We start from the raw sequence: 70821 nt of genomic DNA on the forward strand, positions 1-70821 counted from the left end.
CAGACCTGTAGGCTGACAGCCTTTGTTACATTTACTTCTTTGAGAGCTATATGGACCCACTGATTAAATAGCATCAACAGAATAGAATGACTGCTTATCCTTCATGCTTCCTTCACCTGGGGACATATTTTTACAAGGCTTCCTTTTCAGTGGAACTACCCCAAATACACTGTGCATGACAAGTGCTCCTAGTACATGGGTAGCTTGTATCCTAAAGCACTTCAGCTGACATGCTTTACGCCACACTCCTTTCTTCCTGAGTAAATCAATTCTAACAAAGGACCTTGCTGACCTTGCTGGCAAACTTGCCCCAGCACAAGTTTATGATTTAAACCTTGCAGAGCTGCTTGTAAACTGAAAACTCCTGTATTTAATCTTCAAGAACTACACATTTTGGTTTTGTCACACAGAAACCAGAAACATTTACTGTACAACCCCTTTTTCATCTACTGATGGAAACAGAGATTTCACAGATTCATAGAATCCTTCAGGTTGGAAGGGTCCTTAAAGATTACCCAGTTCCAACCTCTCTGACATGGGCAGGGACACCTTCTACTAGAACGGCTTGCTTAAAGCCTCATCCAACCGGGCCTTGAACACCTCCAGGGAGGAGGCAACCACAACCTCCCTGGGCAACCTATTCCAGTCTCACCACCCTCCTCACTATAAAGAATTCCTTCCTAATTTCCATCCAAAATCTGCCCTCCTCAAGCTTCAAGCCACTCCCTCTTGTCCTATCACTACAAGCCCTTGTTAAAAGTCCTTTCCTGGCTTTCTTGTAGCTCCCTTCAGGTACTGGAAGATTGCTATAAAGTCTCACTGTAGCCTTTTCTCCAGGATGAATGGCCCCCCAACTTTCTGAGCCTGTCCCCATAGGGGAGGTTCTCCAGCACTCTGACCATCTTTGTGACCCTCCTCTGGACCCACTGAATCAGTCTGATGTCCCTCTTATGCTGGGGGCACCAGAAGCGAACACAGTATGCCAGGTGGGGTCTGTTGTTACTAGCATACTACAAAACCCTTTGTCCTCTACAATCTTTGTCAGGGGCAGCTTTAGTGGCAATTCAAGCAGCATGAAAATCAAGAGTACTAAATACTCAAGTGTTTGGCTTCTTTTGAAATCCGTATTTTCTAAAAAAAAATGCATGTAGTCTTTGAAATATATCATGGGCTGCTTGGATGAATAGCTGAGGTAATAATAGCAAAGGTAACTCGTGGTATTAGTGAAGGTAACAAACGGTTTACTGGATAACAATACGAAGAGCCCTGCCTCAGAATCATACGTGTGAATGTTTGTCAGACTCCTATTTCTTGTTTACTAAGTTGCAGAGGTGGACCACAGCCAGCTTAAAAATAAGCTCTTCCTTAGATTCAGTTGGCAGGGACTGCACTCATGAAGTAAACCTTTTTACCACTGTTACAAACACCTTGTTAATCCTCCTTAGCCATTCCTTTTCATTCAAGTAATTGCAGGTAAATATTGGTGCGCAAGGCAACGCTATTAACAACTAAAATAGAACAAGTAATGGAAGACTTTAGATCCTTGGACAAGACAACAGTATTCCCTTTTTTTATAGACAAGTTTTAAACAGAACCTGGAAGACAGAAAAATTACTTGTAGAATCTCCATGAAAATATATTAACAGAAGACTGTTTCTTGGAGAAATCAGAACAACACACAAACACTGTCTTTCCTACCCAGCCTCTAATTTCCCTCTATCATTGTGGCTCTAGAGGAAAATATGAATAGACCACTTCAGCAGGCTCAATCTGGTTACAGCACAGTGAAGGTTACCTTGATTCAACTCAAAATGACCACTCATTCCCAGGTGATGGCTTTGTCAAGGTTGAAGAATTGCTGTAGTTGAAGGAAACATGGTAATGGAACTGGATGATAAGTTAATTTTATTGTAGATTAAGAAACAAACACTTTTCCCTAAAGGCTTTCAAACCAGTCGACACAAAGGTGACAACCCTCAGCTTAGCATCTCCTAACCCAGGGCTGCTAGCAACAGAGGGGAGAACAGAGCCAGGCTCTGCTCAGTGATGTCCAGTGACAGGACAAGGAACAATGGGTGCAGGCTGGAGCAGAGAAGGTTCCATGTGAAGATAAGGAAAAAGTTTTTCACTGTGAGGGTGACAGAGCACCAGAGCAGGCTGCCCAGACAGGTTGTGGAGTCTCCCTCTCTGGAGACACTGAAAACCTGCTTGGATGTGTTGCTGTATAAAACCTACTCTGCTCTGGCAGAGGGGCTGGACTGTATGATCTTTCAAGGTCCCTTTCAACCCCTTAACATTCTGTTATTCTGTGAGATCTGACAGTGTGACTCAGCATACTGGTGTTTGCTAAACACATTGCCAGTACCTGGAAAGGGATATAAATAAGTCATAAGATAAACAGGAAGGAACTGTGACTGAAAATGGCTTTTTACTAATTTTTACTATGTATTCACATGTAAATTTATCAGTGAGATGGATGCAAACATTATCAGCCATACTGACTTACAGCCATACCAATTTTGGTTGACTTGAAGGAGACAGTAGGTATTTTTAAGACTAACTAGATGGAATGTCATTGTAACATCCTAATTAGCCAAGGTGATAACTAAGTGTCCACTTAGTACACTCATAGAACAGTTTAAGTTGAAGAGACCTCCTAAGGCCATCCAGCCCAACCCTCCCTGCAATAAGCAGGGACATCCTCCACTGGAACAGCTTGCTCAGAGCCTTGAATAGCTCCAAGGATGTGGCCTTAACTATCTCTTTGGGCAACCTGTTCCAGTGCTCCACCACCCTCATGGTGCAGAACTTGTTCCTAACATCCAGTCTAAATCTGCTCTTCTCTCATTTCAAACCACTGCCCCTCATCCTATCACTACAGGCCTCTGTAAACAGTCCCTCTCCAAAACTGACTCTTCAAAACTAATTCCATAACTGCCAAGCATGAGTACAATTTTAAAACATTCAGAGAAAGCCACAGTTCCACTGGCTTTTGTGAGGACTAAGTCAGATACAGCATAGTACCTACTACTAAAACAAGCCCTAGGGAAAAATACAGAGAAACACTGGATCACAGGTAAAACTGGAGCTGGAAGGTAAAGGTTCTGTTCACAGGACTCTGAACAACTAAACTTTTATATACAAGCTATATTCTGTCTCTGGTGCATCAAAGCTGACTGAATCTCATCACTAATTAAGGTCAGAAATCCTACTGCTAACAACGTCCTTTTAACATTTGCCTAGTCCAGTCCAAGAAATGCAAAACATTTGTGCAAATAAGTTAATCTATGTTGTTACAAAGTGCTGCAAACATACATATTGTACCTGCAATTGCTCTTGGACTCCTGTATTAGCTGTGAGAGCAGAAATGGCTGTAGCAGTTGTAAACATAGCTTCCTTTCTGGCAGCTCTGCTGATGGCAGTTACTCTCCTGCATCAGGACAAAATGCCTCTCTAATGACTCAAAGGCTGCTGAAATCCAGCTCCTGAGTAGTAAAGAAAAGGGAATCAAAAGAAGCGTGACAAGCAGGTCAAGAGAGGTGATTATGCCACTTTACTCTGCTCTAGTAAGACCTCACCTGGAGTGCTGTGTCCAGCTCTGGAGCCCTCAACACAGGAAGGACATGGACCTGATAGAGCAGGTCCAGGGGCAGGCCCCGAAAATGATCAGGAGGCTTGAACATCTCTGCTACAAAGACAGGCTGAGGGAGCTGGGGTTGTTCAGCCTGGAGAAAAGAAGGATCTAGGAGACCTAATAGCAGCCTTCCAGTACCTGAAGGGGGCCTACATGAAGGCTGCAGAGGGAATGTACCAAGGCCTGCAGCAATAGGACGAGGAGCAACAGTTTGAAATTAAGAGTAGATTTAGACTGGATGTTAGGAACAAGTGGCAGAACACTGGAACAAGTTGCTCAGGGAGGTAATCAAGGCCCCATTCCTGGAGCTATACATGGTCAGGCTCAACAAGGCTCTGAGCAACCTGATCTAGTAGTGGAGGATGTCCCTGCTGACTGCAGAAGGGTTGCACTAGACCTTTGGAGATCCCTTCCAACCCAAACCACTCCATGATTCCATGAAAGCTGAAAGTTTTATGCAGAATGAATGGCCAACCAGTCAAGAAGGCAAGATCCAGGTCTTCATAAAACACCTAGCCATGTGCCTTTCAATGGCATCACAGCTCTTCCAAAGTCTTACGCTGCAACACCATGCTGCTCATGAAAATCTTCTACGTGCTTTCGTTGGGAAAAGGGGCTTAAAATCATAGACTCCTTTAAGTTAGAAGGTACTTCTGCAGATCATCTAGTCCAGCCCTCCTGCTCAGCGCAGGGTCAGCTACAGCTGCTTGCTCAAGGCTGCATCCAGTTGGATTCTGAAAATCTCCAAAGGTGGAGACATCACAATCTTTCTGGAAAGCCACTTACTGTTTGAGAAATCTTCTCCAGCCTGACCAGTCCCAGCTGTCTTTAATTTCTCCTCATGCATCTGATGCTCCAGTCTCTTAAGTATTTTAATGGCCTAGCTTTTATGAAAGCAGCCTACTAGAGCTACATTCCAACCAAGGATCTTACCAATGTGTAAACAAAAACAATCAAGAGTTTGATCATTCTATACTTCTTTACATCAGATCAACCTTTCTGTTGATTATCAATCTACCATCATCTTTCTCTGGTCTTGTTTCTTTGGCTTCTTCCATCTTCACAAGAATATTTACTTAGCATCACATCAGTAGTTAAGCTCAGAAATTTTTTTCCAACGTATTTTAGGGCCCTCTCATGCAGTACAGGGACTTGATGATCTCGCAGGTCTTTTCCAACCTTATTGATTCAATGATTCTACAAAAGTTTAACTACAGCCTTCATGGAATGAAATGCCAGGAAATAAAGTACTGTGGTTCTTTTCCATTTTCAGTACCATGGTTAAAACTTGCACAGTGCAGGGTATGTGTTTACCATACCTTATACTGAAATAAACTACAAGGGTAGCCCAAATTACTTTCTAAGCCTGTGTGTTAGGATAGAAAAGGCTAGTGGATAAAATTAAAGCTGAATCCAAGGGTTTGTTCACAAAACCCACCATTCTTGGCCAGGTAAGTCACATTTGCATCATTTGGCAAGTGTGACAACAAATTCCCTTCCAGTCTACTTATCTGGTAAGAACAACACACGAAGAAGCCTCCTGAAACCCTGACCCCACAATCATGCAAGAATTCCACCCAAATTGGAGGTACTTTATCTCCATGAGGTTACTCATCATATGTCAGTCCTGATGCCTTCAAAACTTTAGGATGTGACTCTCGTGCATCAATAGCACGTTATTTTCTTAAAAACAAACAACAAACCAAGATTCAATTCTGAGACACTGACAACATGGATGAAAAACCACTGCTAGATAGGACTTCAGTTTCAATGCCACATTATTTCGTCCACATAAAGCGACTCCCCCCTGCCCTGCTACTGTTCTCGGGTGGCGCGGTGGGGCCCAGGGACGGCGGCTGCCCCTTACATAAGAACGGACAGCCACAGGGAGCGGCGTCCCGTCACGCGTGGAGGGACCGTCTTCCGTGTGGAAACCTGGGGCTCCGGCTGCGGCCGCCGTTTTAGCGTTGGTGTTCCTCGCAGTAATTCCCACTGGTGGCCGCGCCCCGCACCGGGGTGACCTGAGGCCATGCAAGCCCCGGCCCAAGGCCCGCGTCCGCCCCAGCGCGGAGGTTCCTAACTCTAAAAATCCACACCTGCCCCTGCCCCTGGCGCACAGAACCGGGTCAAACATGCCGGTGGGACTGTGGAGCCCGCCGGCCCGCACCCCCATACCAGCGCCGGACCGGGCCGCAGGCCTGGCGGCCGGCATCGCGGGATGGCGGCCGCGGAGGGCGGGGGAGGCTCGCCCGGGCGGCGCCAGCATGGAGGGGCCGGGAAGGGAGGGGGTCCCCGGGGCAGCCGCTCCGCTTCGGGGGCGCACGCCGAGCCCCAAGCGGCGCTTCGCGGCCGAGCTGCGGCGGAGGCGGCGGCAGGAGGAGCTGCAGGGAGCCGGGCGCCGCCGCGCCTCGCGCCCCCCCCCACCCCACCCCTCCCTTGCCGCCGCCGCCACCACCACCACTACCCGCGCCGGCTCGCCTCGCCCGGCCGCGGCCCCCCGATCCGCCTGGCGGCCCCGGCCCCGGCGGACGGCTGGTCCGCAACGGCGGGCAGGGGCGGCGGCGCGCTCCCTTCCGCCTTTTCCTGGGTCTCTCTCGGGCAGTGACGTGACGTGCTGACGGCGGGCCCGGCCCGGGGAGCTTGGCCGCTTCCACTCAGCTCCGAGCTCGGCCCCTCCCTCCCCTCCCGCCCGCCCGCCCCGCCGCAGCCGCCGCCGCCGCCGCGCTCGGCCCAGTCGCGCTGAGAGAGGCCGCGCCGAGGCGAGCGCCGCCGCCCGCCACCCGCACGGTAAGCAGACCCGGGGCTGGGCCCTGCCGCCTGGCCCGGCCCGGGCCTTCCCCTGCCCGCACCAGGCCGCAGCACAGGCCCCGAGGAGGCCGCAGCTAGGCCGCGCTAGGGCTCAGGCAAAAGAGCGGGCCGCAGGGCCCGGGCCGACAGATTCCGCATGCCCGACGCGGCCCTGGGCCGCGGGGACGGCGGCGTGAGGGGAGCGGAAGCAGAGAGGGGTGGTTGCGGGCCCGGGGGGAGGTAAGCGTGGTCGGTGCCAGGCCCCGGGCCCGGCCGAGGGGGGTTCGGAGAGTGTCTGGAGGAGGAGACAAAATGGCGGCCGCGGGGGGGGGGGGAACCGAGGGCGCCGGCCGCCATCTTGAATTAATCGCTCGCCATTGCCCGTGCCTCCGCGCAGGCCGGGCCGGGCCGGAGGGGGGAGCCCCTGGCCCCGCTCATCGCAGCGCTGGGCCGCAGGCTCAGGAGAGGGAGAGCCCGTAGCTTCCCCACCCCCGCTTCTTCCCCCTCTTCCCCTCCTCTCCCTGTTCCCCGCCTCGGCGCCTGCGAGCCAGCGAGTCGCAAGGGACCTCGGCGTTTTCCGGCCCGTGGCGGCTTCCTGTGCGGCCGCGCCAGAGCTGCCAGCCGTGTTCCCTCCTGCTGCGGCGCTCGGCGCCAGCCCCGCGATCTCCTCGCCTCCCGCCCGGCAGAGAATTCGGGCAGCGCTGGGAGGTTCGCTCTTAGCCTCCTTGGCATAGCCACTCTGCAAGGAGCTGGATGCGGAGGTGCGGAGCCCCCCTAGCTCCCCTGGGGTCCTTCCCTTGGTGTTGGCTTCTCCCTCTTGGCTGTGTTGTCTCCTGCAGAGGCTTCCAGCTAAGGGGACGGTACTTTCAAAGGGGCGCTAGGGACTGGCTATTCCTCTAATTTAGGTTTTGTTAAGAATTAGCTTAGGTGTTCTCTGACGTGCGACATCTTAATGAAATCCGGAGAAAACCCGTTTATTTAACCAGTTTCTGCAAATACCCATCCCACTAAACCGCAGCAAAGAGGAAAAGATGTGAGATTTTTTTTACAAAGTCGCAATGAAAGCAGCAGTTCTGATTCTTCTGCCAAAACTGAGGGAGATGAATCAAGAAATAAACAGCTAAATGATTACACTGTCGCAGCTGAAACATCGTTTTTATTCTTCTATTTATTCACCTAGTAATAATGGGGGTTATTTCCAAGACAGGAACTAGATACTTTAGGAGTATAATTTTTAACCTTTCATGTATTTGTGATGGAGAGTGTTTGTGTGTACATCCCATTCTCCATAAGTGGGTCACATAGGGAGAGTTATGACACTGCAGCAGTCGTGTAGACCGAACCCATAGTCCTCAGTAGCCACAGCGAAGCTTCGGGTAGCTCGGGGCTCTGACCCAATTGGGACATGCAAGGCATGCTGCAATTCTTAATGTGATGTAGCAAGGCATGATGGCAACTTGGTTATGGTAGTATACGAAGGCATTTCAGTGTAGGTCGGGGCTTGGACGTGGAGTTTGTGCTGTTTATTCTTTGAGTTTTTTCTGGGAAGCATCAGAGTTTTGCTGCATGAGTGTTTTGGTTTATGCTCTTACCACAAATAAACAGATGTGCTGTTCTTTCTTCAGGAGTAGGCAGAGGACTGTCTTTTTTATTTCTTTTACATAAGGATGGCTTTTCTGAAGTTTCCTTTTTCATATTTTTACTTTTTTCCACCCCCATTTTCCTTTTTTGGTGAGACCAGAGAAACAGCATGTGGCATAATAAAGCTCTCTTAAGGATCTCTGTTGCCCTCTCTTTAAAACATGGTGGCTCATCTATTTTTTAGTTGTTTCATCTTGATTACCTTGCTAGGCCTATTGAGTCAAGGATTGGTAATGTTGCTTCTCTTGTCTGATTGTACTCAAGATCAGAAAAAAATATTTGGGGATCTTTATTGGTAATAGCTTAATACATATATTTTTTTTTTATTATTACATAGTTCTTTATCTGTTTTTCCACTGAAAATACTGATTTTCATAAAACCAAACCCAAGCAGCTAAAACTTAGTCTACAAGAACTAACTTTACAAATAGCATTGGGTGTTCTTCAGAGTTGGATTAATTCTAGAGCCATCTGAAGTTGGCACAGACTCAAACCAAGGCCATGTAGATGTTTAGTTCTTTTTTGAGGTATAAACCCAGTTTTAGGTGCCTAGGTCTTTTCTTTCATAGCAGTGGTAGAAGTTAACAAAGATTTCAGTCAACACCGTGTAGATTTGAGCATTGGGGAGGACTGAGGGTAGGGACATGGATGGAGGTTCCCAAACCAAAACTGAAAATTGATTCTGTCTGCTTCAGTGCCAGAACCTGCTCCCGAGGTAAGTGTCAGCAGGACTATTTTGGAAGAACTGAGAGAAGGTTCTGCCTTTCTTGAAATCTTGCTGAGAAATGAACTCCTGAAATTGGTTCTTGGCCTTGTGGTGCCACAGAGCTTAGGGTGCTTGCCAAGGAATTGGAAGGTGCTCAGTGTGATGCTTGCAAGAAGCAGCTCTGGTATTTCTTGTGTTGCAGAGTGGTGCCCTTATCACAAAGCTGCCAGTTGGTACAGAACCACTTGGCATACGTTCCTTTGGCTGGGTCTTGGGTTCCTGTGTTGTCCTACTGCTCAGGAGAAGAGCAAGCAGGAGAAAACACAGTGTTTTCTCATCTACTGGTTAGAATAGTCAAACCCTGAAAAGACTTTCAGGAAATTTTTAAGGATTCCCCACCCATGGACCAAATGCCTTGATGCCTTTTTGGACTGCAGATTTTGATTTAGGTACCTTTACCATTTTAGACAGTTCAGTAAAATCCTGTTTTAAATGCCTGCATCCTGTTCTGATCCTCTTTCCACAGCAAATTTCTGTGGAGGTGGGGTCTGTGCCCTAGGGGAGCACTTTTCAAGTCCTTAGGGTCTTGCATAGGGATAAGCATTTATGTACATGAATTTGTTGGCTGAATCTGGATGCAAAAACGTGGGAAACGTCATTAAGGAAGAAACTCCTTCAGTGAGAGGTTTGGATGTTTTTTCTTCTTCGGAATAGTTAACAGAACATAAACCTGTGGTCTTTTAAAAACTCAGTCTTGAAAAATCATATGCCCAGAAAGATTCTTCAGTTCGTGCAGAACCTGAGCCTTTGTTCTGCAGCATATTATGCCTCTGTAGGTGGAAAGCCCTTGTCAATACAGAAGAGGCCACATGGAGAATGCAGGCTCAGTCCACTGGACTGTCAGCGCTGATGGCAGTGACTTTATGAAACTGCACTCTCATGAGCACCACAGAGACTCACTGGTTTTAGCATCTGTTGCCTGGAATTTGGGCAACAGGGAGAGCAGCAGTGAAGTGATGGTGTCAGCAGGCATATTCTGAAAGCTGGGAAGTAATAGTGGCAGCCACTGAGCCGCGTGGGTGAAGAGGACAGACAAAAGGATGATGAAGGAGAGCCTTACTCAGAGAGACAGGAATTTGAGGACAGTATAGGAAAGGATAGGATAGAGAAAGTATATGCATGAATCATTAGATGTAAGAATTTGTGGTGGAGTGCTGGTCAGGTGGATGATGAAAGCAGGAAGTGGAGAAAACGAATGCCAGTTCTTCCAGTAGTTAGTGGTGAACTGAAACTTCAAGCTGGTCAAGTCCTAACCAATGAGAGCCTGGTATATATGATAATACAGTCCTCAAAAGCATAGGCAGAGCAGTGTCTTGGCTCTTCCCAGAGAGCTGGACAGCAAGTTCTGTCTTCTCATGTGTCTTGCCCAAGGAGAGGGAAGACTGACCCTTAACCCCCCACCTCCTGACATGCTGATAGAATCTTTGCATAGCTGGTTTTGTGTGACTGATGGGAGTGTACTGTAGGTACAATACAGAGAGACAAAATGAGCAGGTGAAGAGGTAATGAACATAGCATAAGTAGAGGCAAACAAGAAACTGGAGAAGAACCAACAGGAAGAAACACTGAAGCCAGCACAGAAAAGATGACATGATGAATAGGAAAGACGTTTGTAATAGACTGGCTAGATGTATTACTGATGGAAATAAACCACTTCGGGTAGGAATTACTCTTGTTAAATGACTGCATGAAACCTTGTTACTCAATTCTTGTTTCTGTGGCATGGCTGAAGTTGATTGTCATCAGTCAAGCTATGTATTGTGTCTGAAGCTGAGATGCTTTTCTGCCCTTGAGTCTGAAAAAGGCATGTGTGAAGCGCAGTTCCTGTTAATGGGTGCTTCTGACAGAAATGCTTGACAGTCAGAATAATTGTGAGGTCGTTTATGCCCAGCTGGACACCACAATTATTTGTTCGTGGAGCTGTCTTTAAAAACTGAGCATCACATGAATATATGACCCCTTGGAAAATTATTGGACTGCTGCTACTTATCCTCTAGTTCAATTTCTGGCTAGAGTTCTCCATCAACTTGTGAAAATACTTTTTCTAATATATAAATTAGGTGGTTATCTGTGAAGAGTTGAGAAAACTTGAGCTAGAAAAATGGTCAAATCTAGGCTACAGGTTATGGTTGTAGGTTTGTGCTCTGGAGAACTTCTCATACAGACATTTCCTCCATGAAGACTTAATTGGCACAATTTGTAAAATTTATGATTCTTATGGAAATTTTGAGAAGAATCTTAATGTTTTCTCTAGTCTTTTGAGAAAGTACCACAGGAATGGGAAGACTTCTGCCTGTCAGTGTGAAAAATATTTGGAGGAAGGAGAGTCACATCTTCCACCCCTACAGAAACACGCAGCAGAAACGTGTAGCAACATTCTGTTGCATCTTGCTGGTTCTGCTTAGGAAACTGGGTGGACTAAGTGCAAGGGAGTTGTACAAGTCTGTATTGGATCACGTTTTGCACAATGAGGATTGCCTGATCCTAATTAGAAAGCATGTTTTCATGTGCAAGCAGTAAAATTTCAGATTTTAATAAGTGTTTTAATTTCTTGGTCTCATTTGGTTCTTTTGTTAAGAAGGTGTTGACATTTTGTTCAAAGAGATTTGAATATGGCAGTTGGTAATTTCTGAGAAATGGTGATATTTTTTAATACAAAAGCAAGTATGTACTTTTAAGATTATTTACACATCTGGGGTTTGAAAATGTATGAAGATATGTTTTGAAAGCACTTTACATTGATGATTACAATTCCTGAAGTGACATAAGAGTAACTTCCTTCTGACAGGCCTAGTATGAAAGCTGTCCATTTCAGATTGTTATCTGTCTGCCTTTAATTTACCTTATTGAGCTTCAGTGACATCCTTACCTAGGATCACTGCATTTCTTAATTTATCATCTCCTGAGTTCCTTGAGTAACCTTGTGCAGCCATGTTTTGAGTTTCTATGAGGTCCAGTTAATTCTCTTATTGCCTGGGAAAGCAATTAAATGGGATAATGGCAAAGGACAGATAAGACAAAATATTGTCAAATTAAGCTGCAGGGTAACAGGTGAAATAGGTGACCTGTATCCCCCACTATCCAAAAAAGACTTGAGTGTGAATGTGCCTAGGCTTTATCTTAGTATTTTTTTTCTTTGTAGGATTATGGGGAACTCATGTTTTCATATCCCTTTGTCAGGTGCTTCGTATTTGTGGAGCTGTGAGCTTTTTGAGAAATGTACCTGGAGTGTTGGAGCTCACGCTCCTCATATTCAGGCCCTGGGTGTTTTTGTATTCTGGAGTAATATTTCTGGAATTCCAAACAGAGGCACCCCTAGTGAACTCTGGTCCATCTAGAAGTTGAGGTGTTACCTTTTAACTTACTGCAAGTTCTGCTTTTCAGTGCACAGGCAGAGGCCACCTTCATAGCATAATGCAAGTTAACCTTTCTTCTTTACCTTCTACAGACGCTGTGACTGATGAGAGTTAAAGGCCATGGACGAAGATGGGCTTGAATTGCAGCCACATGAGCCAAATGCATTTTTTGATCCAACAGGTCTGTCAGGAGATAATCTGTAATGGAAGTGTTGACATTAGATGCAATTCAATGTTGTTAATTTTATCTTTGCTTAAAAGTGCTGTGCTGCATCAGTGCTTTTGTATAGAGTAGTGGCTTTTGACTTTTGGTTGTTTGTGTTACTCAGAGCAATGTGAATGAGCTACTGTTCTGTCAAGTAATAGTTGTTTGAGTATTGGGGGGGAGTCTGAAAATTCATGGACTTTTCCAGGGGAGAAAATGTTCATCTTAATTACTTTATCATCTACTGAGGATTTGCTTTATCAGCTCCCCATATATATATGCCTATCTTAACTGCTCATAGGCTACCATGCCTCTCTTACTAAATTGCAGCATAGTGTAAAAGTTGAAGTGTAAAATAAAAACAAAAGGTAATTTCAACTATTAGCCATCTAACCTGAGTTAGTTTTCCAATTTAACTGCTGTTATAATTATGTTTTTCAGGAGCTGATGCAGCACATATGGATGGAGATCAGATTGTTGTGGAAGTACAGGAAACAGTATTTGTTTCAGATGTAGTCGACTCAGATATAACTGTGCATAATTTTGTTCCTGATGATCCAGATTCTGTAGTAATCCAAGATGTCATTGAGGATGTTGTTATCGAGGATGTTCAGTGCCCAGATATCATGGAGGAGCCAGACGTATCTGAAACTGTCATTATTCCTGAACAAGTGCTGGACACAGACGTAGCTGAAGAGGTTTCTTTGGCTCATTGCACTGTCCCAGATGATGTTTTAGCTTCTGACATAACAGCAGAAGCAATGTCTATACCAGAACATGTACTGACGAGTGAGTCAATGCATGTACCTGAAGTTGGACATGTAGAACATGTAGTTCATGATAATGTTGAAGAAGCAGATATTGTCACTGATACTCTGGGAACAGATGTTGTTTCTGAGGAAGTCTTGGTGGCAGACTGTGCATCAGAAGCGGTGATCGATGCCAATGGAATCCCTGTGGAACATCAAGATGAGAAGGGGAACTGTGAAGACTACCTGATGATTTCACGTAAGTGTCTGGGTAAAGCCATCAAAACTCTCAATGGTATGGGCCTGGGTGGTGCTTGAAATGTGAGAGAGGGCTTACAACAGTACCAAACCCAGATTTCCTGCATTGTTTAATGAAATGCAGATCTCACAAATGTACCCAGATGTGGGAGTGGTTTTTAGGAACATGTACCAGCTTAAAATTCTGGTGAATCTTAGTGGAGATAAATACTGGCAAATGCATGGCTGGCTATAAGTTATTTCTGTAGCATTTTATAGCATCTGAACAAACCAGTAAGAATTCCAGTAAACCAAATGCCAAATACTTAGTCAAAATGGAAAGAAAATAAATGGAGCATTGTTTGAAAACACATGTATGTGCAGGTTACTAAGATTACTGCCAAGACAGTAAGAAAACAAACAAGAAAAAAGTATTTAATTGAAAAGTAAAAAACTCTGGTTTTTTGCCAGTCCAAATGACAATTGTTATCCATCTTGGGTTTTTGTTAAGCCCCCACCCCTTTCACCCTGTTTGTGGTTAGATAACAGGCGACAATGTGGTTTTCTTTGCTTTTAGGATATTTTTGTTTGATTAAACAAAGCATGGAGGTATGCTGCTAGTAAAAAGAGTAGCTATTGTTGGTTGTAGCTGAGGAGCAGCCATGAATATCTTAATCTTCCTTAGGAACAGTGGCACAATCCATTTGAATTGTATTTTAAAAGACTAAGTAGAGGGTGGAGAAAAAAAAGCATAGATCAACCCTTTTTCTACTCAGGATATCCATTTGCATGAGCTAGAGGTTACTCTTAAGTATGTTACTTACAATGATTACTCAGTGCAGCACCTAGAAACATCAGTGTCACAGCTGAGCAGGGTGTCACACATAGAAAGACAAAAGGTTTGTTAGGCTGCTGTGTTTAATTGCCATTTTAGGGCCTGCACTTCAGTTTCACCTAGCATCAAATGACTCAATTGATGAGGGATACTTCATGCTCTGCTTTAGTTACCTTTTTCCTTTTCTTGTCTTTTTTTTTTTCCTTCCTTTTTTTCTTTAACATTGGCTACTTCTTTTTTTGAATGTGTAGTAACGTGTTTTAATTCTATATTCTGTGCTTGTGGATTTTAATGTTACTTCTCCTTAACTAGGATCACTGCATTTCTCAATTTATCATCTCTTGGGTTCCTTGAGTAACCTTTTGCAGCCATGTTTTGAGTTTATATGAGGTACAGTTAATTCTCTATTATCTGGGAAAGCAATGCAATGGGATACTGGCAAAGTATGGATAACACAAAATGTTGTCAAATTAAGCTGCAGGATCAGGGATGCTGCTCTGTGAAATAGCATTTACCTGAACTAGGAAATGCACTCTCTGCAGTACATTACAGATACAACCTCCTGACTCTGGACCCAAGTTTGATCAGATGAAAGCAGCTCAAATGTTTCTCTGCCTCCAGCATAGTTATGGAGCAAAGTGGATGACCCATCCACAGACAATTGTGACCTACTGTAGGTGATCTTGCTCTGGCAGGAGCATTGGACTAGATGATCTTTCAGGCTCCTTCCCAGCCTCTAACATTCTGTGATTCTGTGAGGCATGACTGTGTAAAGACTTCAGTACTGGTCCTTACCTGTTTCTTCTTCCTGACTGTAGCTCTTTAAGATGCTGTTGCTCCTATTTACTGTTCCCCTGCAGATTGTCATCCTGCAGCATGAGCAGCAAAGTGAGATCTCTGGGGCTGCTGTCATAGGAGCACTTTGCAAACTGTCAGTGTAGGTCGATGGTTGGACTCGATGATCTTAAGGGTCTTTTCCCACCAAAGCAATTCTGTGATTCTGTAAATTCAAGTCCCATTCAACCATTACCAGCAGCTGAATGAGGACAGAATGTCTTGATAGATGCCATATTGCACAATCCCTAATATAATCACCCAGCTAGGAAGCCTTCTTGTATCAGTCATCTCCAGACGGTAACTGGAAGAAAACACAGGAATTTAATTGCTCAGATGTGCTAGGATAGTCTTCATTTATAGTCATGTATTTCTGCAGTTTCATACTTTAATATTAAACACCTCTTGATAGTCTTGCAATGTGCTTTGTTTAGTTTCATAACTTGAGATAAGCCAGCATTTAAAACAATCGCTCTGCTACGAAACACGCATCTCTTCTACTTGTGTTTAAAATGTTAAGTATGTTCTACAGTTCATTTTAAAGGGAAGTTCCCTATTACCACCTACTGTGTTTAAAGCCTGCATAACAAGTTCTTCTGGTTGTGAAAGCAGAGCCTAGTGCTTTTCCATCAAGTAAAAACTAACTTGCCAAGCAGTCTTTTCATTGGATGGAAACAATTTGAATTAATTTCCCTGTTTTGTTTGTGTGTTTCGTTAGCAGTGTATAGGTTTATTGGTCTGTTGACTGTCTCAGTTCCTCAGTTGAATTTAATAGCTTTTAAAAGATAATAACATCAGGCTAGTTTGGGGTTTTGGAGCTTTTTTGTCATCCTACTCTGAATTCATGCTTGATTTTGGCAACTCCCCTGAAATGCTGGGGCAGATGCATAGATTCACAAGTTTATAAAATGTTTCAGTTGGGAGGGTCCTTAAAGATCATCTAGTTTCAACTCCCCTGCCACAGGCAGGGACACCTTCCACTAGACCATGTTGCTCAAGGCCTCATCCAGCTTAGCCTTGAACACTTCCAGTGAGGGGGCATCCACAACCTCCCTGGGCAACCTGTTCCAGTGCCTCACCACCCTCACTGGAAAGAATTTCCTCATCTAACTGGCCGTGAGCACGTTCGGGGAGGGGGCATTCATGACTATTTAAAACAGTACAGTGCCCGTGGGTGTCGTTCTGTGACTTTACTTCAGTAAACTCAGTATTTTCATATTTATTTTCCCATTTGGATTTACTTTAGCTTCTCCAGTGATACAGCTTTGCTTTTTAAATTTCCAAGGTAATGTTTCCTGGCACAGCTTCTGTTATCACTTACATTTTGATGTACTCACCTTTTCTCTTGAATACTTTGGGTTTGCCCTCAAGCTTAATTTTGTTTGGTGCATGGTAGATTTGGGATACTTATGGCAGGGCAGAATCAGGTATTTATTCAACAAAGAGTGCAAACTGCTTCTAGTTAGTAGCTTGGTAATGATTCAGGGTGGTGAGGGACTTTTTAGGGTATCAGGGAGTGATAGGACTAGGGGGAATGGAACAAAAAAAGAAATGGGTAGATTCAGGCTGGATGTTAGAAAGAAATTCTTCCCCATGAGGGTGGTGAGACACTGGAACAGGTTGCCCAGGGACGTGCTAGAAGCCTCATCCCTGGAGGTTTTTAAGGCCAGGTTGGATGTGACTGAGCAACCTGATCTAATGTGAGGTGTCCCTGGCCATGGCAGGGGGGTTGGAAGTAGGTGATCCTTGAGGTCCCTTCCAACCCTAACAATTCTACGATAAATGAGTTTTCCTTTCACGTATGCCATAACAAGCCTAGCCTGTTCAGGAGTCTAGTCAGGAAAGAATTATTTGTATTCTGGCTCACACCGGTACTGATTATTTGGTAGCAAATGTAAAGGCCTAGAAAACCTTTTCTCTGTGAGTGAAACAGTTGTGGTGAGATGAGCATTAAAACAGTAACAGAACCCCCCTGCATTTATTAACCAAGGAATGCAGTGACTTACGCTTGGCCTTAAAATGGAAATTAAGATTTTTACATGTCTGATTTTACTCTGTTTGGTGAAGTGTGACACATTCTCTGGCATGAACTTGTTTCCATAAGACAAAAAGGTGTACTGATATATTTAATTGCAGTAGAAGTTTTAAGGCACACTGGTGGTTTGACAAGGGGAGTCTGGAGAGGGGAGGGTAGCTTCACAAAGTTTGTGCTGCAGTTTTAGGAAGTTAAATGATGTTTACAAACACAGAGACTATGTTACCTCCAGTCACATCCTTACTTTGATCTGAGTTAGATGTGTCTTTTGTTTATTGCATCTAAATGAACACTTTTCATTACAGGAGTCAGAACCCAGGGTACTGAGAGACAGCATAATGATTGCATCCCCTCATAGATTTAGATGAAACTAAGTTTTTCTCATCCTTTTTGGATGTTTAAGTTGATAACAATGGATTTGATCACCAAAGCCATAAAGTTTATGCTGTCACTAAGACCACACAGTAAACTTCTAGTCAAGAAAACAAAATGCTTGTTGTTTACTTTTTTAGTATAAATAAGTACCTCCCTCGTTTTCCCCTATAAGTTCTTAGAGGTGTTGGAAATCACATTTTTCTTTCTCTGAGGTAAAACTTGCTGCCGTGCTTCTCCCTGACCCCTGGAATGAGACCAACAGCTGCAGCCAAGGCTATTCAGGAGGTCACTGTGAGAGATGACAGAGCTGAGAATTCCCTTGAGCTGAGTGATGCCTCTGTCTCAGAGCTTAGTCCTGATTTATGTGCTGGGAAGAGTAGGACAAGAAGAACAAGTGTTAGATAAAATGCTTAGAGCTTGGGAAGTTCTCCTCTGCTAGATTGCTGCCCTGAGGGGAGTTTCAGACTCAGAGCATATACTGTTGCTCATATGTAATGGCAATGGCATTAAAATAAGAATAGAAGAGATTTCTATTTTCTTACAAGTTAGGAAACTTGCTGTGCCATTGAAGAAATAATTGGATGTAAAAATAACTTCTTTGGTGGGCTATGAATTTTCTGCTCTCACGTACAAGTAAAATGTTTCTGTCACAGATAACTGAACCAAGTCTGTCTGGGGAATAGAGCATGCTTTTAATCCATTTTAGAGAAAACAGAATAATGGCCTTTTTCATCACAAATGGTTACATGTGGTTGTTTGTTTAGTAAGCAGGCAATTATCCCCTGATACACATTTTTATTTTTGGAACTAGGAGAATCATTTTGGGAACATAAAGGCTGACAAAATAGATTATTCTCTTCTAATTGCTCTATAGACAGATTTTAAGATCTCCTAGACTGGTGTAGAGACAGACTTCTTAGAATGTTTGTAAGCGTTGTTTTGGTATGTTATTTCATAGATTCATAGAATGATTTAGGTTGGAAGGGACCTTAAAGATCATCTAGTTCCAACCTCCCTGCCATGGGCAGGGACACCTTTCACTAATCAGGTCACTTAAGGCCTCATCCAGCCTGGCCTTGAACACCTCCAGGGCCGGGGGTATTCATGACCTCCGTGGGCAGCCTGTTCCAGTGTCTCACCACTCTCACTGGAAAGAATTTCTTTCTCATCTACAGTCTAAAACTGCCCTCCTCAAGCTTCAATCCATTCCCTCTTGTCGTATCACTACCAGCCCTTGTAAAAAGTCCCTTCCCAGCTTTCTTGTAGGCCCCTTTCAGGTACTGGAAGGCTGCTCTAAAACTTCTTTTCTCTAGGCTCAACAACCCCATCTCTCTCAGTCTGTTCCCACCAGGGAGGTTCTCTAACATTCTGGTAACTTTGTGGCCCTACTCTGGACCCATTCTTGTAGCTTTCATGTGCCTCTTATGCTGGTGGCACCAGAACTGGACACAGTACTTCAGGTGGGGTCTCATGAGAGCAGAGGGGCAGAATTTAGCAGTGGAACATTTGTTAGTGCTTTACAGTCTTTTTGTTTTCCTCAGTGATCCCATATGAAGGAGAAATGGTAGGAAAGAATGAATGTAAAAGCTCACAGAAACCTTTAGAAAAAAATGACAGTTACAAATATTTGCATTTTGGAAATAGGAGTAAAAGATTGCAAGGCTACAAAGTCTGTACCTGGGGATCCATTGAATATTGGATATAAAACCGCGCACCCTAACTTCTTGGGGAAAGTGTATGTGTCACAATTAAAGTACAGCTGTAGCTTTCAAGTTAACACAGTATACAGGATCCTGGGCTAGCGTTTATGCTCCTGTATGGGGAAACTGGCCTCAGCTGGGTTTTAAATACTGCTTTTATTATCAGTGCACAGGAGCTTGTTTCTGTCCCCAGAATGCCAATGGACATTTTAATGGCAGGGTAAAGATAGAGGAGATAATTATTGGATGGACATTATAGTTCATAGTATTTTTTTTTATTAGATGTAATATTCTCTAGGAGACAAATGCTGTCCTTATGATAGAACACATATTATTAAACAGTCTGCTGTTAATGTTGCCTGCAGCTTTTATTTCTTTGCTTTACTCCTTATTTCTTTCATCCGTTGGTGGTTGTTTTTTCATTATTTCCTTGCAGTGTAAATGTTAACTAGGCAGGATTTAAATATACCACATCTTTCATATTGTGTGACACCTTTCTCATCTGCTTGCGCTTATAGTAAAAATTCAAACATTATTTTTACATGGGAACTACTACTTTATGATTCTATTACAGTGTCAGAATAGTGACTGAACTTCTACCTAGCATGTGACTTGTGATTAATTTCATAGAACCACAGAATGGTCTGGGTTGGAAGGGACCTCCAAAGGTCATCTAGTCCAACCTCCTCTGCAGTCAGCAGGGGCCTGCTCAACTGGATCAGGTTGCTTGGGGCCCTGTCAAGCTTCATCCTGAATATCTCCAAGGATGGAGCCTCAGATATCTCCCTAGACAACCTGTTCCATTGTTCCACTACCCTCACCGTAAGGAAGTAGTCTCTCACATCCACTCTAAATATGCTCTCCTCTAGTTTGAAGCCCTTGACCCTTGTCGTATCACTCCAGGCCTTTGTAAACAGTCTCTCTACATCCTTCTTGGAGGCCCCTTTCAGGTACTGGAAGGTTGTTCTGTGGTCTTCCCATAGCCTCCTCTTCTCCAGGCTGAACAACCCCATCTCCCTCAGCCTGTCCTCACAGCAGAGGTCTTCCAACCCCCTGATCATTTTCATGCTCAGCATCTCTACTTGAAAGGGAGTGGTCTCTAACAAGCTTAACTAACAACTAACTCTTTTAAGTACTTTTAGAGGTGTGGTTTGGGAGCTGTGCATGTTGTAATTTCCAAGAGGAACAATGTAGGAGATGTCACACATGGCCTTGATGGGCTGTGAATTCAAATGAAAAATTCAAACATCATCAGAGTTCCAACTTGAAACATTGATCAGCCAAGTGTTTATGAATATCATTTTCTCTGATTGTGAGACTGAAATATGTTGAGAATGCAGAAACATAGGGAAAGTGTTAAATAGAAATCAAATTTCATTAATGCAGCCAGACCATGAATCAGTACAGATAAATGCTTATGTACCATAGGACAAACTACCATGGAGATAGTACTTTGTGTGATAATCATTTTCTTTCACCTTGTTTGTCTCCTCTTCTAACTTTTATCTTGTTCTCTACCTTTTTCTTTCCATCCTACCCTTCTTCTGTTTGCTACTATACTGCAATTGCTTTTACTTTTCAAGCTCTTCAGGGACTTTAGATTTTCCAGTATTACCACCTGTCAAGAGTGATTTCTTTTTTATCCCTTTTGGATGAGAAAAGTTAGCCTCATATTCCTACACATCAATTTCCTTGTAGTTTAATTGTGCTGTTTAAAAATATTTAAAGCAGTTGTGACATTTTAAAAACACTGTTGAATACAGAGGCAAATCAGGGATAAACAAACACTAAATTGTTCAATGATTTACCTTTTTTTAATCATGTTGTTAAAAAGATGACTTTGAACCTTGGATATTTCAAAGAGTAAATGGAGCATGATTTTAAGATCCCCAATTCTTCTGTTGTGAATGTTATCAGTAGATACTTCTATACATGAATGGAAGTAAAAAACTCTGTTTTGGTTAATAGAAACCAGCCTGTTTCAGAGCTTGTAGCTCTGTTTTCTCTCTGATTACTTCTGTCATAAGTCTCCTTCCTTGACTACGTTCCAGCGTCAGTGAACTTGGTAGCAGACTTCCCTTTTGGCTTCAGTGGTGTAAAATCAGTCTAGGCTAACTGGAATGCTTTCCAAGTACACGTGTGTGACACTGGAAAGAGTCAACTTAAAGGAGAGCAACTGCATAAATCTAGTGTAGGACATGAGTTCCAGTGACTTTTGGTGTTTTAATGCATACACCAATGAATTTATGAAAGTCTGCTCAGTAACTGAAAATCCTTGCTGTGGAGCTACGTTGTTAACATGACTCACAAGAACATCCTGAAATTTTTCACTTTGGAGTTTCAGCTACAAGATGTTAGGTTGGCCTGTGATTTTTATTGTTTTGTAAGCATCTTGCTGCTTGAAACATTCTTTATGGCGGCCACTGAGTATTTAATGGTTTGGGTTTTTTCTCTGCTGCTGTTCTGGTGAGGAGATAGACTTAACTGATTTTAATGCTTCATCGTTTAACGTTACTTTGTTTTTTTTGGTGTGTGAATAATGATTCCTGATTGAGAAACTGCACTTCAGCACAGTTGCGTTTGATGCATGAGACAGAACTCGTGCTGGTTTATCTAATTGAAAAGCTAATTTATTGGCTTCTTGGCAGGAAAATAATAGCAATAACATTTTGAGCTCTTTTTTATTAATTTTTAAAGACCTTAAAGTAAATGGAAGAGTTGCAGTTACTGAGCTGTTGCAGTTACTAAGCTGTGGTTTACTTACGAGGGCAGTTTAATGGATGCCAGTAAAATAACTCTACTTGATTATTTTGCACGTGCTAGGCATGGTGGTTAAAAATTCTTACAGCATTTATGAGACAGTTCTTATATTTCCATTAGTAGAGTTTTTATGTTGTCTTGTCATGAATTGAAGCTATGCATGGCTCTGAGGGAGCTGTGGCAGCCTCCAAGAGTGATTTTATGAAAAAAACAAAAGCCAGCCACAAATTACAAAAGTATGTTGTCATACTAAGATTTCTTAAATGATCTCAACATTCAAGAAACTTCTGGGGCTTCCAAATTTGGAACACTCACTGCTGGTCTTGAGATGCTGGATTTCATTTTTGTGAATGCATATTTAGTTGTTTTCTTTTCTTGCAAAGTCATGCTTGGTAAGGTAAGATGGTGTGGTGTGTGTGCATGTGCCTGTGTAGAGTACATCTTAAAAATCAGAATTGTGTTCTTTATAAAGCTGGCTGTTAGCCATCTTTATGTGGGAGGCCTAGGCAAGTTATGGTAATTCAGACTGAAGTGTGGTGTTGGTGAGAGCAAAACCTGAGACGATAGGAGACTCTGTAGGGCTACAGGCTTAAAATCCAGTCCAAATCCCCTTCAGTGAGGGCACCATGAATCCAATCCATGAAGCTCGAACCCTCAAGTGTTGAGTGGATGAGAAGAGCAGATGGTTTCCTTCCTCATTTAGGTTTCTTCTCTAGTCTGCTGAAGAAGCATCATTTACACCACTTTGCAAGGAGCCAGGTCTGACTGGCAGCAGCAGTACTGCTTGTGTTAGAGACAGAGTTGAACAACAGATAATGCTGCTTAAAAAAATTAATAGCCTTATTAATTGTGAAGGAGAAAGCAGTTAAAACTGAGACTAAGTGAAACTGTGCCATAGAGTAAGTACTAATGTGCAGTTTCTTCCTGTCATCATCTTGGTGCAGATGACTGTTTCCCTATTAGCATGGCCTGGTGTGGTGCTCATGCTTCTAGTCATAGCACTGCAGCACTCTTGCACTTCCCCCTCAAACAGGAGACTCGATTTGAGTTTATTTTTTCTGGTTTATTGTTGTTGTTTGCAAGGATATGAGAAAAAAAAAATTATGGATAGGATCTTTATCACAGCATTTTAATTTTAAACTGCTTCCAAATTTGAGTAATAAACTAATGCAGTCTTTCATATATGTCTGTCTGTATATGACTGGATAATTGTAATAACTTGTTTTTGTAGTGGATGATGCTGGTAAGATAGAACATGAAGGTTCTGCTGAAATGACCATGGAAGCAGAGTCAGAAAGTGGCTCTTGTAAAGTGGATGGCATTTGTCCAGAAGTCATCAAGGTCTATATATTCAAAGCAGATCCTGGAGAAGATGATTTAGGTAAAATATGCTCATTTTAGAATACTCCAACACGACATTTGAAATTTTGCATAATTAGAGGCTGTAGCTTCTCTCAAAGTCATCTGTAAAGAGCTGTAGGTCTAATGTTAACGAGTGACAGACTTTCAATTTGTTGCAGTTTAGCACAGAATTTGGAGCCAAATGCATTAAAAACCCCTTGCTCTCTTCTTCCTAATCAGGGGGCACAGTAGACATTGTGGAGAGCGAGCCAGAGAATGACCACTCAGTTGGATTGCTTGATCAAAACAGCAGTATTCGTATTCCAAGGGAGAAAATGGTTTACATGACTGTAAATGATTCTCAGCACGAAGACGAAGACTTAAGTAAGTAGGTGGCTTTCGTTTGGGAGCAGGGATCTTCACTTTCAGTAGTGCAGTGTTTCTATTAATACTCTTTTTCCTTGCTTTTTTTGTTTTTTTTCTCTTAGATGTTGCAGAAATAGCTGATGAGGTTTATATGGAAGTGATTGTAGGAGAAGAGGATGCAGCAGTAGCCCATGAACAGCAAATTGATGACAACGAAATTAAAACTTTCATGCCTATAGCTTGGGCAGCAGCTTACGGTAGGTAATACTCAAAAGAATTCTTACTGATGACACTGCCTGTAGCAAGATGTTGCAGATTGTGTTTTTCAGGTTGTGCTTTTCTGTTTGTTTTTAAAGTTGTTAATGTATGAATTGTTTCTTGCCATAATGTGCCCTAAAAAGAGAAGAGAGAAATTGTAAGGCAGGCTCCTTCTTACTGCTATTTTAACTGACATTTTCCTTCACATTTTCATGATGTAGAAAGGGAAGTACAGGAGCTTTCAGCTGAAAAATTACATCTCAAGTACATCTGTCCTTCACAGTTTTAGGACACAGTAAGAGCTGGCTTGGGAATAGAATTGAATATTTTTATTTGGGGGTAGGGGGAAGGGAAGCAGATGGGAACATACAAGATTCAGTTAACAGTAAAAAGCGACACTAACCTCTAGCTTGATTTAAGTGGTTTCTGGAAGGAACATATGATTATGTGATTTCACTAACAGAAGTAATCAATTGATTAACAAAAAAGAAGCCAGATGGAGACATCTTAAAATTCCAGCAGAACCTTGAGAATATTTCCAGCATGCAGAACCATTTTTCACAATGGTTGGTATCTGAGCACCAACTGGTACTCAGATTGATTTCCAAAACTTATATAAGCTGGTAGATAAAAATCTCATCTTAGAATTGTTTCCATAGTGCCCTTTCTCATTCTAAGTGAAGCAGAAGAATTAGTGGAGGACAAAAAACCTAGGTTATATATCTGCCTGATGGGAATTGTGATGGTGCCAGAAGATAAATGGCAGGGAAGTGCTGAGAATGCGATGGAGGCTGGAATCAACGGATGTAAGTCAAGGGAGGGCAAGATTTTGGGGAGTGATGTGTGCTAAAAAGTGTTTAGGAGATGGACAGCAGGGCACCCAAAGCCTTACCAGTTTCAGAGGAAAGGACAGAAGTCAGGTTGAGTGGGAATTAAAAATGAAATTAAGTGAACTTGACTCAACAGATGCAGGCCAAATATTCAGTGATTTTTGGAGAAGGAGGAGAAAACTGAACAGAATGTATTAAAACCAGAGACATGGAATTGAAAGAGAGTTTCAGAATGCGGGAAACAGTGGAGTGAATCCATTGTCAGTAAACAGCCTCTGCATGCAATGTAAGAAGCTGTCAGGTAGGGATGATATAATGAAGCATGAAGGCACAAAAATGGCAGATGTTTGTTATCTGCACTTCTTGGAAGTCTTCTCCACTTGAGGAGTGTTTAAGAACTGATAACAGTGTCTTGAAATGTTAAACTTGTTTAGTTGCTTTATTGGAGCAAAGCCCAGTCCCACTGTGCTTTATATTCTAGAAATTTTTCACAATATTACTCTTGTATTAGAAAATGTTTGGAGCCTATTCAGTGTTACACTCCAGAAAGGACTCTTCATGCAAACTACTTTCTACATGTAAGATGTCAGCTGGGTTTTAACTTTCAGTGTTTGTCACTTGCCACGTTTGCTGTGCAACACTTGAGCAGGTATATGGATCAGAGTCTTCAGGCCAGGCATATGCCTGTTCCTGGTTCTGAATTCTCAGCATTCCACAAAGGGAACAGCTATTGAATTTCTTGCACTTTCTTCCACTTCAATATTTGTGTCTTATTTCTGTGCTTTACTTGCACTAGGAACTGTTACCTTAAAATGCTTAACCATAAAATCTGTCATTAAAATTTATTTATGCCCATAAATCACCAATCTTAAGCTGATCGCCAATCAATACTTTCCCGAATACAGAGATGTATTTATTTGTACCTTTCATCTTTGTTTTACATCCAGCGATACCATTTGTGTATTAAACTTAATGCCCTGTGAGGCAAAACCTGTTTCCTCCTTCATATTACACAGTACTGAGCATGCTCTTTGTTTGCAGTAGGAAGAATCTGTGTCAAAACATCAGATGTGTAAATAGTGAGTAGTGTACTTTGTGTGCAAGTTCTGGACTGTTCAGAATGATTCTATCATCACAGTTCTGAAACTTGGTGTGTGAGAAGCTTCAGTCAAGGGAATTCAGGTGTCCACAGCGAATGGGAGTTCACACATGAATGTATTTCTGGGCATGCTGTTGTCAACTGATGTTAAACATGCGCATAATTAGCAATTGGAAAAATACAAACCTCACTGCATCTAAAAGGAGAACTCTTTGAGAAATGGAAATGAATTAATTCCTGTGAATTGTGTGCTGTAAAAGGAGGTTAACAAAGCTTCCAGGTTCATAATAATTCCTGAGTTCCATACAGAGAAGTTTTGCAGCTCATCCTGTACATTATTACGGTTTGATTAATTGTCCACCTAATAGTTTATAATTTCTTTTATTGTCATGGTAGAGTTTGTTGCTGAAACAGTCTGTAGTGTGATGACAGTAGGTAATTTCTTACCATCTTTTTAGGTAACAATAACGATGGCATTGAAAGTCGGAACGGCACTGCAAGTGCTCTTTTGCACATAGATGAGTCAGCTGGACTTGGGAGACTGGCTAAGCAAAAACCAAAGAAAAAAAGGAGACCCGAGTCTAGGCAGTATCAAACAGGTGAGTATCTGGTGGCTGGCTGCGCTCATTCCTCCAGGCACTTACCCAGAAACAGATGTGCTTTGCTGCTAGCATGGGCAGTGTCTTGTACAAAAGCAGTGATGATCTGGGGGATGATTTGGTGACAATACTTCTACATCATACATGAAAATTCAGAAATGCCTTTTATTTTAATAAATGTAAATAGACATTGTAGTAAATACATAAAAATGCCTATTTTCTTTTAAAGTTTGGACTGTGGGGGGGTGTTGTAGGGAAACTGTCTCTGACACAGGAAAGAAATTAGTCATGTAGCAAAAAGTTGGAAACTTACATACTTAACCTTCCACACCAATTGTAATGTTGAAGGTATTTTTGTAAAAGGTGGTGTTAGATAAACAGTGTTCTGTAGTAGTGCTTTTTAAAAATCCTTTTCTATGGTCTTTATAGAAAATGTGTAGAAAGTTCTATCTAATTATATTAGCACAAGTAACTGGAAGATCTGAACATGACCTACATTACATTTGCTACTAGAACTTCTGTACCCTTTTCTGTTTCAATTGTGAAATAAATTGCCTTGATGTTCAGGCCAATATTCTTACTTGCATCTGTAAGAACTGATGAGCTGTTCTGGCATTATTTTGTTTCTGCTGTTAACTGTGTTAAGATCTGGAAGATTTATTTGGTCTGATAAAGTTGGAAAAGTGCACAACTGTTTTTCTTCAGTCTTGCCTTAAATGACAGTAAAAGTTTCTCTCCAAGTTATGACTGAACTGTAGGAATTCTGTTTTGTCTAGCACTGAATTGGTAAATCAGGCAAATTTTAATCTTAAAAAGTTGACTTCTATTTCCAGCTGCCTAGTCAGTTCTTTTTCTAAAGCAGTTTTGGAAAAGAGAGCTTTTTAGCATGCCTAGACAAAGTCAGGGTAAACAAATGGGGCTGCTGGAGGAGTGCAAACAAGTTTAAAAGCCTTGAGGTGTTTGTATGTGAAATGAGTTCTCATTGATTCCTGCTTGGTACCTCTTCATATTGTGACTGTGACAGATGGCACAAGAAGGAGGTGTTAGTTTGGGGACATGTGAATTGTAGTCAGTGGTAGGTGGTTAAACTTCCAGATGAAGATCATGTGCTGTGCTTTCTGTGTAATGCAGAGTTTAACATGTGGGTGGCTGTTCTCTGCTCTAGTGTCAGTTTCTGTGTGTATTTAATCTATGAACTCTGTCAGAGATCTCCAAAGTAGGAACTATTTGAGGTGAAGAACAGCTGGATGATTCTTTGGTTCTCTCTGTCAAAAAGCAGTATTCCCTTTCTCCTGGTAATAAAAACAAATGGAAGTAGCTATTCATAGAATGCTTTGGGTTGGAAGGGACCGCCAAAGGTCATCTAGTCCAACCCCTCTGCAGTCAGCAGGGACAGCTCCACTAGATCAGGTTGCCCAGAGGCTTGTTGAGCCAGACCTGTAATAGCTCGAGGGATGGGGCCTCAGCTACTTCCCTGGGCAATCTGTTCCAGCACCCTCATGGTAAAGAACTTGTTCCTAACATCCAATCTAAATCTATTCTAATTTCAAACCCCCCCCCCCCCCATCCTATCACTGCAGGCCTTTGTTAACAGTCCATCTGCAGCCTTCTTTTAGGCCCCTTTCAGGTACTGGAAGGCTGCTATGACATCTCCCCAGCGCCTTCTTTTCTCCAGGCTAAACAACCCCAGCTCCCTCAGCCTGTCCTTGTAGCAGAGGTGTTCCAGCCCCCTGATCATTTTCATGGTCCTCCTATGGAGCTGCTCTATAAAGTCCATGTCCTTCCTGTATTGAGGGCTCTAGAAGAGGACCCAGGTGAGATCTTAGCAGAACAGATCAAAGTGGCAGAATCACCTCTTTCAATCTGGTGGTCACACTTCTTTTGATGCAGCCTAGGATGCCATTGGCCTTCCGGGCTTCAAGTTCCCTCAATTCCTTCTACCAAAGTCAGTAACAAGCTTTTTTCTTAGCTAGTAAAGTACGCATTTCTGATCCTTAACAGCTCAGTTTACTTTTAAGGTTGAAATCCAACATTCATTGAAGTGTAATATTGTTGTGTAATAATGTGTAATACTCTCAAGCTGCACCAGGGGAGGTTTAGGCTGGATCTTAGGAAGAAGTTCTTCACAGAAGGAGTGATTGGCCATTGGAATGTGCTGCCCAGGGAGGTGGTGGAGTCACCATCACTGGAAGTGTTTAAAAAGAGACCGGATGAGGCACTTAGTGCAGTGGTTTAGTTGATTAGATGGTGTTGGGTGATAGGTTGGACTCGATGACCTTGAAGGTTATGTACAACCTGGTTAATTCTGTATTCTGATGAAGGGTATTTTGTGTTGGTTTTTTTCAGCAATAATCATTGGCCCTGATGGTCATCCGTTGACAGTCTACCCCTGCATGATTTGTGGAAAGAAATTTAAGTCTAGAGGCTTCTTGAAAAGGCACATGAAAAACCACCCGGAGCACCTTCTTACCAAGAAGAAATACAGATGCACAGACTGTGATTACACTACGAATAAAAAAATCAGTTTACACAACCACTTGGAGAGTCATAAGCTGACCAACAAAACAGAAAAGCTTATTGAGTGCGACGAGTGCGGGAAAACCTTCTCTCACGCAGGGACTTTATTTACTCACAAGATGGTGCACAGGGACAAAGGAGTGAACAAAATGCACAAGTGCAAATTCTGCGATTACGAGACGGCGGAACAAGGATTGCTGAGTCATCACCTCTTAGCCGTCCACAGCAAGAACTTTCCTCACATTTGTGTGGAGTGCGGCAAAGGCTTCCGCCACCCGTCAGAGCTGAAGAAGCACATGCGGATCCACACCGGCGAGAAGCCCTACCAGTGCCAGTACTGCGAGTACCGATCCGCCGACTCTTCCAACTTGAAAACCCACGTAAAGACTAAACACAGTAAGGAGACCCCTTTAAAGTGTGACATTTGTTTCCAGACTTTTTCAGATACCAAAGAGTTACAGCAGCATACGCTCATGCATCAAGAAAGCAAAACGCATCAGTGTTTGCATTGTGACCACAAGAGCTCGAACTCGAGCGACCTGAAACGACACATCATTTCGGTCCACACAAAAGACTATCCTCACAAGTGTGACATGTGTGACAAAGGCTTTCACCGGCCCTCCGAACTGAAAAAACACGTGGCGGCTCACAAGGGCAAAAAATTGCACCAGTGCAGACATTGTGACTTTAAGATCGCCGATCCCTTCATTCTGAGCCGCCACATACTCTCGGTTCACACAAAGGATCTTCCCTTCAGGTGCAAGAGGTGTAGAAAGGGCTTTAGGCAGCAGAACGAGCTGAAAAAACACATGAAAACACACAGTGGCAGGAAAGTTTATCAATGTGAGTACTGTGAGTATAGCACTACAGACGCCTCGGGCTTCAAACGGCACGTCATTTCCATTCACACAAAAGACTACCCTCACCGGTGTGAGTACTGCAAGAAAGGGTTCCGAAGGCCTTCAGAGAAGAACCAGCACATTATGCGGCATCACAAAGATGTTGGGCTGCCTTAAAGTCTCTTTCACAAACAAGGCTTAACAGGCTGGAATTTAGAAAGGAATTTTGCCTTTCAGGCAGTTAGCTTATTTTAAAGCCAATCACCCAGGATCACACATACATACAAACAACAACAAAAAAAAAAGGCAAAACAACAACCAACAAAACCAACAAAACAAACCACCCAACAAACATACTGTGCATTTGATTTGTTGCTGTATAAAAAAATAGGAATATCTGCTTCTAGTTGACTTTTATACCTTTTGTTCCATAGCGTGTTCTGAATTCTATTCAGTTTGTTTAATAAATGAAGAAAGGAAAAAAAAAATATATTAAAAAAACAAAAAAGATGGCAACAATAAAAGTTGCATTTAATAAAAGTAAACCCTGTCTCTTACTGAATTTTTCACCCCTTAATAGTTTATTTAAAGTAATATTTATCTCAGCTGACCTTGTTGATAACTCACCGTGTCCACGTTAATGCAGTTTTGTCGTGAATTTAAAACAAGCAAAAAAAAACCCAACCACCCTATTCAATTTCTCGTGGTAAAAGTATCGGAGGTGTGTGTAAAGAAAGGGGAGTTGTGATGTTAAAGAAGTCGCTGGGGCCCACCTGGTTGTCTCGTTTTGACTCTTACAGACTTTGTGGCAGGCTAACTATTTTCCACGCAAGGAGTTGCTCATCTTTATTGCAGAGAATTCTGCTTTGTTAATTCAGGTTTTATAGAGAACAACAACAGCAAGACCACAAAAAGCTGGTTTGGGGCATTTGTTAACTTTCTTTGCCTGGTTTCAATGTATGCTCAAAATACCACATTTATTGTTCTGTGCTGCTTTGTCTTTGAAAAGGTTGTGTGTGTTACAAAGGAATTGGGATTGGGTTTTTGTTTGGGGGCTTTTGTTTTGTTTTGTTTTTTTCCCGATTTACTAGTGTCTTAATGTTGGAAACATGAAATGCTCTTGTTCCATTTGCAGAGTTACTAGATGACAGCTGTCTGTACGTGCTGGTGAACGTACCTCAGGCTTATTAATGCTCTCGTGTGTGTGTGTGTCTGTGTTAGAGTTTCTTTAACAAACAGTTTGTGGTTCAAGTCACAACTTTTATGTGAGTTGGCTTCAGAATAAAATTTTAAAGACCAAGAGGTGCCTCGATTTTGGAAGCGAGATAAATTCTCCAGTGAGAGCTTCAGAGGGGGGTTGGAGTGGAGCAGAAATGTTGATGAGAAGTGTTTCAATGTAGAACAGTTTAGGAAAGTTAACGATGGTAACAGAACTCTTTCTAAATTGACTGGGGTTTTTTTTCCCCTGAGCCATTAGCAGTTGTGTTAAGCTGCTGTTTATTAATTAGTACACAGTATCCAGAATTAACCCAGTTGTTTTAATCTGTTTTGTAAACAGCTGGGAGAAGGTGACAATTATTCCATGCAATTTTCCCACCTGAAGACTATTATAAGATGGAGCTGTATCATTTGCTAATTGCAGTGGAAACTTTCCCTGTGTACCTTAGCAACAGCTCTGGAGTGAAAAACCCAAATAATTTCTTTACATGCCCTATTTCAGGGCCTGGCCCTGCTCCTCTCGCTCAAATTCCCACTGAAGCTACTTGGCTGGCAATAGATTGCAGAACGTGGACCCAGCTGCCTGCCAGATTAGGATAGATTCATAGCCAACAATTCACTAATGGAAAAGAGTTCAGAGCCTGGCTTAGTGTTGGCTCTCATTCCTAAGCAGGTACATTTGCTATTTAAACCCAACAGGAATTTTATTACCCCACAGCTGAAATCGGGACTAAAGGGACAAAGGTTTCCTTCCAGATGTGCATCTGCTAAGCCTTTTGTAATTCTGTTCTGTTACTGACCCCAGCTCCTACTGCTCCACCCTTGGGTAAACTGAAACGCTCCTGCGTAGTTTGCAGCTCAGGACAGTGGATTGCCATGTCAGCACCACCACCTGCAATGGTTTCTTTTGATGCCTGCTTGGCAGCGCCCCCAGCCTCTTCCAGCGCGCTCTTGTGTAACTGTGAACCTTCGGTGTGTAACCCCTAGGTGTGCTGCACTGTGCCTTGGCTGAAATCCCCGCCGGAGTCAGTGGATTTCCTACATGGCTGTAGCTGTCTTTGTCTGTTGCCTACCACTTGCCAAATGGGATGCAGTATAAAACCCAGTAGAGATTTCACTGTCTGTGTCGTGCAGCGTACCCTCTTGTGACACTGGGGTTGTTTGTTGGGTTTGGTCCCCCCTCCCCCCCGCCATGCCCTTTCTTCTATTCAAGCATTTTCTAACTAAGCAACCTGGAGAAAGTGTACAAATGTGCATCGATTCCCATCACATTGCTGAGGATTTTAGCCATTTTGAACTTGATTTTTTTAAATAAGCTGAAAGACAAAGAACACAATTTTACATGTTTTTCTTTCTCTTAAGTAGCCTGGAATCATACACACTTCTTTTGGTTGGTTTCCCCTCCTCCCCCCCCCCCCTTTTTTTATTTTTTAAAGCACAACGTTGACTTTTTGTTGTTGTTGTTGTTGGTTTTGGATTTTTTTTTTTCTTTTATAATTAAGGGTTTGGTCAAGTGGATTTTGTAAAATGTATTTGTCTGTATAAAGAGAAAAAAAGGAATTATAGTTCTTGTTAATGTACTGACATTAGTTACAGGTTAGTTTTAATTCTGAAATGATTTGCTTAGCAAATGCTATGAAATGGATGTTTCAGTTTAATGTTTAAAAACAAAACAAAACAAAAAAAGAGGTACAGATTTTTACAAGGACATAATATAAATTATTTGTTCTGTAGAAAATGCCCTGTTAAATATTGTATACGTCCTTCCCTCTGTACACTTTGTAAAAAAGACAAAAGGAAAAAAAAACCAACCCACCAAGTACATAGGATCATATAGGGCTGTGTGACATTATTGTAATGGTGTACTTGAGAATAACGTGGAAAAAAAAATAAAATTCAAAATATTTTCCTGTTAATCGAACGTTCAGTCTCTTTGATGCCCACCGCTGAGAGCAGAGACTCCTAGAGAGAAAGGCCAGAATCTCCCAGGGGCTCAGCCAAAGCCCTCACATCACAGGATCAATCGTTCATGCTGGAAAAGACCCTTGAGATACAGAATGCAGGATTAACCTATCACCCAACACCATCTACTCAACTAAACCATGGCACTAAGTACCTCAACCGGTCTCTTTTTAAACATCTCCAGGGATGGTGATTCCACCTCCCTGGGCATCACATTCCAATGGCCAATTACTCTTTCTGTGATGAACTTCTTTCTAACATCCAGTTCAACCATTAACCCTACTCTACCAAGGTCACCACTCAACCACACTGCTGAGCGCTGTATCTAAACCACCTTTAAACATGGATGGTGACTCCACCGTCTCCCTGGGCAGCCTGCTCCAATGCTTGACCACTCTTGCAGTGGAAAAATGTTTCCTAATGTCCAGCCTAAACCTCCCCTGGTGCAGCTTGAGGCTGTTCCCTCTTCTATCACTAATTCCCTGTGACAACAGACCAGTACCCATCTCTATTTTGTCCTTTCAGGGGGTTGTAGAGGGTGATAAGGCCTCCCCTCAGCCTCCTCTTCCTCATATTAAGCAGTCCCAGTTCCCTCAGCTGCTCTTCATCAGGCTCATTCTCTAGGCCCTTCACCAGCTTAGTTGCTCTTTTTTGCACCTCTCCAGACCCTCAATGTCTGTCTTATACTGAGGAGCCCAAAACTGAACACAGCACTCAAGGTGCGGTCTCACCAGTGCTGGGTCCAAGGGGACAGCACAGATAAGTGTTGTTCTGAGGGACAGAGATCATCTGCAGCTCTCCTGCACTTCAGCGTATTTCTCTGCTCCCATTTCTCATCTTTTGTAGTACAGGGCTGTGGGTGATTCAATCCCTCCTTTGATTGAAACCTTCACCAGAAAGTCTGCCGAAGTGTAAGGGTGGGGTGGCAGGTCTTCAACATCCATTTAATGCCTGGGTTTATAGTAAAGGATGCACAGCTGTCAGATTTCTTGTAGTGCCTTGACGTTTTTCAGCAGAGGAGTTACCCACTAAGTACTCTGTCATTGTCCCCAAAAGCCCCCACCAAACTAGAGGCAAATGAGGGGCACCACTGTCACTGAAAACAAATCGGTGAAATGTTGTTTCCCTGTGCCTCTCATTTTGGCTCACTGAGCACTCACAGTGGGTCCCAGGCTTCCCTCCCCTCCTGCCGGGATGGGTAAGCACAGTGAAGCTCAGGCATGGAGATGCCTGGGCTGGGTCTTTCCCATCATCTGCCCACCCTTTACCCCAGCTCCTCCACTTGCTGCTCCCTGGCAGGCTGGCACTGGCTAGTGGTGCGGCTGGAGAGGACTTAAGGAAGTTCCTCCCACTGCTCTATGAGTTCAGCCCTGTTCAACAAAACTGCCTTGGTAAGAGCTCACCCAGCACAGGCCCCCCCACTTTAACAGTGCATGTGATCTAATGTCACCCTATTGTCCCCCACTAACCTAAGGACAGAAGTGCTGCTGGCTGTCACTGCCTGCTCTACCTGCCTCAGAAGGAAGGAGGTGAAGTGTGTGGGTGATGTGTCTGCTGGCCCAAATAGGGTCAGGATATTTAGTCCAGTTAGTTCACTCTCACTGGATACCTTTAGGAAATGTTGACTCATTCACTCCTCATCTTGCTTCATTTTGCAGCCAGACTGGCATTGGGCAACTCTTCCCAGTAAGAAGCTGTCAGGCCAAGCTGACAGCAACCTCCTTCTGATTTCATTTGTTTTCTTGTTTACTCCATCTACCTAATGCTCCTCCACTGCTCATCATGAAACAATATAGAATACCAAAGCTGCTCAGGGCACTGCAGAATAAATACATCTACATCAGGGTGCTCTGAGGAGCCAGGAGAAGTTACCAGCTCTAGCTCATGCAGACTAGCAAATCCCAGCCTCCCTCTGGATCCAACTCCCTTCTTGGATTTCCTCACTGCTTCACTGCCAGGCTCTGCTGAAAGCTCTCCAGCTTGCCCAGGTGCCTGCAGCCTGTGCAAGCAAAGTCTCTCCTGCTGGGACAGGCAGCAAAGGCACTCAGAGCCTGGATGCCAACCTAAGAGTTCTTTGACAGCCTTATTTGCAAGCCAAAAAGCTGTGTCACTAATTAGGCAAAGCAGCAGCAGGCTAAGATCTCACTGTGGTTCTCTAACTTATTAAAAGTAGCAATTAACATTAAATAATATGTCATTTACAGGAAACACAATGCATTAAAAATTATGACAGGTAGAGAACTGAGCAAGGAGTGGCTGGCTGGAACCAATAAGCACATCAGTATGGGGGTCAGGAGCAAAGAAGTTGTTCTCCCAAATGCTGATATAGAAAAGTCAAGATTTGGATACTTTTGACTCTTGTACAAGTAGCAAATGAGACTGGGGATGTTCTTTTTCCAGACCTGCTATTAATTTCTGTGGCCAATGAGCACTTTACAAACTGCAGGCACAGGTGGTTCTCAGGCCACATAGAAGAAACCTTTGTAATGTTTACCAGAATCCCACAGAAACACCCCAAATATGGAAAAATGTTACTGTTCTATGGAAGACAAAACTTAGCAGGACATCCCAGCATGAGCCCAGGCAAAAATATCAGGATAAAGAATCGCTGCCATTAAGACTAAGAACCTGGAGGGAACAGAAAATGGGATTCATAGAATGGTTTAGGCTGGAAGGGACCTTGAAGACCATCTAGTTCAAACCCCACTGCCATGGCAAGAGGGAACAGCTTTAAGCTTGAAAAGGGCAGATTTAGGCTGGAGATTAGGAAGAAATTCTTCACAGTGAGGGAGAGTAGGCACTGGAACAGGTTGCCCAGGGAGGTGTTCAAGGTCAGGCTGGATGAAGCCTTGAGCAGCCTGGTCTAGTGGAAGGTGTCCCTGCCCATGGCAGGTGGGTTGGAGCTATATGACCTTTAAGATCCCTTCCAACCTAAAGCATTCTATCAGTCTGTCTCAAGGCTGGATAGTTAGAGTGGCAGGGTGTGTGGGGGAGTATGAGGAAGTGGTCACCTCCACTGTTTTGAAATTTCACCCCTGAACAAATGCAGAATCCTGACAAATTGGTAAAATACCTGAGAAAATATGTTGGCAATTCCTGCCAGACTCAAAATCACAGCGATGTGCTAGGGCCTTGTCCACACCTACCAAGGGGCACGTGAAAAAGGAGGTGACATGGACCTGATGGTTCTCTTGCACTGGCACGAATCAAGAGCTTTGTTAAGGCCAGTACTGTAAAGTTAGCTATAAGAAAACTGGGACATGTTTTGTCTGACATAACCAAGGAAAACAAGGAATGCCAGGACTGTATCCATTTAAAAGGATGAGTCACAACTAACAAGCGCTCACAGGCAGGGCAGCTGGGATGTTACAGCAGGGCAAAGGACTGGCAGAAGCAGAGAGTGCTAAGCATAATGAAGTACTTTCAAGTTTCAGCTGAGAAAATTAATATATGCTTTATACATTTAGTGCATTAAAACATATAGTTATGGCATCGTTAATACCATTTTGCCTATCTCTCATGGATCTGCTAAGAGATTAGTTTAATTCTTTACTCATTACAGAATCATAGAACTGTCATGGTTGGAAGGGACCTCGAGGATCATCTAGTTCCACCCCCCCCATCCATGGGCAGAGACACCTCACACTAGATCAGGTTGCTCAGAGCCACATCCACCCTGGCCTTAAAAAAATCCAGGGATGGGGCTTCCATTACCTCCCTGGGCAACCTGTTCCAGTGTCTCACTACCCTTGTGGTGAAGAACTTCTTCCTAATGTCTAATCTAAATCTGTCCTCCTCTAGCTTGGATCCATTCCCCCCAGTTCTATCCCTACCTGACACCCTAAAAAGTCCCTCACCAGCTTTCTCGCAGCCCCCTTCAGTTACTGGAAGGCCACAATAAGGTCTCCTCAAAGACCTCCTCTTCACCAAACTAAACAGCCCCAACTCTCTGTGCCAGGCTTTCGATGCAGCAGTTTTGCTAGGAGCAATGTGAATTCTCTGTGGGCAGTTGGAGCAATGATGATACCTGATGAGACTCCTTGAGTTCCTTTGCAGCTGTACACAAAGCTGTCACCTCACTGGACACTTGACCAGTATTGCAATAAAACAAGTTCAGGAAAAGAAACCCCACAGCCTTACACTGCCCTACACCAGACCTTTCTACAGTACAGCCAACAAGCCAGGCTGGCCATATTGTCTCATGGTATCACAGATCCACAGAATGTTAGGGGCTGAAGGGTACCTTAAAAGATCATACAGTCCAACCCCACTGCCAGAGCAGGCGCACTTAAAGCAGGTCACACAGGAACACATCCAGATAGGTTCTGAAAATATCCAGAGAAGTAGACTCCACAACCCCCTTAGCCTTTTCCAGGGCTCTGGCACCCTCACAGGGGAAAAAAAAATCCTTCTGTTTCCATGGAAGTTCCTATGCCTCAACTTCCACCGTTGCCCCTTGTCCTGTCATTGAGCACCACCGAGATGGCCAGTAGCTGCAGAGCAAGAGGAGTCACATCCCTCCTCTTTTTAGAACAGTTCTGGGGATCAGTGCTGTCACCACAAATTGAGATGCTTCACATGTGCAGGCACAGAGCTTGGGAAGCATGAGGAAAAGCCTACTGCAGAAAGGCAAACAGCCTGTGCTCTAAGTGCCCTGTGGTGGGATTTCCACGCAAGACTGAAGAGAACCACCGAAGGAGAGCATGATCAGCTCCTGCCCCTGGCAGGAGGGAGGGTGGAGCCATACTGCTGAGACCAGATAGCTCTTACGGGAAACACAGACCAAAACCTGTCCCGTAAGGTAGGCATGAAGTGCGTGCTCCTGCACAGCTGGCAAGCAGGATCCTTGCATCGGCTGCCTTCCTGAGAGTCCTAATCGCTTGGGTCATGCCGGGGGCGGGAGGGCGGGTGTCTCCTGACGGCTGCCTCTCCTCCTCTAGCTCCATCTGGAGGAAGGAAGAGCCAAGAGGCTGGCAAAGAGTGACCGAGCAGCAATTCGTTTTCTTATCAGATGTCCATTTTCATAGCTAAGAACTTTTGAAATGAGCAACACACAATCAAATGTAACCCAAGTACAGGGTTGGCCACTTAGGGGGAGGCCAGTTGTGGAAAGGACTGGCTAAAAAGATACTTCCTCTCTGCTGCAGGAAGACAAGGAGGCTGGTGAGGACATATCAGCAGTTAGCCACCAGCTGTGTCTCATTTCCTGGTGCAGAAGAGGTGTTCCCCGCAAAGAGAAACATCCCATACCTGAAGGGTTGGCTTCTCAGGAAAGCAAAGGACTTGATTTGTTTTCTGTGTTCAAACAAGTTCAAGTGGAAGAAGGTAAGATATGTTCCCCAGAAGAGGCACCCGCCCGTGAAACGCATCAGTGATTGAGAGGTAAGACTATTTGACAAGTGGCATCTGTTCAGTGTGTCTTAGTTAAAAGAAAACCAAATTAACTTGATCTTGACTCTAAAACTTGAAAGCAGTTCCAGGTTACAGAGGATGAAGCCTTTTAGGATTAAGCTTCAGGTGCCAAAATTTATCATTTATTTATATTCTTTGAAGAACATACACTGAGCTGTAATGCAGCACACTAGTCCCAAAGGCTCTGCAGGATGGGTAGCTAGGAGAGGACATGCAGAAAAAAAGGGTCAATGCTGAGGGCACCATGTCCGTCCTTTTAGTCATCTCAGTGGGTCTTGTATGGCTTGCATGCTCAGGGCCACTCCTGGGCTGCAATATCACCTCTGTGGTGCTGGAGACACCTGAGTCTCGTGGTGTTGACAGCAGCTGAACATGAGCCAGCAGTGTGTCCAGGTGGCATGGAAGGCCAATGGCATCTTGGCTTATATCAGGAATAGTGTGGCCAGAAGGACTAGGGATGGAATTCTGCCCCTGTACATGGCACTGGTGAGGCCTCACCTCAAGCACTATGTGCAATTCTGGGCCCCTCACTTCAAGAAAGATACTGAGGTGCTGGAGTGGGTCCAGAGGAGAGTAATGAGACTGGTGAGGGGGCTGGAGGGAAAGTCTGATGAGGAGAGGCTGAGGGAGTTGGGGGTGTTTAGTCTGGAGGAGACTTGGGGGGATGTTATCACACCCTATGACTACATGAAAGGAAGTTGTAGTAAGGTGGGGGTCAGGCTCTTCTCCCAGGCAGTTTATGACAGGAGAAGGCATGGCCTGGAGCTGTGCCAGGGCAGGTTGAGGTTGGATGTTAGGAAGCACTTCTTCAGGGAAAGAGGAATTAGACACTGGAATGGACTGCCCAGGGAGGTGGTGGAGGTGTTCAAGGAAAGATTAGATGTGGCACTTAGTGACATAATTTGGTAAATGTGGTGGTGTTAGGTCACAGGCTGGACTTGATGATCTCAGAGCTTTATTCCAGACTGAAGAATTCTGTGTACCCTGTGCCTGCACCACTCAGCCAAGCACCTTGCTTCCCCATGGGCAGGTTTCATGGTGTTTCTAACTTGCTTGTGGTGCTTTTAATCTGCTTGTGATGCTTCCCTGCTGCTGGGAGCATTTCTGTTTGGAGCTGTAACAATCTAGAGGCAGAAAGGACAAGAAGTGGGAATTGCTGCCAGTGGAGCTGACAAATCCCTGGCAGGAAAGGCTTTCTCTAAATCCTGTCCCTCTCACAGCACCATGCTCTTCCATGGTGAAAACCCCACAGTCACCAGCTGGCCAGTGCCAAACAGATCCCCAGAGGGACTGCTGCTCCCAGGCATGGTCACTGGCCACTTGTGTCCCCAGATCCTGCCCAGTGCCAGGACAAGGGGCAATGGGTGGAAGTCGAGGCATAGGAAGTTCCATGGAAACATGAGGAAAGATGTTTTCACTGTGAGGGTGATGGAACACTGGAACAGGCTGCCCAGGGGGGTTGTGGAGTCTCCTTCTTTGGAGACATTCCAAACCTGCCTGAATGCGTTCCTGTGTGATCTGCTCTAGGTGCTCCTGCTCTGGCAGGAAGGGGGGGCAGGGGGTGGGGGTGAACTGGATGATCTTTCAAGGTCCTTTCAAACCCCTAACATTCTGTGGTTCTGTGAAAGTCTTGCTGGGTCGCCTATGGCTGCAGTGTTGGGTCTTGAGGCATCCTGAGGTTTTCCTACCTGAGCTTTCAGTCCAATGCCACACTCCTTGCCCATCTGCATGAGCCTCTGCCCCCCACCAGGGTCTGTCAGACCCAGCAAACTGCCTTGCTGCCATGGCTGGCGCCCTTCATAGAATCATAGAATTGTCAGGGTTGGAAGGGACCTAAAGGATCATTCAGTTCCAACCCCCTTCCCATGGGCAGGGACCCCTCACACTAGATAGGTTGCTCAGAACCACATCCAGTCTAGCCTCAAAAAATCTCCAGGGATGAGGCTTCCACCACCTCCCTGGGCAACCAGTTCCAGTGTCTCACCATCCTTATGGTGAAGAATTTCTTCCTAACATCCAATCTGAATCAACTCATTTCTATCTTAGTTCCATTCCCCCCCCCCCCCCAGTCCTATCACTGCCTGACACCCTCAAAAGTCCCTCCCGAGCTTTCTTGTAGCCCCCTTCAGATACTGGAAGGCCATAATTAGGTCTCCTCGGAGCCTTCTCCTCTCCAAACTGAACAACCCCAACTCTCTCAGCCTGTCCTCATAGGAGACACTCTCGCCTGCCTATCCCCTCATGCCTTCCCCGCGGACGCGCTGCCCGGGCCCAGCCGCCGTGCGGGCGGCCGGGCGGCCCCGGGGCGAGCGGCGGGGGCCGGGGGGCGCTGTCGCTAGGTGGCGGTGCCGGATAAGGCCGGCGGCCGCGCGGGCGCCTAACGGGAGCCGGGAGCGGAGACCTGTCCGCACGGAACAGGCGCTTCGGCCCCCGCAGGAATTAGCTGCCTTGTTCTAACCGCATCTAAATCGCATCCTGGGTTGCACCAAAAGAGACGCGGCCAGCAGGTCGAGAGAGGTGATTCTGCACCTCTGCTCTGCTCTGGTGAGGCCCCACCTGGAGTACTGCGTCTAGCTCCGGGGTCCTCAACGCGGGAAAGACATAGACCTGCTGGAGTGGGTCCAGAGGATAGCCACGAAGATGATCAGGGGGATAAAGCACCTCTCCTGTGCGGACAGGCTGAAAGAGTTGAGGTTGTTCAGTCTGTAGAAGGCTTCAGGGAGAGCTTCTATCAGTACTTAAAGAGGGCCTATAAGAAAGAAGGGGACAGACTCTTTATCAGGAAGTAGTGATAGGACAAGGGATAATGATTTGAAACAGAGAGAGGGTAGATTTAGATTAGATATATGGATGAAGCTGTTCACTTTGAGGGTGGTGAGACACTGGAACAGGTTGCTCAGAGAAGGTGTGGACAAAACAAAGATGACCACCCTATGGGCCATGCAGTGAACAAAGAGACCAAGACCCCATCCCATCGGAAAGCAAGCTCAAATCAGTGCTATCAATCCACCTGAGAGGGATGTTGGTTAATGCAAAGCAATGTTGTCTCCATCATGCAGGCAAATACATTCATCCCCAGCTACTGTTGTTACAGCGAGTAACAAAAGAATTAAATGATTCACCGCTTAATTTCCTCTTCCCCTGCTCCCTCCACCTTTCTTTTGCTTTAACAAATTGGTCTGGAGCCAACTGCAGCATCAGGTTAGTAATGACTTTAAGCACCATTTATGCTGCTATCATAGCAATTTAAATTGTCACTTCCTATTAAAAAAGTCTGACTCCAAACGGCTTTAGATGAAAGCATTGGCACTGACAGTGCAATTAAATAAAGGAGCTCTTTTCTTGGGATGTCAGTGCAAACACATTTTAAATAGGGGTTCAGAAGCACCTTGCTAATTTAAACTACAGTATAGCTTTCTAGAGAAGCGTAGTACCTGATGCAGAGATTTCCCCCCCCCATGCTGTGTGACAGTTTTCATTGTAATTGTAAGACACTAAAGAAGTGATGTGTCAAAGGAGTCCAAGAGCCTTTGGAAGCCTCTTCTCCTCACAGTAAACACAGGCAGTGTTGCATAAGCAAAAGCCAGTATTTCTCAGCAGATTCCCATGAAGAGAAACTCAACATGTCCCTAATGGACTCTGATTTACAGTCTTACTTTTCCCTACACAGTTTGTAAGAAGGTTCTTCTCTCCCTCTACTCTGCCCTAGTGAGACCACACCTGGAACACTGTGTCCCGTTTTGGGCTACCTAGTTCAAGAGAGTCCAACAGAGAGCCACAGGATGATTAGAGGACTTGAGCACCTCCCCTGTGAAGAGAGACTGAGATCCCTGGGGCTGTTTAGTCTGGAGAAGACTGAGGGGGGATCTGATCAATATCTATCAATATCTGAGAGGTGGGTGTCAAAGTGGGAGGGGCCAGGCTCTTTTCAGTGGTGCACAGTAGTAAGCCAAGGAACAATGGATACAAACTTGAACACAGCAGGTTTCACCTCACACAAAGAGAAACTTCTTTACAATGAGGGTGACGGAGCCCTGGAACAGGCTGCCCAGACAGATTGTGGAGTCTCCTTCTCTGAAGACTTTCCAAACACACCTGGATGCATTCCTGTGCAGACTACCCTGGGTGCTCCTGCTTTGGCAGGGGGGTTGGACTGGATGATCTCTGGAGCTCCCTTCCAACCTCTAACATTCTATGAAATCACTTTGCTGGGCATCCACCTGGTTCTTTGTCTCTAGCTGCTCCAGTTATCTTTCAGAAACATACTATGTGTGATGCACTTTGCATGTCTCACATCCCTTTTAGCTATGGCTCTTGAGTCATTTATAAACCATATTGCTCTGCAGGAACAGAGACTCCATCTGTGTTGTAGCTCACCTGTAAAAATCACGTGCAGTTTTAGAACTGGCTGCAATGAAACCCCTGCAGCAGCTGCGGTGCCTGTGCCAGACTGGCCAGACAACTCCTTCCCCACTTGCTTTGCCTCAGCTTTGCCTGGCCCTTTCTTTCCACACTGGGCACATGCTGGTCCTCATTTAGCAAACACCTCTGGGCTCCTGGGCTCTACCCTGCACACTGTGCTGTTTATCTTTTGGGATCAAATAGAAATATTTTTGTTTCAAGAGGGAGGAATGTGCTACTCTTTCATGTGTAAAAACCACAGCCAAATTACCTAGCATGAATATTATGAATCACAGCATCACAAAAATACATCTGCTCAGCTTGGGTCAATTTTCCTTATTCCTGCAGGAGCAGCAGCCTGTCAGGACAGCCTTTTCAGGGTTTTAAAGAGTTACTAGACATCAGACAGAACAATACAACTGCAATCTTAGAATAATAGAATCATAGAATTGTCTGGGTTGGAAGGGACCTCCAAAGGTCATCTAGTCCAACTTCCAGGTCCAGAGGAGGGCCACAAAAACGATCAGGGGGCTGGAACACCTCTGCTGTGAGGACAGGTCTGAGGGAAATGGGGTTGTTCAGCCTTGCTCCAGCAGGTCCATGTCCTTCCTGAAGGCTGCAGAGCTGGACATGGTGCTCCAGGTGAGGTCTCACCAAAGCAGAGTAAAGTGTCAGGATCACCTCTCTCAACCTGCTGGCAACACACCTTTTGATGCAGCCCAGGATGCCATTGGCTTTCTGGGCTGCAAGCTCACGCTGCCTGCTCATGTCCAGCTTCTCATCCATCAGCACTCCCAAGTCCTTTTCTGCAGGGCTGCTTTCTACTACCTCCTACCCCAGTCTACTGATAGTGAGGATAGTTCTGGCCAATCTTCAGTGTCTATGCCTCAAATAAGAAGCTGAAAAATACCTGAACAGTTTTAATGAAATGGGTTTGGGGTTTATTTTAATGACTTTCAAGCTTCTCCACTACATGAGAGCGTCCCTTACGTTATGACCACTGTGGCTTCTCTGCAGTGTATTACATCTGCTGGAAATGAATGAATCATAACATTTAAGCTCCCCCCTGTCTCATTCTCAGTTCTTGCCGTTAGTTCTCTGAAGGACAGAGTGACACATCTTGAGATAAGTATCCATAGGATGGCTATGGAGATGATTTTCATGGAGTTACATTTCTAGCTACAGAGCACTCCACATTTTACCACATCTCTGCAAAGAAAAAGAAATCCAGCAGAGCAGTAGAGACTGATTTATGGCTGATCCTTACAAAGAAAATTGCAAGGGAATAAAATCAAAAGTACTTTTCTTTACAGAAGGATGAATTTTATTTGGCTTAATTTCTTTTTAAGAAATAGAGAACAAGAAGAAAAATATATTGGTATTCTGAGGAGACATCAAAGAAGGGTGCTGCGTAGCTGTAGGAGGAGGGAGTCAGGGGTGTAGTGACAGGTGAGGGGCAATGGCTTGAAATTAGAGAAGAGGAGTTTTAGACTGGATGTTAGAAACAAGTTCTTTACCATGAGGGTTGTGGAACACTACAACAGGTTGCCCCAGGAGGTAGTTGAGGCCCTGTCCTTGGAGATACTCAAGGTGAGGCTCAACAGGGTTCTGGACAACCTGATCTAGTGGAGGATGTCCCTGCTGACTGCAAGGGAGTTGGACGGGATGACCTTTGGAGGTCCCTTCTGTCACAAACCATTCTATGATTCTATGATTCTCTGTGCTTAGGACTTTCAGCTTAGTCATTTTACCATCAGTTGTATCAGTGGCATATTTATTAAAATTAAACCTTTAATGAGAACAATCCTGGTTTCCAGTTTCAGTGGAGCTTTGTGCAAAGCCTGCACACCGCTTCTCCCCAGCATTTGTCTTCTAGCTGATTTTTCTGTCTTCAGCTTTACTTTCAAAGACTTCCATATTCCAAAGCTGAAAAGACTTGTAGTTTTGTTTGGGGTTTTTTGTGTGTGTGTTTTGTTTGTTTGCTTGTGGGGGTTTGTGTGTGTGTGGTTTTGTTTGTTTGGTTGGTTTTGAGGCAGAAGAAATTACTGCTCAGGTCTAATTTTGAATGGTGTGGATCCAGATGAGGGCCATGAAAATGATCAGGGGGTTGGAACACCTCTGCTGCAAGGTCAGGCTGAAGGAGGTGGGGTTGTTCAGCCTGGAAAAGAGAAGGCTCCAGGGAGACCTAATAGTGAGGTTCCAGTACCTGAAGGGAGCTACAAGAAGGATGGGGAGAGACTGTTTACAAAGGCCTGCAATGGTCTGCACTTAGAGAAGAGTAGATTTAGATTGGATGTTAGGGACAAGTTCTTTACCATGAGGGTGGTGGAACACTGCAACAGGTTGCCCAGGGAGGTGGCTGGAGCCCCATCCCTGGAGATATTTAAGGTGAGGCCCAACAGGGCTCTAGGCAACCTGATCTAGTTGAAGATGCCACTGCTTGCTGCAAAGGGGGTTGGACTAGATGACCTTTGGAGGTCCCTTCCAACTAGACTATTCTATAATTCTATGGTTCTATGCTTAGCAAAGAAATCTGGGAAATGTGATCAGACAAAAGCACTCTTCAAGGACAAATAGTATATGAAGAATGTTTATAATCATGTGAAATGCCAACGTGCTCAAATATTAGTCAGAGCAGGGAGGGAAGAGGAAAGAAAGTTGCAGAAAAGAATTAATTAGCTGCCCTCTTCATTCTGCAAATATTCACATGGGGCTGAATATCCGGTAGGACCTGATAATATTGTGTTAAAGCAGGGTGCTACCTTTAATAGCACCTCAATAGCACTAGGTATTACTTTTCCTGGGGAGCACAGCTTCATCCAAGCCCTGGGCAGGTTGCAGGCTGCTCCAATTTTCACAGAAGTAGTAGCAAATGACAAAAGTGCATCCAGGTTTCCCGAGGAGATCCTCTAGTGACATGTTTTGTGTAGCTGTTTCTTGGACTTTGCTGTGGTTAGATGGAGTGAGCACCTCCTCTCTCCACACTTCTGCTCCTCCAAGAGTGCCCAGGGCCTTTCCATCAGTGAAAAGTGACATCCATAATGTTGGGCCCTTAGAGCCAGATGCTGCAGGCTAGGAGAGGAAGGAGAAGTGGCTTACTGACAGTAGATGTGTGTGTGCATGGATATGTGTGAACTAGCCAGGAGTGGCAGAGTGCCAGATTCCTTGGCTTCATCTTTGCCTGCCCTGTTCCTGCTGCCAGTGGATGATTGTCACCACAACAGATGATAATAACCATGGTGAGGGTGATGATCACCATGATGGATGCCCTTTGTGGGAGGCAGTCCAGCCCTGCCTGGTGGCTGCCATGTTGTAAGGCCCAGCTATGTGTGGAGGTGTCCCTGTGTTGTCTCTGCTGTGTCAGAAATGTACCTGTGGCACAGCCCTGGCCTTCTGGCGTGATGTCTCCTTCAGCAGTGAGGTCAGCAGAGCCTACAGCCTGGCTATGGGCTTAAGGGCACACATTATTCTACCCTGGCTCAGGCAGGTTCATCCAGAGGGACTTCCCCTTCACCCAAGTTTAATCCCACTGGGGCAGGCAGAGATTCAAGTGTCACTGACAAGGAGCTTGCTCTTATTTTGGAGCCTCTCTGCCCTTTATGGAACACCTTTCTTTTTGGGACCTAACCCAGTTTGCACAGCTGATAGAAAATATTTGTTCACGGGCTCTCAGCGAGGTGAAATAACACTGCCACAGAAGCAGTCAGACAGGATTGTACAATTAATGGCTTTACAATGGTTTTGTCAAAACAACCCTGACTGCAGGGAGTGGTTCTGTCCTGTAATACCCAAGGAACCTGCCAAAATTAAATCAAGCCAAGAGCTGCAGATAGTAGCAATCTAAAGGTGCCTCTCTTGCCTCCTAGCCCTTCTGCCAGGACTTGCCTGGGAGGATGGAGGGACATATTTAAATCAGATCCTTTGGCTCTTTCCTCTACTTTTCATTCTCCATGAGAAAATGATTTATAGAATGGTTTGAGTTGGAAAGGACCTTAAAGATTATCTAGTTCCAACCCTTCTGCCATGGGCAGGGACACCTTCCAGTAGAGCAAGTTGCTCATGGCCTACATCCAACCTGGCCTTGAACACCTCCAGGGAGGGGGCATCCACAACCTCCTTGGGCAACTCACTCCAGTGTCTCACCACTCTATTAAAGGTTTTGCTGTCAGGTTTCTCCCCAGTAAAGAAGGAAGTGGTGTTGTTGGTTTTGGAGATCATTGTTTGGCTTGGAAAGACCTCTAAGACCATGGAGTCTAACCATCAACCTCACACCAGCATGGCCATTAAACCATGTCCCAAAGTGCCATGTCCACACATTTCTTGCACACCTGCAGGCATGGTGACTCCACCATCTCCCTGGGCAGCCTGTGCCAATGCCTGACGTGAAAATTTTTTTCCTAATGTTCAGTCTAAACCTATCCAGTCACAGCTTGAGGCCATTCCCTCTTGTTGTATCACTAACTACCTGTGAAAAGAGACCAGCTGTGTGAAGGGACCTTTTCTAGGCTGTTGTGCTGTCACCCAAACAGACAGGAAAGCCTTGGTCTCCAACTCTCATTTTTCAGGTCAGAAGCTGCAGCTCAAGCAGGCAGCAGGGACACTTTGAGCTTCCTTCGCTGCTCCTTCCTTGGGGCAAGCTGTACTGCTGTGCCCAGTGCTGGAGCTCATCTCCCCATCCATTTAGTGCCAGACATTTTGGCAGACCAGCTGGCCTTGGGCCCTGGGCTCTGTTGGCATTAAAAGCTTTGCTTCACTTTAAGGGATGACTCTTAACAGAAACTCTTCTCAAACCTAATGAAGCAGCATCAGCCACATTCACACTCACTGTGACGCTGATCAAGTCCTGGCACAGGTTGCCCAGAGAGGTTGTGGAGTCTCTATCCATGGAGATATTAAAAACTCAGATGGACATGGCCTGGAGCAACCTGCTCTCACTGACCCTTCCCTAAGCAGCGGGGGCAGAATAGATGACCTCTGAGAGTGCCCACCCTCCTCAGCCTCTCTGCAATTCTTCATAATGCAGCATGACAGTGTGGTGTTACACTATGACAACATCACTCCTCCTACACATGGGAGGTAGGGGTGGATGGAGAACTGGTACTGGAACAGAGCTGGAGAGATGCTCTCCACTGGTACACAGAAGCAGTGACTTGTTTGGGCACAGACATATCTTTAATCTCCTGAAATGGCTACTGTTTTGCAGCATTGTGCCTTCTCGGGGACTCTCAGCTCCACACCATTTTATACAGGTAAATATTTTCCAGTGACACAGAAACAGCTTCCACAGCAGCCACTGCAGGCAGAAAGCAAGGAGAGGCAAGGAAACCACTCCTTCATCCAGAACTGCAAGGACTAGAAGCACATTAATGCATCTGGGAACCATACTGAGTATGTAACAATGCTGTGCTTCATGTCTATCTGCTTTTAAACACCGGAGGCATTATACCTGGCTTTTAAAAAGGGAACAGGTTTGTCAGGTGTGGTAAAAAATAGCCCAAGAATCATTAAAAGCATACTTTTGGTTTGAATAAATTTTCTTCTGTGTTCTAGCTTAATGGGCTAAGCTGTTAAAGCCTGTTTCACAGGATGAAGAGATTTAAAGAGATATACACCTCAAGTACTGCATCCAGTTCTGGTGTTCCTATCATAGGAAGGGCACAGAGCTGTTGGAGTGAGTCCAGAGGAGGGCTACAAAGATGATCCAAGGGCTGGAGCACCTCTGCTGTGAGGATAAGCTGAGGGAGCTGGAGTGGTTCAGCCTGGAGAAGAGAAAACTCTGGGGGGACCTTATAGCTGCTTTCCTGTATCTGGAAGGATCCTACAGGAAGGCTGGAGAGGAAGTTCTCATAAGGGTGTCTAGGACAAGGGGGAGTGGTTTGAAGCTGAGAGACAGTAGGTTTAGTCTGGATATTAGGAAGGACTTCTTCAGTACAAGAGTGGTGAGAATCTGGAATAGGTTGCCCAAGGAGGCTGTGGATGCCTCCTCCCTGGTGGTGTTCAAAGCCAGGTTGGATGAGGCCTTGAGCAGCTGAGTCTAGCTGAGAGGTGTTCCTGCTCATGGTGGGGTGGTTGGAGTAGATGATCTCTAAGGTCCCTTCCAACCTGAGCCATTCTATGAGTCTATGATTCCATGATACAACTTATATTGTATTATGTTGGGGGCTTTTTGGTTTGATTTTGGGGTTCTTGGCTTTGGTTTTTTCCCTTAATATTTAGGATACAGATCACATTTTCAAAACATGAACTTCAATTTTGAGCAAAAGCTGAGATTCTTGCAGGAAAATGAGGCTTCAGGAAAAAATACCAAGTACAGTTTCCATTTTTCTCTAGAGAGATTGCACTGTGGCTGTTTGTAAGCATTTCACTGCATTAGTTTTGCTGACATGAATGTTGCCAGCCATAGTTAATTCCAAACAATTGTTGTCAAATTACTTTTAGGCCATGCAAAAGTTTGCACTGCAAGAATTGGACCCTGTCAGTCAGACAAGATAATTTTTTTTGTGTGTTGTGATGCTTGAACGCCTCCCCCCAACATATACATTTGGGTGGAACTTATCTTCCTGCTTCAACTTACAAAGTCAGAATGAATTGCTGGGGAGTAACTATGGGAGAAACTGTTAACTGACTGTGGGGAATTGGGAGAAAGAGGGGAAAAAGAAACAAAGGGCAGCAGGGAAATTATTCTCTGAAAGTTATCATGCAGGAATGACAGTTCTGAAACAGGACAGATAGCATAATATTCAGCTGTCAGGAAGGGCTGCAAGATGCTGGGGAGATGTGGTAGTTGCTGTATGAACGTGCTAGTCAGCTTGTCAGATGCTAGCAAAGAGGAAATTGGTGGCAATAGGAGATAATAGAAGAGGGAAGTGGTGGTAATTCAGAAAGGTGTTAGGCTAAGGGAGAGCTAAGAGATGCTGCCATGGGAACAGCCAAGCAAGAGGAGGCAAGCTTGCTTGGGTGTCTGACAGACCACACACCCTGCAACTTACACATTAGCTTGAACAATTTATCCTGTAAAACAGAAAGATATTCTAATAAAGAAACAAGAAGATGAGGGGAAGATAAGAATGAGGATATCAGAAATGTAAGTAGTATCTGAAAATATTCAGTGAACTCATCAAACCAAGCGAACGGTGTGCAGGAAAGGTCTGTCTAGGGGCTGATAGTATGCTAGCATTGACTTTGACTTTTGATCCTAGTTGCAGTTTAAAAAGCTGCCTAAAGTGACTATATTTCAGCCACAAATCTTCTTGGGGAAGCAAATATATCTATGGACATGTCTCTGACACACTGCCTTCTCTGATGGTTCCTCACATCTGAAATCCTCCCTGTTTCCTTCCCAGCTAAAAAGAAAATTTATCTCTTCCTGCAAATTTGCCTCACTAGGATGAAAAACATCTGATTTTTTTTTGTCCTTTTTAAACAATATCTTCTTAAACAATCCCTTCCTTTTGAGGAGAGACTGAGGGAGCTGGGGCTGTTTAGCTTGGAGCAGAGGAGCCTGAGGGGTGACCTCATTAATATTTATAAATATGTAAAGGGTGAGTGCCAAGAGGATGGAGCCAGGCTCTGCTCAGTGATTGCCCAATGGCAGCACAAGGGGCAATGATGGAAGCTGAGGCATAGGAAGTTCCATGTGAACATGAGGGAAATCTTTTTCCCTGTGAGGGTGACAGAACACTGGAGCAGGCTGCCCAGGGGGGTTGTCGAGTCTCCCTCTCTGGAGATATTCAAAACCTGCCTGGATGTGTTCCTGTGTGAGCTGCTCTAGGTGTTCCTGCTCTGGCAGGGGGCTTGGACTGGATGATCTTTCGAGGTCCCTTCCAGCCCCTAACATTCTGTGACTTTTGTCCCTTTAGGAACTCTGGAACATACCTATTGCATGTCCTGAGATGTTGAAATGTAAGAGGAACATGTAACAGCTGCTTTGAAAATAGTTCAAGGAATAAAAAGAATAAAAAGAAAGTGTTTTCCTCTGGGTTACTGAAAATTACTATTTCCTAGCATCTCAGAGCATTTGGTTCCTCCTCTCTAGTTTTGGCATTTATCTGAAGCCTAACTTCCAATTTTCATCTGCAGACAGGATGTATCTTTCTGCTCTTACAAACATGTGCCTAAAGTTTATTTGAAGGTTTTTGCTTTTCCTTTCCAGCTAAACTCTGCTCCAGACAGTCTTGCTTCTCCACCAAAATCTCCACTGCTCCTGTTGACTCTGTGTCTGAGCTGCAGGACAAAAATTCATGATTGAATGCCATTTGCAGGATGTTTGTGCTCTTCTTTCATTTTCACAGCTCAGTGCAAACTCAGGCATTGCCTATGGCTTTTCAATGTGTTCTAAAAACCATTAATTTCCCACGCATGCAGAGGGAGAGCTGTAGAACTGAATCACAGAATCAAACATCCAGGTTGGAAAAGACCCTCAGGATCACTGAGTCCAACTATTAACCCTACTCTACAAAGTTTACCTCTAAACCATATCCCCAAGCACCACATTCAAACCACCTTTAAACACATCCAGGCTTGGTGACTCCATCACCTCTCTGGGCAGCCTGTGCCAATGCCTGACCACTCTTGCTGGGAAAATATTCTTCCTAATGCCCAGTCTAAACCTACCCAGTCGTAGCTTGAGGCCATTCCCTCTTGTTCTATCACTAATTACCTGTGAGAAGAGACCAGCACCAGCCTCTCTACAACATCCTTTCAGGCAGCTTTCAAATAACACCCAACTGAAGAACTGTTTTTTCTTTCCTCTGGTTGTAACTTTAATTTCTATTAATTACTTGCAGGGAAAGAAATAAAATAGTCAATAACAAAACCCAAACAACAGAAAACCCAAAAACTTAGGCAGGTACATCCAGACAGAAACAAGATTTAGCTTGGAAGAAGAAGAAACAGATAGTATAAACACACAGCCTTAGCTCCCCAGCCTTTACTTGTAGTATTACTCACAAACTGAGTTCCAGTTTCACAAGCTGTGTTTACAGAAAAGTGAAAAGCACAGTTTCAGGCTGTAGCACTGATTTTGTAGGTAGACAGTCCAGGATTTTGCCCAGGCTGCTGGCACAGGCAGTCTCACTGCTATGGTGACTAAAACCCGTGCTGACATTTTGCATTGTTGCATGCATGCCATTTTCTCCTTGCTTGCTCGTGGGTGGCCTGCTTGCCACACAAACCAGCCTAACTCTAGTTCTGGAGGGTGTTCTGGTTTGTCTTTTTTATTATTTTATTATATTATAGTTTTACTGTTGTGTGTGCATGTTCTGCTTTTCTGGTGGTTTGTTTTTTTTTTTTCTTTTTTGGTCTCCTCCCCACCACCAGCAGTACAGAAAGAGCAAAACCCATTTCTGTCATGTTGTGACCTGTAAGGAGAAATGCATGATGTGTCTTGCCCAGCACCTGACTGTTGTGGAAAAGGCAGACTTAGTCATTACTGGTAGTGTGTCTGAGGTGCCATCTTCCAGTCAGAAAAAACACAGCATCATAGAATCATTAAGGCTGGAAGAGACCTTGAAGATCATTGAGTCTGACTGTAACCCAACTACCACGGCCACTAAACTACATCCTGAAGCACCACACCTACAGCTTCTTGAACACCTCCAGGGATGGCAACTCCACCACCTCCCTGGGCAGCCTGGTCCAACCACGCACCACTCTCTCAGTAAAGAAGCTTTTCCTAATGTCCAATCTAAACTTCTCCTGGTACAACTTCAACCTTTTGTCCTATTGCTGGTTGCTTGGGAGAAAAGACCAACACCAGCCTTACTCCAACCTCTTTTCAGGTTGTTGTAGAGAACAATAAAATCTCCCCTCAGCCTTCTCTCCTCAGGGATAAACAACCCCAGCTCCCTCAGCCACTCCTTGTATGACACCCTCCAAACCTCTCACTGCTCTTCTCTGGACACGCTCCAGGACCTAAATGTCTTTCCTGGCAGTAAATTCCAAAGAGACTCCAGCTGTTCCCTCCAAGAAACAGCTGTAAAACATGGTGTCAGTAACAGTCATCTTGACTCTACACACCCCATTCCATAAAGAGGTCCTTAGCTTTTGTTCATCCTATTCCACAAAGTCTTTAGCTTTTCCCAAGGTCTGGTGTCCTGAATGAAGCTGAAAAGCAGAAACCTCTATAAATGAAAACAAAAGAAAGCAAAACCCAACCAACCAATGAAAACCAAACAAGCAAAAATCATCTTGTGCAGAGTTTCCTCATTCTGAAACACTGCATTTTGATTTCCATCACTTGCATTTATATTTTTTTATATTAAGTTTAAAAATGCTTCAGATTTCACAATTTGCTTTGAACAGTAGGCACAGAAATGGTTCATATAGGAGGCATCAAAATAAATGTTTCCCCTTAAAACACAGTTTAAAAATAGTTTTCTGTCAATAGATCTTTCTATAAAATCAGCCCTCTTATGTGAAGCTTTGGCTCAGATGAACTGGTATTTTTGACACAAAAATGCTTGACAGTCAACCTCCAGAAGTTAGGGGTTGTAAGTCAAGACTGGGAAGGAAAAATCTACAAAAATTCACCCTAGGGAAAGAACTCCTTCATCCTAATCTATTATTTTTGATGCTGAAGATCTGTGAGGTTTGTCTTTGCCCATCAGTGCCCTCAGACACATATGAGATGCTCACAAAGTGGCATTTACTTGGTCCTTAAGACATATTTGTCTTGCTGCTCATCAACACTCCTTTGGGGAAAACCTTCTTCCATTGCTGAAAAGCTCTGCAATCAAATATCTGTACTTTATCACAGCAATGGCAGAGAAAATGCACTGTCTGCCTCTGTTCTCCCTTAGGATGCTGATTGTTGGCTACCCCACTTACCACCAATTTGGGGGCCTAATTTTATAAGGTTCTTTCAGTTCTTTGTTCTACTATGAAGTTGAATTCTACTGTGAATTTCCCTTCTGTTGTTCTACTGCCACATCCAATTCCCAGTAAGTTACTTTAAAAATGCTAAGACAAGACAAATAATTGTTCTGTCTGGCTAAGTGTGTGATAACATATTACAAAAACAACAGTTTGATCCTACCTCTTGATATTTCTCCCCTATATTGACTGCCAGAAACAGATTTGCTACTTTAGAAGTGAGATAAAATCAAACTTGCCAGCTTCTGATTTAATGGAAGCCTCTCTTTCTTCTCTTTTATTGCTTCTCTACTGCTAAGAGTCTTTGTCTAACTTTTCCCTCCTAAAAGCACAGATGTAAAGCTGCTGGAACACCTGATATTCCTTTTCATGAAGAAATCTGTCCATCTGAATAGGCATGAAAATTACAATTTATTTGTGTTATCTCAGCTTATTTCATCGTCATCATTCTGTTTCCTTACTTTAACATTTGCTGCCAGGATCCAAATAATGGCCCAATCCTATTACTAATTTCTTCAGCAGTGATAGAGATGTTCCTTCTCTCACATTATATGAGACTCCTTTTCTGAAATGGGTAGTTTATTACTGGCAGTAGGTGAAAAGTCAACAGTTTTAGAGTGGAAGGTGCCAAGTTGTATCTATTTTCAACTGTCTGTTATGATGCTGTGGCTGAGAAACACAATTTAATTTCATTATTAAGCCTTTGGAAGCTGGACAATTTTAACTGACTTTGCTTTGCTGGCTGGGTATCCAAACTTGTGAGAAATCTGAGGTACAGTCCTATTGCACTGAAATTTGATTTACTTTTTCTAATGCAATCTTTTCTTGTTAGCTTGAACTTAAATGAGCATCATTCCCCCCCCAGTAAAGGACTTTGACTGCATTTCCCATTTGCACTGATGATGATAATGTCTGATAGACTGTGGACAAACCACAGATGGCATCAGCTCCTCAGGACTGCATGCCATGGGGGCAATGATCACAACAGGCATCCTGTTCATCCACACTAAGGGGATCCAGTTATTCCTGCAGGGAAGGAGGTGAAAATGAAAGTCATCACAAAAAATGGAAGAAAGATAAGTATCTGCAGTGCTCTTTGAAGAAGAGCACAGTGGTAGAATAAAAGGAGTATGTTCCTTGAGAAGAAACAAATCTGAGCACTACTGTGTCTGGAAGTGGGCTGAACCACAAAGTACTAGAAAGCCCCTGGAAAATAGAAGCAAGGAATTGTGTTTCACAGAATGGTTGAGGTTGGAAGGGACCTTAAAGATCACCTAGGTACAACACCCCTGCCATGGGCAGGGACACCTTCCACTAGCCCAGGTTGCTTCAGGCTTCATCCAGCCTGGCCTTGAACACCTCCAGGGAGAGGACATCCACAGCCTCCCTGGGCAACCTGTTCTAGTGTTTCACCACTCTCACTGTGAAGAATTTCCTCCTAATCTCCAGTCTAAATCTGCCCTCAACTGTTCACTCCCATACTATCACTACAAGCCCTTGTAAAAGACCCCTCCCAGCTTTCTTGTAGGACCCCTTCAGGTGCTGGAAGGCTGCTATAAGGTTTCCCTAGAGCCTTCTTTTCTCCAGACTGAACAGGCTCAGCTTTCTCAGCCTGCTCCCATAGGGGAGGTCCTCCAGCCCTCTGATCATCTTCATGGCCTTCCTCTGGACCCACTCCAGCAGGAACTGGATGTGTGATCCATTATAAATACTTTTGTACTGCTGAAGGTGTTTTTTTTGTGCCAAATATAATGTATTAAATTAAAAGGTTAAACCAAAAATTGGAATAGTGAAGCTGGGAGGAAAATGTACTGAGGCTGCTGGTGATTTAAAGGTTTGCTGCTGCTGTAGAGACCCAGCATTGGGCTTAGAGGCCATTGTGGAGAGGGCACTGCTGAACTGCCTGGGCTGAGAAAGTGTATATAGAGCTATGGACCTTCAGCTGTGGTATCTGAGGGATCAGGACATGTTTTTCAGTTTGATTTATTAAATTTAAGGACTGTCAGGCAAATACTGTTGCCAAGAAACAGCCCAGAATGTGAGGAAGAGGTGATGCATACTCCCCTCAGATGTACAGCCGCTTCTAAGGAGGTAGATCTACTGTTCAACCCAAAACTGGAAGTGGTGTTTCTAACAAAAAGGATTTGTTTATAGACTCTGCTCTGCAAAAGACACTCCAGTAGAAGAGAGAGTAGAATGGATCTCTACAACAGCAGCTGAGGAGTAATCCTCAGCCTTTAAACTTCTACCTGTTAATTTTCAGCAGGTTTGAGGCAGAAAATTCTCTAGTGCCATATCCAGTGTGCGCTGCAGTATTTGCTCCAAGCTGCTATTGAAAATGAGTAAACTGTGGCTGTCAAATCCAAAATTGTTACTGTATGGATTATTTAAGGAATTCTTAAGTCAAAGCAGTCTCTAGGTTTCTTTTAAATGTGGTATAATAGCCAAGAGTTTTGTCACTCCACACTACACTGCATTTCTTTAGGCCTTGTCAAAGCAGCCTCATTCAGAAAAGGGATTCACAGGGACGGGATTTATATTTTTAGCTTTCAGTGAATACAAGGAGCTGGCAATCAAAATAGAAGCAGATGGGAATCCTGTTGTCTCTGCTCAGGGACAACCTTCAAAGGCCTTTGGCAGTCTTTCCATCTCAGCAAATTCTAAGATGAGCCTTCAGTTACATTTCAGAATATGTGATCACCTTCACATAGTTTGATTTAAAGAATCAAGCACACTGGGTAGAAAATGCCTGGTAGGTGAAGGTTTATTTCCTCTCTCTACTAGCAAGTGTTTCTTCAGATAAGTAAATAGATTTTCAACTAGAAAACAAGCTGGAACAATGTTTCAAGAATTTTGCCTGTATCTTTCTACAGCTGAGCAGCAGCAGATGTGCTGGATGGAGGATGCTCTGGGCAGCCTGTGAAGACTGGGCAAATACCACGTTCTAACAGCCAGTTACTGACACAACCCTCCTGGAGAAACTCTAAAGCTCTCCTCTTCACATTTCAACGCAGGGAAAACAATGTCAGCAATGCCAAAGAGGACATAAAATAAATGGCTTTGGTCTGCAACCAAGCCCTCTTGACAGAAACGGAAGAGGTTGTCAATAGCCTCATCTGTCTTGCTCCCAAATCTTGCCACTCTGGAAGGGATTTGCCGTTGCTCAGTCAGTAGCTGCTGGTGTTATCCACTGAGCAGTTCAGTTCCCCTCCACACCCCTGTGTTCCTCCTGGCAGTGTTTCAGTGTCTGGCTTCTTGTTTCAGTAAAACCTTTGGGAATCCTACAAACATCCCCACCTCTCCTCAATTTGCCCAAGTTCCTGGAATACCACCTTGATGAATGGAGGCCTTCATGTGTGTTTTAGCTGTTTTCCATCTCTCCTTCTTTACCCACTAATTCCTGGCAGTCTTTACATTTTCTCCCATGCTGGTTCTTCAGCTGTCATTTCTGAGGTCCCTGCACTGTGGCCCAAAGATCTCTCTCCCGGGTGGCAATAGGTCATCCTTGCAAAAGTAGTTAGGGATGTTCTCCCTGAAGTGCAAGTGCAGGGTCCTGCATCTGGGTCGAGGCAATCCCAGGCACAAATACAGGCTGGGCAGTGACTGGCTGGAAAGCAGCCCTGAGGAGAGAGACTTGGGGGTGCTGGTGGACAAAAAGCTCAACATGAGCTCTCAGTGTGCACTTGCAGCCCGCAAAGCCAATCAGATCCTGGGCTGCATCAGGAGAAGTGTGGCTAGCAGGTCGAGGGAGATGATCCTCCCCCTCTACTCAGCTCTGGTGAGACCCTACCTGGAGTACTGCCTCCAGTTCTGGAGCCCCTATTACAAGAGGGATATGGAGGTGCTGGAAGGTGTCCAGAGAAGGGCCACAAGGATGATCAGAGGGCTGGAGCACCTCTCCTATGAGGACAGACTGAAGGAGTTGGGGCTGTTCAGTCTGGAGAAGAGAAGGCTCCGAGGTGACCTAACTGTTGCCTTCCAGTATCTGAAGGGGGCCTACAGGAAGGCTGGGGAAGGACTTCTCAGGATCTCAGGTAGTGATAGGACTAGGGGGAATGGAATGAAGCTGGAGGTGGGGAGATTCAGACTGGATGTGAGGAGGAGGTTCTTCACCATGAGAGTGGTGAAACCCTGGAATGGGTTGTCCAGGGAGGTGGTTGGGGCCCCGTCCCTGGAGGTGTTTAAGCCCAGGCTGGATGAGGCTCTGGGCAGGCTGATGTAGTGTGGGGTGTCCCTGCCCATGGCAGGGGGGTTGGAACTAGATGATCCTTGTGGTCCCTTCCAACCCTGACTGATACTATGATACTATGAACACTACTTCGCATTTATTCATGCAGCATGCCACCTACTGTTTTGTCACTTGGTGCTGTAACCATCCCTCTGCTGCTATTTGCAGCTAGCTTTCAGTCCAACCATCCAAAAAATGCCAGTAGGTCACTAAACTCAATCATTTCATCGCTCATTTCCCTTTTCCTGGAAACAGTCTGAAAAGGCTTAAGCTTCAGAAAGGCTCCTTCCAGCCGCTGAAGCACGTGGGGAAGTGGAGAATCCCTTGATATATTCCTGCCCTTCATGTGCTCTCCCTCAGCCAGTGCAGAAGCTGGTGAAGCTTCTCACCTCACTACAGCCAAGAAAATCGAGAAGTCTTTGGTGGAAGGCTCCACGGGAACTGCTTTGAACATCTGCTACACTGACCAAACTTTCTGCCTCCCCGGGCCCCTGCAGAGAGCCCGGGGCCCAGGGCTCCTCTGACCGGACTCGGGTGAAGGCAGACACGGCACTGGGGAATCCGGCCGGCTGGCATCCTGCCCCGGCTGGCATCGAGATTCGCCTCAGGGTGCCCCGACACCTTGGGCCTCCGAAGGACAGGGAATGCGGGATGGCTTGCGCAAGAGCACCGCCGGGCAGAGGCACCGGGAGCAGGCGGGACCTAAGTCCCCGCAGATAAGAGTGGAAAACGAGATGGGCGCCTTGCCCCTCGGGCTCGGCAGTGTCCACGCCGCCGGTGGCCGGAGCTGCTGGGCACTAAGAGGCAGCGCGGAACCGTGCTCGCGGCCCGCGCGTCCGCGGCTCCCGAGCTAATCATTAACCGCTCCTCGGCGGCCCAGACCAGCCGTGCTGCCCCTCCCGTGTCGCGCAGGGACCAGCGGGCAGGCACCGACCTCCGCCGTCTGCCCCCCGTCCCCTCCGCACCGTCCCGGCAGCGCGGCGGGGGCGGCGGCCGCGCCGCCATGGAGGGCGAGGCGAACGGGACCCTCCATTCGTCCTGCAGCGCCGAAGACCCTCCCTACTCGCAGGAGCTGCTCCAGAGTAAGTGCGGCTGCCCGCCGGGGCCGAGGCGAGGGGGAAAGCGTGTGGGAGACGGGTCTGTCCGCTGCCAGGAGCCCCTCTCCCTGCCCTCCCGTCCGGGCCCCCGTCTGGCAGGGGAATTCGCGGAAGGGAGAGAACACCGCACGACTTCCCAATACACAGCCGCGGCCGGGGACGGGTGAGAACACGATGATCAGCGAAGGAAGGGTGGTCAGAGGAGAGTGCCAGGGCCTCCTGGTACTCTCCGAAACTGAGGGGTGAACCAGCCCATTGACCTGTGTCTGGTTGGATTCTAAGGTGTGAAGATGTGCACTGACTGCTCCACCTGTAGTCAAGCCTAGAATTGGTTTGGGTTTTTTTTGTTCCGACCAGGTTGGGTTAAAGAGGCAGAGTATGTTGCTTAGTATGCCTATGAATAGGCTGCAGCCACAGCAGGACTTAGTACCAGTCATGAACTTCTCCTAAATTAAGCATGACTCCACTGCAGTGCTTTCTTCTATCTCCAAAAGCACCTTTCTTGGGGAAAAAAATACACCTTAAATATCAGCTGTGGGTAAAAGTTGATATCTATACCCAGTATAAATGGAGAGGTCAAACCTATCACTCATGGGTAAATGTTAATATCCAGCTTTGAGGAAGAAGTAAAAATCAATTTGGTGAAGGCATCAAGTTTTAACTCAGGCTAGATACACCAAGGGCTTATCCTTCCCGTCTTAGTGTGCTCCACAAACTTCTACTGAGACTCTAAAAGGTTTGTGTGCCTAGGGAAGAGATGCCCAAGCATGCCTTTGAATGTTCAATAGAATCAAAGAACTAATACTGAGTAAATAATTTTTTTTCTTGCAGTCAGCCTGGAAAAGTTCCCAGAAGATGTATTTACTGTATATATTTATATTATGTATTTACTTTATATTCTGTTACATACTTACATTCATTTAAGAATGTTTGTCCCAGAACTCCACCTTTCTGAAGGGAACTTTTGCATAATTTGGGAACATGGAGAAATATTCTTCCTATACGCTGTCTGTGGATGACGGAAAGATTTAATGCAGAATTATCCTATGGAGTCAATAGTCTATCTGTGTGGCTAAGGATGAGTGCAAGACTTTGCAGGAATAGGGTTAAGAAGCTCCTCAGAGATGGTGACTTTACATTAAATGTTTGGAATGCTTATGAAATAAACCAGAACTGTCTGTTTTCTTTTCTCTTTCTGCAGGCCTTGACCTACCTGGGAGATTTCTCTTTGCAATCTTGACTCTGATGATGCTAATTGCTGATCTGGTGTTTATAGAGGAAGCTGTCTACATCTACAGGAAAATCCCCTGCTCCAAAGGATCAATCATAATTTGGATTACTGCTGCAGCTCCAGTAAGTATTCCCACAAAAGAGATAAAATTGAATGTTGATAATAGGGGTTTCCCTGAAAATCCACATGAATTTGGACAAGTTCTTCATGGGTCAGCAATACATCCTTGTGGCCAAGAAGGCCAATGGGATCTTTAGGTGCATTAAGAAGAGTGTGTCCAGCAGATTGAGGGAGGTTCTCTTCCCCTGCACTCTGCTCTAGTGAGGCCCCACCTGTAATATTGCATCCAGTTCTGGGCTCTCCCGTTCAAGAGGGACAGGGATCTGCTAGAGATAGTCCAAGGGAGGGCTACAAGGATGCTGAAGGGACTGGAGCACTGCTTGATGAGGAGAGGCTGAGATACCTGGGGCTGTTCAGTCTGGAGAGAAGACTCAGAGGGGATCTAATAAATGTCTGTGAATATCTGAGGGCTGAGTGTCAGGAAGGAGGGGACAGGTTCTGCTCAGTTGCACCCTGTGATAGGACAAGGGGCAATGAATGGAAACTGCAGCACAGGAAGTTGCACCTCAACATGAGGAAGAATTTCTTTACTGTAAGAGTCACAGAGCACTGGAACAGGCTCCCTAGAGAGGTGGTGGAGTCTCCTTCTCTGGAGACTTTGAAGCCCTGTCTGGATCCATTTGTGTGTGACGTGTGCTAGGTTCTATGGTCCTGCTCTGGCAGGGCGGGTAGGACACAAAGATATCCAGAGATCACTCCCAACCCCTAACATCCCGTGATCCTGTGAATTTGCTTTATCTCTGTTCCTCATTAACCCCCCCCCCCCGTCTTTGCAGGTGATTGCAACTACTTCATGCATTGGCATGTGGATTCCTCGCTCAACAATGTTTACAGATTTCACAGCAGCAGTGTGAGTATTCTACTTATTTCTAGAAGTTGCCCCAAACCCTGATTTTCTTCCCTCTAAACATCTGCTGCTCTTGGTAAACACAGTCATTTTGTAAATTTAACAATTTAGTAATTTTTGGTTTGAGTGGAAATCTCTTCACAGCTCTTTTCTGGGAAGTGGAAAATGCTGAAGCAGTTCCCAGTGCTACAGTCCCCTAGTGTGGGAACCTCAGTATGAAAGATCTGTGACTTGCATGTAATTGAACCCTGGGATTGACAGTAGCTTGGAAGCAGCATTCTTTTCTCTCCTCTCTCTGCATGTCATGTGGAATGAGATTCTGACCTGTGACTTCTTCTCTCCACTTTTACTAATGATGAGCTGTGGAAATCTATTATTAATGGTGGCAAGTGAACCTCCAATGAGTATATCAATGCAAAAATGTTCTGCAGTTGTCCTGATACACTGTCTGTATGAGCCTTACAGCTCTGACATGCACAGAGGAGGAGAGATGTGGTCTTTGCTTTCTGGAGGTGGTGGCACAGCTCTGGTAGGCAGAGCCAAGGAGGGGGATGCTGTGGCCTTGGGCACTCCACAGTTGATTTCAGGATGGTTTTGGAACCCTCTGCAGGACAGTATTACAGACTATCACAAATAGCCTCACCCCTGTCTCACTGCATTTACTAAGAGAGTAAAATCACAAACATAGTAGCAGGGGACACTGTTAGCATGCAGCAATTTGTGCAGGTAGTGCAGATTGCCAGAAGCTTCCAAGGATCTAGTCCTAAGACACTTGTCTGAATTCTCCCTTGCCCAAGCTTCAGTTTTCCACTTCCTCACTTGCATCCCCTACCACTCTGTCTCCAGTTGCACAGCAAGGTCCATCAAGGGGGCAGGGCAGCTGAAGAGGAACTCTTATGTGGTGAAGCAGGAATTGAGTGAATCAGTTCCCTAAATCTTTTTGGGACAGGAGGGAAAGGGTGAATGTACAATCTGTAGGTCTTGGGAAGGGTTGAGAATGTGCAGCTGGTGAAGGAGGGAGAGAGAGGAACCACACCCTGACTGGACCTGGGCATTCAATGATATATAAATATAAATATAAATATAAATATATGAACCTAGTGATGCTTGTTGTTGAGTTTTGGTGGTGTTTTGTTGTTGGTTTGGTCTGGGCTTCTCTCCTTTTTAGAGGAAGAAGAGGACTTACTTTGAAAAGTTTGTACCAGTCTGGACTAGATGACTGATGGAAAAATATGACCATATTGACTTGGACAAGCCTAGTAAAGCCTGTGCTTTAATACTGACTCTGACATTAGCCACCAAGTGCAGCTTTGGGAAATTCCACAGCTGCTCTGTGCCTCAGTTTATTCCTCTCTCAGTGAGGTCAGGGCACTTGTGGCCTTCCAAGATGATGGAAAGCAGAAGGTTTTATTTTTATCGATTGCAAATTGGCAGAAGGCAGCAGTGGCCTTGCACAGGCATACAAGAGACACACAGGGAGGTTTAAGCTGCCATTTACTTTCTCTCCTAGATTTTTTGCTATAGTTATCCACAAGTTCCTGATGATGATGATTAAAGAGTGTGGAGGTCAAAAGCTTCTCCTCAGGAGGTTTGAAAATGATCGCTTCAAGATCAGCACCGGTCCCTGCTGCTGCTGCTGTCTTTGCCTTCCTCGTGTGCGCATCACTAGGTGAGTTGCTCCTTAAGATTTCCCAGCTGGAAAACGGCTGCTGGACTCCAGCCAACTTGGCAAGGCCAGGCTGACAGCAAAGGGCCTCCTTGCTTCCCAAAAGTCATTCTCCAGCCATCTGTTTTCAACAGTGCCATCGCTTTGGGGCCGTACACCACCACTCATTTATTTCATCCTCAGAATGCAGAATTTTACTGCATTATAAGGCTCGAGAGCCTGAGCGCTCTCCCTTGTGTCGTGTTCCCACTTAGAGTGACGCTGAGCACTGTAGTATCTCTGCAGCTAATCCTGTTCTCTTCCCAGAAACTGTTTCTATAGTAAGCAGTGGTATGTGGGAGGAAGAAATTCTACTCTAGGAAGTGGTAATAACAGAGATTTCAGTTTCTTTTTATTCCAGAAGGGAACAAATGTCTCCAAAATTGGGTATTTTTCCACAGGCAAAATTGGGTATTTTTCAGAAGCAGAATTGTGAGATTGAGGCTGTCTTGAAAGAAAATTTATCTTACTTTTTTGAAATGGAAATGTTTCATTCTGATTTTGACTTCAAAACCACTTCAGGTTGAAATATTTTTTAGGACAAAAAGATAAAAATAAAAAGAGAAAAGAAAGAAAAGAAGTAATTCCTGGAAAGCTTTGTTCTGAAAGAAACAGCTTTGTATGGCGAGGCAAAAGCAAATGTTTTCTTCTGGCAAACTTCATGCACCTCTGAGAAGTGGGGTGAGGCTGGAGAGCTGCACCTCCTGGGTGCCTCCTTTGTGCACAGCCTGGCTCTTGCTGTGGTTAGTGTCACCCAGTCATTTACACGCTGCTCCACAGCCTGGAAGCCTCATGTGTTTCCCAGGGCTTTCCTGCTGGCACAGAGTATGAGAATGTTTCTCTCATTAGGAGCAAAAGCTCAAAGCCTGAATGTGCAAGACAGAAACTTTACTGTGAGGCCCTGGGCATTGGTGTCAGAGGGACCTCAGGGGCTTTATGGTCTGGTTAAATGAAAGCATCCAACAGAACACAGCATAGCAATGTGTGATGCATTTGCAAAAATTCTTCTTCATGTTGTTGTAATAATTCTTCCTTTAACTACCTCATTCAGTATTTTCTTGATTCCATAATTATATTTTAATGAAGTAACCAAGAAGGACTGGTAGTAAACCAACTGAAAATGGACCTCCAAAAAATGGATGTAATACAATAGGCATAAAATCAGCAACTACTGCTATGGATCTAAATGACTTCTACTGATTTTCATGGGCATTGATTCAGGCTTACTTCAGCAGTCAGAGCTGAAGAAATGCCACAGCTCTGAGCTGTGCTGTAGATTTAATGTCACCAGTATGTGTTTTTCTTTCCATGTCTGTCATCCTATGTATAGATTGTAGCAGAGTTTGGGAGAGGCTGCTGTGCTCTCCTGTTGGCTGATCCAGTGACAGCTTATGAAGGATTATATTAGCTAATAATACCAACTCCTTTCAGGAGCTAGACAGTGCCTACTACTGCTGGGAGGAAGGACAGCTGTCTGTTAATAAGGCTTCTGCAGAGGGATTAGTGTCTGTAGCACGGGGAAGCCCACCTGCTGCCTCTGCTTCTGACTTCTAGCCTTTTCCCATTGCAGGTTATAATTTTTTTTTGAGATAGGAGCAAGCTATACCAGAGAAAGGTCAGTCTCATATTCCTTTTGTAGGTATCTCCTGGGTAAACAGGGAGCTACTCCAAGGGAGGGATTAATTCTCTTAATGAGCCACATACTATCAAGTCCTGGGAAAGCTATCAAGACGAGGCAAAGTAATGAGCCATACAGTGGGGAGTGATGGGGCAGAAGAGGTGTGATGGTCAGGAAAAATAGACACAATGTGTGATGTTGCAGTGACTGCACTGTTTTTCCTATTGCCCTTTAAAGCCCTTTAGGAATAATACATCTTTACACAGACAGACACAAACCCACTAAGTGGAGGGTAGTTGCAGGCCTTTCCACATGTGTCTGTGCTGTTCATAAGGCTGTGGTTTGAGCAATTCCTGTAATTCCTGGTTCATGGCTGTATCCTTTAGCATACTAAATGGCAGCCTGTTGTTTGTGGAGGTCTCTCTGATGTCTTTTTCAAGAGCCCAAAGTGCTGCAGCAGTGCAGCATTGTCACTATGGCAAATAATACACAGTAATAGACTAAAATGTGAGCCAGTCATAGCAGCCATAGCTTGTTCTGGAAAGACTGAAATCGGGTTCAGGTCAGTCAGATTTCATATTCTCCTGTTAGAAAGTGCATCTGCCCTTTTGCTGGTGGCTCTTAATGCCGACTGGCCACGTTACTGTGTATGGGCTGTGTTCTGGACCCAGTTTATACTGACAGAAGTAAGGAAATACTGAGCTGTCCTGTTCACCTTGTGCAGTTTGCCAGGGCAAAGATAATACTTTCCTGTTGTTACAGGATGGAGAAGCAAACCCCCACACTACATGACAGTATTCAAGATGCACTGATGAACTACCAGTCCTTTTACCTAGGGCTGTGTTATTTCCTTTCTTAATCTACCACAGAACTGGCAGGTGTCTGACCAGGAAGGCTGAATTGCCCAATTTCATCACTGAACTGAAACAGTAAAAGCAAGGCAAGAGCAAGTGGCGTTATTGTGCAGAAGTCAGTAACTGTTCTTCCCCAGATTTTATCCACATGCTACAGGAGTGGGAAAAGTTTTACAGTTGACAGTATCCAAAACAACAAAAAAAAAAGTTGTTAATGTTTATAAGATCTTGGCCTATGTTATTTTTTTTTTCACTCTTGTTTTATTGTTTTAATTTTTGGTCAGGCGAACTCTCTTTTGGCTGAAGCTGGGCACCTTTCAGTTTGCTTGCTTTCGACCCATGCTCATATTCTTATCAATAGTGCTTTGGACTAATGGCAATTACACCCTTTCCAATGTAAGTAAATGTTTTAATCAGAGATGGTCCACGAAATCCATGGGTTTTGGGGTTGTTGTTAGTACTGCGAGATCTAGGAGCGTTTCCAATGAGTTGTAACTGTAACTTTTGACTCCCTGAAGCGTATAAATTCTGCCTTCCCTTAGACTCTACATTTCCTGGCTTCTGAGGAAAGAAACTGGGCATCAGGGTGTGTTGGGTATCAAATTATGTTCCAGTATACTCCAATATTATGCTCCCATCTTGTATGGTTAGAGTATCTGCTCCCTGGAGGTGTTCAAGGCCAGTCTGGATGAGGCCTTGAGCAGCCAAGTCTAGTTGAGAGGCATCCCTGCTGATGGTGGGGAGGTTGGAGTAGATGATCTCTAAGGTCCCTTCCAACCTAAGCCATTCTATGATTCTATGAATAGCAGGACTGCAAGTTGCCCTGTGGGATGTACATGCCCAAGTTTATGTACTGACAAGTAAACAGGAAGCCTAGTTCTGTGTTTTACTGCAAATCATGGTGATTTTCATGTCCATGCAAAGTAGAAAAGACAGTACTGCTTTGCACCATGTAAAGCACAAGATGATGGAGAATTCTATCTGCTAATAATTTTTCACCTCTTGGACAACTCAGATTAAAAGTAATATGTTGTTGTTGTTGTTGTTGTTTAATGGTATAAAATTAAGCACTTCTCTGAAGGTTGAATATGCTCTGATGAGCTGCTGAGCATTCTCAGGTGCTGCTGGGGTCAGATCAAGGGTTGTGTCACTTCCCAGGCTGAACAGATTCACATGTTTGTGCCTGCTGGGTGAGAGCACCCTGCTAATACTGCAGTTGTTGATGTGCAGTTTTCCCATGCAGGCCAGCAGCTGCTGCTGCCATCAGCTTTTATGGAGATAGAAACAAGCATTTTAACATCTGCATCACCCAGTTCACAACTTCTTCCTGGAAACAGTAAAATGCACTGTAAAGTTTTATAGGTACACTTCTTTAATTTGCTTCTCAGTTATCTCTCAAAGGAGCTGCAATATGGATTAACTGTCTTGTTGGTGTCCTCACCATTATTGGTCTGTGGCCAGTTGGAATCATGTTTCTACAAGTTAGAAAGGTCCTTACCTGTAAAAAGATCATCCCAAAGTTTGCTCTTTATCAGGTGAGAAGTTTAATATTTCTGATAAGAATTTCTCTTAACTGCTGGTATAACACTGTCTCTCTGGTTTTTCCTTTGTTGAAAAGTTATAGTATTTTATTTCCCATTAAATACACTATTTAAAGGCATCCTTTTACTTGATTAAAGCTGTATCCATTTCAAGTACTCTCCTTGTCTGCTGTTCAGTTTCAGCTTGAGCCAATTTACATCTAGTCTCTCAGGAGTACTGGAGGTATGAAAGCTGCATAAAATCCATGTATCTTTAGGTAACTGAAATCAAAACAGCCCCTTCTGTGAGGCTTGAAGAAAGCTCTGTAGATACGGTGTCCTGAAATATAATGTTGAAATGCTGGTTGTGTAGTTCTAAAAACTAGGAGAGGATGTGTAGGTGGCTGTTGTTTGAATTGCTTCTGCACATAACAATGTTCTGTTTTGACAATATTTTCCTTAGCCATTCTGCACTTCAGAGTTAGATAATAATGAAAATGGTTGGGAATCATTAAACAGTAAGGAACAGAACCAGATAGTTAGATTGAAAAAGCTCAGGGACTGAGCTACCCTTTTTGCACATTGCCCTGAAAAGAATACAGCAGAATCCTTGGATGTGCATCCTTCTTGAACAGGACATATAGAAAGGCTGTTGCACTAAAGTCTCTGTTAAGTAAATTATTAAGTACTTATAAATGCAATAAGCAGAATAGTCACACATGCAAAGCTGCATTATGGTGAATCCACGTGTAGGACAGCAAACTCTGTCAATGTGAGGATTTATACTCAGACAGCGACAGGCAGCCTGCTGGTAAATGGGAGGAGAGGGAGGACAAGAAGGGAGAAATGAGCCAAAAGAGGGTCTGTTATGAAAGCAGAACCATTGTGTGAACTATAAACCTATTCCTGGTAGCTAAGTAATCTGTTGGCTCTTTCTGGTGCAGTTTATTGTCATTCTGAACAACTTGCAAACAACTATTATCAAGATGTTGGCTACACAAAGGATCATTGCCTGTGTTCCACCACTCTCCTCTTCAGCAAGAGGAGCATGTAAGTTCTCTTGGGAAGGATGTTTTTCATTTACATATAAAGGTGCCAGGTCAGTGTTGCTGATTGTCATAGTTGGTGTTTTCTCAAAATACTAATTTCCTGAAGATCATGTAGCTCTTGGAGAATCCCAGCTTTTAAATAGAAAACAGGGGCAAAAGTTTTACAGCTTTCATGGTCACAGAGAAAAACTTGGTAATGAGAAGAGGTGGAATCGGAAATGAGAAGAGGTGGAATTGGAAATGAGAGGAAAATATATCAACGTGCAGACTTGCAGAGCAGCATGTAATTTCATCATAGCATTGGGAATGGTTGGCTGTGAGTTCAAGAACCATGTTAAATATCTTGCATTTTGGATGTATAACTCACTGCATGTTTATTGATGGGCAATACTCCTAATTCTGTAACTGATTTTTTTTTCTGATTGTGAGAGACACTGAAATGTGACAGGATGGTAAAGATTGTTCTTTTTGCACGGATGAAAATTAATAAGCAAGCCAGGTAGTCATATTTTTGGGGTCTGATTTCCCCCTTTTGTGGGGGCTTTTCTTTGTCTCCTGTTTTATTTGGCAGATGTGAGCCAGCAGCTCCTCATCATGGAAATGTTTCTGATAACACTAATCTCAAGGGTGGTCTATCGGAGAAGATATGATGACCTAGAGCCTCCTGAGTGTACAGCTGAAGAAGCTGGGGACAAAAAGCAGATTCCTAAGACTATGCTGAATGGCACAATTAGTGAAGATGGATTGCCAAGGGTTTAGCAGCCCTCTGTGCTCCTGTTCTGCAGGGGCCTGAAGCTCAGCTTCAGGAGCTTGTATATTTTTGCACTACAAACAGCTGCTGTTCATGTCAGAATAACTTCTGACATAAATGCCTGTCAGCTGCAGTTCTGAAAGAACCACTAGTGGCAAGATAACTCTGTTGATTCTCCAGTGATATATACATGGTGTGAGTGTTTTCTTACTGTGTAATTTAGTAAGATTTCATACCATGTACTTTTATGCTGGTATTGAGCACTTGGTGGTAGCCAAAATATCTCACAATGTGATTTGGTTTTATTTTTTAGCTGGTAGAATGGCTATTATTTAAGAGTTAAACCAGAGTCATTCTTGTTCTTTGACTGTTTAAAATCTTACTCCATCCTGGATTCTTGTCATGTATCCAACACATCATTTTCTCATCTTTTCTGCAGTGAAATTTATCAGCTCTCACTCTATGCCATGAGATCACCATAGCTAATTCTGATCAGTAAATACATTTGCATTTATTTCTTGTGAAATCTTCTGACCTCTTTATGCTCTCCACCTACAGAAATGATGACCTCTTTAGGGCAAGACTTTTTGCATTCCTTGGCAATTCACCTCCTCACTTGGTAAATACACAGCTGCCACTGGCAGGTGTGCTCCCTAGGGATGGCAGATTCTCTGTCACTGGTCTGGAAAAACAAAGTAGGATTTAGAGTCTGAGATGTCATCTGCTGCTGGTCTGTGATGTCAATGATGCTTTGGTTCTCTGCTAGAAAAATGGGAATAATGATATTCAGGATCCTCGCACAAATGGTGTCTGTGGGGATAAGAGTGACTGAAAGGAATGCTGGGGTGTCTGTTGACAGCCAGCTGAACAGGAGCCAGAAATATGCTCAGGTGACCAAGAAAGCTGACAGCGTCCTGGCCTTCATGAGGAGTAGCAGTGTGGCAGGCAGGACTAGGGAAGTAATTATTCCCCTGCACTTGTCACTGATGAGACTGCACTTTAAACACTACTGTGTTCAGTTTGAGGCCTCTTACTGCAAGAAAGACATTGAGGTCCTGGAGTGTGTCTAGAGAAGAGCAAAAACGCTGGTGAGGGGTCTGGAGGGCATGTCCTACACAGAGCAGCTGAGGGAGCTGGGGTTGTTTAGTCTGGAGAAGAGAAGGCTGGGGGGAGATCTTACTGGTCTCTACAGCTACCTGAAAGGAAGTTGGAGTGAGGCTGGGGTTGGTCTCTTCTCCCAAGTAACCAGAGATAGGATGAGAGGAAATGGGTTTAAGGGGAGGGTTTAGATTGGACATTAGGAAAAACTTGTTTATTGAGAGAGGTGTTGGAACAGGCTGCCCAGGGAGGTGGTGGAGTTGCTATCCCTGGAAGTGTTCAAGAAGCTGTAGATGTGATGCTTCAGGATATGGTTTAGTGCTCATGGTAGTTGTGTTATGGTTGGATTTGATGATCTTAAAGATTTTTTTCCATCCTTTGTGATTCTATGATTCCATGTGCAGACTTGCAGAGCAGCATGTAACTTCATTACAGCCCTGGGAATGGTTGGCTGTAAGTTCAAGAAGCTTCAAAAGTGGAAAATAAAACATTTTGAGTTGGCAAAGAATCTGTGTGAATTGTTGTAGAATAGACTTCTAGCTAGTAGAGAAAATGAGACAAATGAGCATGGAAGATGTAGTGGTTCTGAAAGGGGCATGCCTTGGTGGGTGGGATCTGTGGCATAGAAGAGCAGATCTGTGCAGTGTAACATTGACAGTGGATGGAATATATGGAAAAGTGGTGCAAAGGCCAGCTGCTGGGGCACAGCAAGTCTTCACTCATTGCTATTGCTCTGGTGTCTGTCATGTCTCTGAAGTGCCTGTTAACTATATCTTGCAAACATCAACGTGGGCCTGATTTAACCACAGGTATCATTAGCTGTTATGCCTTTGGATGGAGATTTAATATTTGTTGTGATCTTCAACTGCCATATTTCAATAAAATGTACCACAGTGATTGTTAAGCAGACTTCAGATTTGGCAGTGAAGATGTTTTCCTTTTACTTGGCAGTCATGGAGGTCTCAGAAAATAATTTGCTTATACAGGACCCTTTTCAGAGCAAAAATGAATATATTTTATCTTAAATACGGGCCTGAGAGCTTTCCTGAGTTGCAGCTTATGTGACTACAGCACA

The 70821-nt window shown here is 44.4% G+C and overlaps 2 protein-coding genes across 4 annotated transcripts; both read left to right on the top strand.

Moving 5' to 3' along the window:
- Positions 1-6318: 6318 nt before the first annotated feature.
- ZFX (zinc finger protein X-linked) lies at positions 6319-32897 on the top strand. 3 transcript variants are annotated; one of them, XM_068144809.1, is made up of 8 exons: positions 6319-6421; positions 12277-12365; positions 12831-13397; positions 23146-23295; positions 23496-23639; positions 23744-23878; positions 26267-26407; positions 28754-32897. In XM_068144809.1, exons 2-8 carry the CDS (start codon positions 12305-12307, stop codon positions 29938-29940), a joined length of 2385 nt encoding a protein of 794 aa, XP_068000910.1. In that variant the 5' UTR covers positions 6319-6421; positions 12277-12304; the 3' UTR covers positions 29941-32897. The 3 variants fall into 3 exon arrangements, with proteins under 3 accessions (XP_068000910.1, XP_068000912.1, XP_068000911.1); XM_068144810.1 differs by lacking the exon at positions 6319-6421 and adding an exon at positions 8656-8777; XM_068144811.1 differs by lacking the exon at positions 23146-23295.
- A 25962-nt stretch (positions 32898-58859) lies between these two features.
- Positions 58860-70634, top strand: LOC137444308 (organic solute transporter subunit alpha-like). The gene is made up of 8 exons (XM_068144849.1): positions 58860-58938; positions 60155-60306; positions 61081-61154; positions 62662-62820; positions 65613-65724; positions 66717-66863; positions 67793-67898; positions 68469-70634. Exons 1-8 carry the CDS (start codon positions 58860-58862, stop codon positions 68654-68656), a joined length of 1017 nt encoding a protein of 338 aa, XP_068000950.1. The 3' UTR covers positions 68657-70634.
- The last annotated feature ends 187 nt before the right edge of the window (positions 70635-70821 follow it).

The sequence above is a fragment of the Melanerpes formicivorus genome, unplaced genomic scaffold, assembly GCF_026170545.1.
Source record: "Melanerpes formicivorus ecotype bairdi unplaced genomic scaffold, bMelFor1.0.p_v2 SCAF_11, whole genome shotgun sequence".
Taxonomy (NCBI): Eukaryota; Metazoa; Chordata; class Aves; order Piciformes; family Picidae; genus Melanerpes; species Melanerpes formicivorus.

What these genes read in the sequence shown, in the direction of transcription:
- ZFX (XM_068144809.1), top strand. Translation starts at nt 12,305, where the DNA reads ATGGACGAAGATGGGCTTGAATTGCAGCCACATGAGCCAAATGCATTT. An exon ending in AGCTTGGGCAGCAGCTTACG is followed by an intron (nt 23,879 to 26,266) that starts GTAGGTAATACT and finishes CCATCTTTTTAG; the next exon opens with GTAACAATAACGATGGCATT. An exon ending in GTCTAGGCAGTATCAAACAG is followed by an intron (nt 26,408 to 28,753) that starts GTGAGTATCTGG and finishes GGTTTTTTTCAG; the next exon opens with CAATAATCATTGGCCCTGAT.
- LOC137444308 (XM_068144849.1), top strand. Translation starts at nt 58,860, where the DNA reads ATGGAGGGCGAGGCGAACGGGACCCTCCATTCGTCCTGCAGCGCCGAA. An exon ending in CTCGCAGGAGCTGCTCCAGA is followed by an intron (nt 58,939 to 60,154) that starts GTAAGTGCGGCT and finishes CTCTTTCTGCAG; the next exon opens with GCCTTGACCTACCTGGGAGA. An exon ending in GGATTACTGCTGCAGCTCCA is followed by an intron (nt 60,307 to 61,080) that starts GTAAGTATTCCC and finishes CCGTCTTTGCAG; the next exon opens with GTGATTGCAACTACTTCATG.